Consider the following 71,598-nt stretch of genomic DNA (forward strand, 5'->3'; position numbering starts at 1 on the left):
TGGTGTCCTTCCTGAATTAATCCATATCTATACCATCATTATTATCCCACGGCAATAGATACTAATCAACCGTTAAATAGCAAAGTAAAAAAGAAATTAGGCTACAGTATTTCACACCTCACAAGGAATAGTCAATATTATTACACTCCGCCATTTGTAAGGATGTCTGCGACCAAATCGATTTCTTCTCCTCTGTCAGCCATTGTGAGTTAAAAAATATATATTTTATTTACTTTGTGCGGTTCACTGCCTCTGACTACTCCAATTATCCAATCAAAGGACGGGAAATTGCTGACGTAATCGTATGCCTGCTAGATGGCCCCAGTGACTCCAACTCGAAATCTGATTGGTTAATGTAACAATTTCATTGCCACTTATTTTAAGCTACGGGCGCCTGCACTATTGATTCTGAAGGCCTTAAGGCAGATTTCTTTCACCTTGGCAACACATGATGTCAGCCACTGGCTAAAATATGATTGAATAAATACTCTTATCATAAATAGAATGCAGAGAATAGACTATTGGGAATAATTAAATACACATTAATGGAAAAACATTTTAAATATATTACCATGCAAGTCATTGATTCAGATCACTGCTGTTTAGGCCAGCAGAGAAGGCCTTGTTGGCCCTGATGGCCCACCACTGCCTCTTAGTGTGCACTCTACCTGTAGAACGTATTAGCCATGTCTCCCCACATTATCAATTTAGTAGAAATATTAATCCGTCCACCAAAGACAGATTCACAAGTGACCTGCTGGAACTGTCTCAACTTCTTACTAGACCCCTAAATGCAGATGATCTAGATGAAGTTACTAAAAGCACAGGCACTATTTTTACCAGCACTCTAGGCACTGTTGCCCCATCCGATTAAAAAAGGTCAGAGATTAAACACCTGCACCATGGTACAATAGTCATACTCACGCCCTCAAGAGAGCAACCCGTAACCTTGAGGGAAGTGGAGCAAATCGAAATTAGAAGTTTTTAGAATTGTGTATGAAGACAGTATGTCCAGCTATAGACAGTCTCTAAAAGCTGCTAGGGCCGAGTGTCTGAGCAAACTGATAGCAATAAACCAAAACAATCCCAGATTCTTACTTAGTACAGTGGCTAGACTAACAAAACATCAGATATCCAGGGAGAGTATTCCATCACAGTTTAGTAGTGAGGACTTTATGAATTTCTTCACTGAAAAAATTGATAGTATCTGGAACAAAATAATGGAAGTTCAACCTCTGACAACATCCTGTGATCCAGTCCAGTCTAAAGCTCCACATCTAGAGCTACAGTGCTTCACAGGTATAGGACAGGAAGAGCTGTATGAACTTGTCAGCACGGCTAAATCAACAACATGCTTGTTAGATCCAATTCCAACTAGATTACTAAAAGAAGTGATACATACAGCTGGAGAGTCTCTTCTAAACATTATTAATTCTTCCCTAAACCACTCAAATTGGCAGTCATTAAACCTCTTCTTAAGAAACCTAAACTAGACCCTAATGAAATAACAAATTACAGACCGATTTCAAACCTTTCGTTCATATCTAAAATATTAGAAAAGGTGGTGTCTGCTCAATTATGCTCCTTCTTACAGGAAAACAATATCTTTCAGTCACCATCATAGTACAGAAACTGCGCTAGTTAAAATCACAAATGGCTTGTTTTTAGCTTCGGACCAAAGCTGCATCTTAATATTAGTCTTACTTGATCTTAGTGCTGCATTCGACACTATAGATCATAATATCCTCGTAGATCGCTTACAAAATCACATGGGTATTCAGGGACAGGCATTAAATTGGTTTAGATCCTACCTGTCTGACTGATACCATTTTGCAGATCTAAATGAAGAACTGTCCGGTGTAATGCCAGTGAAATACGGGGTCTCACAAGGGTCAGTATTAGGACCTCTGCTTTTTTCAATATAAATGCTTCCCTTGAGTAACATCATTAGAAGACATAAGATTAGTTTCCATTGTTATGCTGACGATACCCACTTATATGTCTCTTCTAAACCAGATGAAATATCTACATTATCTAGATTAACTCGGTGTGTCAAAGATATAAAAAATTGGATGACCGATAATTTTCTATTACTAAATCCAGATAAGACAGAGATATTACTTATTGGTCCAAAAAACAGTACACAGAAGCTCTCACAATTCAGCTTGCATTTAAAAGGATGTACTATTACTACTAGCTCAACGGTGAAAGACCTGGGCGTAATATTAGACAGCAACTTGTCCTTTAAAAATCATATTTCCAATATTACAAAAACAGCCTTCTTCCACCTTAGAAATATTGCCTTAGAAACATTTTATCTGTATCTGACGCAGAAAAGCTAGTTCATGCATTCATGACCTCCAGACTGGACTATTGTAATGCATTACTAGGTGGTTGTCCTGCATCTTCAATAAACAAGCTACAGTTAGTCCAGAATGCAGCCACTTACCAGGTCAAGATATGAACATATAACCCCAATATTATCATCCCTGCACTGGCTACCTGTTAAGTTTAGAATTGATTACAGACTAGCACTACTTACGTACAAGGCTCTAAATGGTTCAGCTCCCACGTATCTAACCAGTCGTCTAATATGTTACAATCCACCACACTCTTTAAGATCACAAAACTCTGGACTTCTGGTAGTTCCCAGAATATCAAAGTCAACAAAAGGGGGTAGAGCGTTTTCGTATTTAGCTCCTAAACTTTGGAATAGCCTTCCTGACAGTGTTCAGGGTTTAGACACAGTCTCCCAGTTAAAACATAGATCTCTTTAGCCTGGCATACACATAATTCATCTCCTAACCTTGTACTCCAGTACATCTGATCAAATGCACATTATCATCTAGTGCTGCTAATATCATGAACAGCAGCTACGCTAATTCCCTTCCACCTGTGCCTTTTTCTACCCATCCCGAGGCATCTGGAGATTGTGCCAGCTCCAGTAGACAGAGGCCAACCCTGCGAGGATCCCTGAGGCATCCAGAGATGGACCAGCTTTGGATTCTGCTTCGTGAGGATTTGGGTATAATCAAAGCAACGCTGCCGACCCTATGTGGACTTCGAGGATGACAACAACCTTCTAATTAATACACACTAACATTCTACATATGCTGTATCTGCATCACACAACTGACTGTACATGACTACAGAAAGGACATTGTTCATATGACACTCTCCGGTGTTTAGAATAATTTATAATCACACTCTCCGGTGTCACCCAAATGAGGATGTGGTTTCCTTTTGAGTCTGGTTCCTCTTAAGGTTTCTTCCTCATACCATCTAAGGGAGTTTTTCCTTGCCACAGTCGCCTCAGGCTTGCTCACAAGGGATGATTTTGTATAACATCTAGGACTTTTTGCACTATGTTTTTTGTTTCTTATGTTCTGTAACGTATACGCTTTGATTCAATTTTAATTCATCCTACCCCTCAGGTCGGTCAGGGGCATTCAGCATTCAAGTAAAACACAGCATCTATCTCTCGATCTACCAGAAACAATCTCTGTAGATTGGGTGTTCATCTTTGTCGATCGTGTTGTTGTTACAGGCCATGTCACACACAAAAAAGGGGGGAAAAATAAACTTTTATTGTTGATATGGGCAGTATCTGCTTACAAAGTACACCAAAGAAACAGAAAACATTCAAAATCATTCAGTCAAGGGAGAGGAACTGAAGGAACATGAAGAAGCTATGTTTTTGATATTTAATTCCCTGTTTAATTTTGGATGTATATTCTACATTTAGTTGTGACACTACCGATGAGAATAAGTATAAATAACTTGAAAGCGCTGAAACAATATTGCGCAGGTGGTCATAATGTTATGCCTGGTTGGTGCATGTGATGAGGTAAATACAGTTGAAACCAGATATTTATATACACTTCAGAAAAAAACAAAAAAACATTTTTTTCCTTTACTGTCAAACATTAAATCAGAGTCAACTTTTTCTGTTTTAGATCAATAAATATTAACATATTTTTTGCATTTGTTAAATGTCAGAATCGAGCGAGGGAGAATTTTATGGAATTTTTTTTTATTACTTTCATCAGTCAAAAATTTACATACACTTCCTTAGTATTTGGTAGAATTGCCCCGAAACTGTTTCACTTGGGCCAAACGTTTCGGGTATCCTTCCACAAGCTTTGTACAATAGTTTGCTGGAATTTTGGCCCACTCCTCCTGACAGAACTGGTGTAACTGGGTCAGGTTTGTAGGCCTTCTTGCTCGCACTCGCCTTTTCAGTGCCGCCCACAAATTTTCTATGGGATTGAGATCAGGGCTTTGTGATGGCCACTCCAATAACTTGACTTTGTTGTCCTTAAGCCACTTTGTAACTAATTTGGAGGTATACTTGGGGTCATTGTCCATTTGGAAGACCCATTTGTGCCCAAGCTTTAACTTCCTGGCTGATGTCTTCAGATGTTGCTTCAATATATCCACATAATTTTCTTTTCTCATGATGCCATCTATTTTGTGAAGTGCACCAGTCCCTTCTGCAGCAAAGCAGCCCCACAACATTATACTACCACCCCCATACTTCACAGTTGGGATGGTGTTCTGAGGCTTCAAAGCTTCGCCCTTTTTCCTCCAAATATACCGTTTATCATTATGGCCGAACAGTTCAATTTCTGTTTCGTCAGACCACAGGACATGTCTCCAGAAATTAAGATTTCTGTCCCCATGTGCATTTGCAAACTGTAGTCTGGCTTTTTTATGGTGGTTTTGAAGTAATGGCTTTCTCCTCCAGAGTAACCTTTCAGCTCATGGTGGTACAGGACTCGTTTTACTGTGGATAATTACACTGTCTTACCAGTTTCAGCCAGCATCTTCACAAGGTCTTTTGCTGTTGTCCTGGGGTTGATTCGCACATTTCACACCAAAAAACGTTCCTCTCTGGGACTCAGAATCCGTCTCCTTCCTGAGCGGTATGATGGTTGTACATTCCCATGTTTTTTATACATGTGTATTATTGTCTGAACAGATGAATGTGGGACCTTCAGGCATCTGGAAATTGCACCTAAGGATGAGCCACACTTGTCCACAATTCTTTTCCTGAAGTCTTGGTTGATTTCTCTTGATTTTCCCATGATGTCAAAGAAAGAGGCTCTGTGTATGAGGTGTGCCTTTATATGCATCCACAGGTGTGCCACCAATTAACTCAAATGGAATCAGTTAACCTATCAGAAGCTTCTTAAGCTCAGAATGGAATCATCTGGAGTTTTCTTTTTGTTTAAAGACACAATAAACTTAGTGTATGTATACTTCTGACTTTGATGAAAGTGATAAAAACAATACATAAAAATTCTCCCTCGCTCGAGTCTGACATATAACAAATGCAAAAAATATGTTAATATTTATTGATCTAAAACATAAAAAGTTTACTCTGATTTAATGTTTGACAGTAAAGAAAAAAAAGTTTTTGTGTTTTTTTCTGAAGTGTATGTAAATATCTGGTTTCAACTGTATGTATGGCTTGTTTTATAAATTAAAATTCTGAATCTTTATGCCCGGGGTGTAAAATTTTGTCCTCTGCTGTAACAGTAGAGAACATAAAAAAGACATGCTGAACATTAACCTTCAGTTGTTACCAGACGGAAAGACTGTCAGTCATTTTAGAGGCGCAATAACGTGGTACTGTAAAAGCTCAGCCTGAGGTTAAACGGTTATGCCGCCTTTAGCCACCAGAGGGCGCCAGTATCATGCGCTCAGTCTTATGTGTTAAGCGTCTTTGACTGATTGAAAAGATTGAAAGATTGGCCAGTATTTTGTGTATTTTGAAACTAGAGCTGTACTCTGGCCATGTTCTAGCCTTTCTTTTTTTGCCAAGTTGACCTCGCCTCCACCTTCGAGGTTCTTGAGGTCTTTTTGAGAAAAATAAACAACTTTTGTTTTCAGATGACTTTCCTTTCCTGGCAATCTTAAATATACAATAAATTTAAGTCTCAGTGCTACACTATATTGCCAAAAGTTCAGGTGTTGTTTTTCAGGGCTTGGATTTGGCCCCTTATTTCCAGTGAAAGGAACTCTTAATGCTTCAGCTTACCAAGACATTTTAGACAATTTCATGCTCCCAACTTTGTGGGAACAGGTTGGGGATGACCCCTTCCTGTTCCAACATAAATGCACACCAGTGAAAAAAGCAAGGTCAATAAAGGCAATGATGAGCGAGTTTGGTGTGGAGGAACTTGACTGGCCTGCACAGAGTCCTGACCTCAACCTGATAGAACACCTTTGAGCAGAGACTGTGATCCAGGCCTTCTCATCCAACATCAGTGCCTGATCCCCCAAATGTGCTTCTAGAGGAATGGTCAAAAATTCCCATAAACACACTCCTAAACTTTGTGGAAAGCCTTCCCAATAGAGTTGAAGCTGTTATAGCTGCAAAGGGCGGGCCAACTCCATATTACATTCATGTGCATGTAAAGGCAGATGTCCCAGTTTTGGAATGGATCACAGTCTCCGCTTTAATTCAGAGAGACAGTGGAGGGCAAAGTGCACATCTCCTGTACTGAAGTGAAAGTAGAGATACCCTATTTCAAATTTTACTCCTGTAAAAGTCCTTAATTTGAATTTCTACTTGAGTTAAAGTACAAAAGTATCCTAAAGTACTAAGGTTAAAAAAATACCACATTTATCCTAGCTTTAATGTTGTCATTTTTTGTAATGAACTATTTATTTTATGTGAGAAGAATCTGTCACTCTACTCACACATGCCTTTTGATACAAGGTCTGAGAAATGATCATGATCCACATGTCAAACATTATTCTAAATCAAGGAGCACAAGGGGAACATGGGGCTGTAAAATAGCAGGACTTCAGATCAATTATGTTTTCCTGCTAAGATTTATGTTATAGTTAAGATAGTAACAGGTACGGGTATTTGTGTATGGACACTACACAAGATAAAGGACTCATATAAAGACAGGGGCTGTGGCTTGTAAATTGTTTCCTACATAAAGTGCTTAAAAAAATTATATATTTTAATTTATATAAATATATACATCACTGCAGAAGAAAATATGAAGCACTACAGCGGGACAGCCTGACTCGGTAACTCATACAGAATAACTCCTGTGTGCTGGACACTCCTGTGTCCTGGGAATCAGTTTTAAACAAATGACCAGCGAGGATCTAAACAGATTGACTTTAACAGAAACTTGCTGCTCTACAGATTCAGAGGAAAAAAAGTTCAAATTCAGTCAATATTTCAGTGTTTAGTAACTTATGCTTTGGTGTGTGATGGGCCATTACAGTATTTGTGCAGTAATCTTGTTCTACTTTACATAAAAAAGCTATGAAATGGAAATGTTACTTGGTGACCGGTCAAATATCAGCAATAAAAGTTGAGCTATTGGGTTATTGTGTTGTTGTATAGCCATACACGACATAATTAATATAATAACAGATTTATTCACATACATAATAAAATTCATTGCTACGAGCTAACATTAGATTCATATGAAAGAAAATGGCCATTATGATTATCACAGGACGTGCTCGTAATCATTTGTTATTGAGGCAGAGGAGGTCTCTGAATATGAAAGTGTCTTTCTTCTGGTCTGCAACTTGAAACAAATCTTCTTTATATTTCTACATCTTTGTGTGCTGTCCTTAAATGAGTCCTAATTCACCTTAATATAGAAACATAACTACATTCTGATGTAAATTCTACTTTCAGCATGCTCATGGATGAGCTCAGTAGAGAAGTTGACTGCTCAGCAGTCTTTGTTGACCTGCCGGACATCCTCTCCAATAAGCTGAAGGTACGTTCACTGGAAATTCACTCACTGGCTTTGCATCTGAAATCACTTGTTTTATCTGTTGACTAAATCATGTGTGCTACTTGAGCTTTGGCCTTCTTTAAACAGGTTTTATTCTTGTCTTGACTTGTGTCATGGTTAGCTTTACCAATCTCTCTCTCTCTCTCTCTTTCTCTAGCCTTTAATGGAGAATGTATTGACAGAGTCATACCATCTCCAGCACCTTTCAGAGCATCTGAAGCACAAAGAGCTGCAGAGGGTTGGAGAAGTGAAGGAGCTAAGATCTATGGATCTCATTCACACCCTTCAGCAGCAGCTGAGTGCCACAGAGGAGCAGAACCGTATGCTCCGGGAAATACTGAAGGCATGTGAGGTATGAGTCCACGAGGCAGAAAAAGAAAAACAGAAGGAGGCAGAAAGTAGGAAAGAGTGTGAGCGGAAGATAAGGAATATGGAACTCCTGTTTGAAGGCATGAACAACCGGCTAGACGACCTGCAGGGGCAGCTGAAAGTCTCCCTGGAGAGACAGGAGCATCTGATGGGATATGTAGAGAAAGCCACAGCCAATCACAAGGCTGAAGTAGTGTAGCTGCAGCACAGTCTGGATGAAGCCAAATCAGAGGCCACAGAAATGGATATGAAGCTTCACACTGAGAGTAAGTCAACAATTTACTTTTTACTGAAAAGATATGTGTTCAGTGTCTCTAATTTATGAAATGATGTTTACATAAATGTGTTTTTCAGTCATAGAACTCCAAATAGAGCTTATGGATGAACAAGCCTTCATAAGGAGAGAGCTGAAGAAAACACCTCATCAGTCTCTACAGGAGGAGAAGCTGATGTTCAGCACGGAGCTCCAAGAGAAACTGTGCACCTCTGAGAACAAGGTCCAGTCCCTCCAGTTGGAGCTCAGCTCCTCTCAGCAGCAGCTCAGCGCCACAGAAGAGCAGAACCGTGCACTCTGGGAAATGCTGATGGCATGTGAGGCACGAGTTGAGGAGGCAGAAAAAGAAAAACAAAAGGAGGCTGAGAGTAAGGAAGAGTGTGAGAAAAAGATGAGGAACATGAATCTCTTGCTTAAAGGCTTGAACAACCGGCTAGAGCTTGCATTAAATGACCTGCAGGGGCAGCCGAATCACAAAGCTGAAGTAGAGCAACTGCAGCGCAGTCTAGATAACACCAAAAAGGAGGCCAGTGAAATGGAGATGAAGCTTCGCTCTGACAGTAAGTCAACAGTTTACTTTTTACTGCAAAGATATGTGTTCAGTGTCTCTAATTTATGAAATGATGCTTACAGAAATGTATTTTTCGGTCACAGATCTGAAAAGAATGCTGGTGTGTGAAAAAGCCTGCACGGCGAGAGAGCTGAAGAAATCACAAAAGAAAGAACTGGAGTTTGAAGAAACCTTAAAGAAGCTCACACTCAGAATAACACCACTGGCATGTCTCATACGGGTTAAAGCGACTGAGAGAGAGAATCCACTGGAGGTTATGAGTGATGAAAAGTGCATTAGAAGGAGTTGCATAAACGGTTGAACATCAGGCTGCAGAGGACCGCCGCTGACCTGCAGGGGAAAACTCAGCTTTCATTCATTATTTATTTTTATTAATTGTAAAATAATAATGCAGTTCAAAACAGACAACCAAGTCTCCATTGTCTCTATTGTATGAATGAATGAACAAACAAACAAACAAACAAACACGTGTTTTCAGCCATAGCCTTACAAAGAAAGCTGGTTGTTGAACGTGGCACCATGATCAGAGGGAGAAATTCTAAAGAAATCACTGAAGTATGAAATAGAAGTATGGAGTCTAGAGTCAGTATTCACTCTGATTCCCCAAATAAATCTTTCTATTTTTGGTTCCTCTGTTTCTTTTCCAGTCTCTGACTCGTCTTCTCTCACTACTTGAACCAACAGATTCACCAACCAGGAGAAACATTTCTACTTCCCCACATGTCCGAGTGTTTTTATTTCTGTTCATGCTGAGAAGAGTTCAGCATCACTGCATGCATTATTATAGCTACATAAAGTTTAATGCAACAGCTGCTTTGGTTAAAGGTGAAGAGCTTCTCCACATCTGCCCTGCTTTGCCTCAGAGTGAACTATCTGTTAGAGCTGAAATATCAGAGTGTCAAAATAATCATTCAGATTTGTTCACTGATTCATTCAGTCACATTTCCTGTTAGTCCAATGTGATGTGCAGATTTCTGCTCATGACTAATGGTTTCTGGTCAGCATACTGATTTGCAAAGAGAAAAAAACAGCTTGCGTGATGAAACATTCAAGTACAAAGTAAAGGGAACAACGTTGTACAACCTTCTTTCACATTAATTCAAGGTTGTTTAAGAAGACACTCAGCACCAAGTAACAAAAAGGGTCTACTCAATGTATCCTGAAATAGATTTCTTCATGTTAGCGACATGTTTAAAAGGACAGTAACTGGATCCAGTCTCAGTAGACTCTTATTTCACACAGTGCAGTGAGACAGACATTTTCCCTTAAAAATTCCTATTTTTCTTTGTTTAAAGACTCTGAACAGCATAATTGCACCTCTGGCTGGTCTCAGACGATCTTGGAGGTGAAGATGCTGGATGTGGAGGTCCTGGGCTGGTGTGGTTACACGTGGTCTGCGGTTGCGAGGCCGGTTGGATATACTGCCAAATTCTCTGAAATGCCTTTGGAGACAGCTTATGGTAGAGAAATGAACATTCAATTCACGGGCAACAGCTCTGGTGGACATTCCTGCAGTCATCATGCCAATTGCATGCTCCCTCAAGACTTGCGACAACTGTGGCATTGTGCTGTGTGATAAAACTGCACATCTGAGAGTGGCCTTTTATTGTGGCCAGCCTAAGGCACACCTGTGCAATAATCATGCTGTCTAATCAGCATCTTGATATGCCATACCTGTGAGGTGGATGAATTATCTCGGCAAAGGTGAAGTGCTCACTAACACAGATTTAGACAGATGTGTGAAAAATATTTGAGAGAAAAAGGCCTTTTGTGTACACAGAAAAAGTCTTAGATCTTTGAGTTCAGCTCATGAAAAATGGGGGCAAAAACAAGTGTTTTGTTTATAATTTTGTTCAGTGTATATTACATTAAAAGTTGCCATGGGTTCCCCTCATTTATTTCATAATATTTAAAAGTAAATAGAAAACAACTTTATTCTGATTAACTAATGCAGTTTTATTGGTAAAGTCCAAAAGTCCACATTCACTGACTTTCTGAAACGCCAAAGTAGCAAGGCCAGATTTCCTCTCTACCATTGCCAACGCTTCATCAGTTGTAATGCCAGCCATCTTCTCCCACTTTAATTCATGAATTCATTTCAAGACATTCTTTGACGAATTCTCCAGTAGCGAATGCTCTTCCACGTTTAGCAAGTAGAGCAGAAATCTGATAACTGACCCGCGTGGCACTTTCTTGTGCTGATGAAGGACGTAGCAGCACGCTCTGCTCGAATTGAAGTTTGGCAAGCAGCTCGTTGATTGATTGTTGCAAAGCACGTGGCGCTGCACCTTGAATTGCGCATGTACGTAAAAAAAAAAATCAGATTCATTTACATTTTATTTCAGTTTACTCTTTCGTAGCTCAACAATAAAACAAACAAAAATTTTGTGTTAAATTAGAAATGACGATCTGTGTCAAAGGCACCCCCCCTCTCTTTTCTGAGATAGTATGGCTAGTATGTACAGATAGCTTGGGCATCTCTGCTCTAGCACAATGATTTTAATCTTCTTAAGGCCCACTAGATTTCTTCAGCTCATTGGTTCAGTAAGAAGGCCATTATTTCCACCACATTAAGCAAACCGACATCACCAGAGTTTGTACTGTAGAATTTTATTTCATGTCAGAAATATGTGTCTCGGTATGTGTGCATACGTGAGTTGAGAAGCTATCAAATGGAAAAATATATATTACACAAATAAATCAAACCTCAGCGGCACGACACAGAGAGGAAACGGGAGATGAGTGTAGTGCGGAGTGTGGTGAAGGTTCGGTGGGGTTGGGGGTGATGGTTGGTAGTCATGGTTACAGGTTTTGGCAGCACTGCAGTTTGCTGCCCTTTTGCCCGTCCGTGGTGGGCGGCACGCTGATGTCCACTACGTTGTTCCCTGGAGACTCATCATTAGCTGATCGAACGGCGATCTGCTTCTGTGATACGATGTGATAGATCTCTGCAAGACAGAGCAGAGGCGCTCAATATTATCATACTTAAACCTCTACTGGGTTCATTTGGTCATCTGCTGGAATTGACTTGTTTCAGGGAACTGGTGGCAGTAGTTTAAGCCACAGTTAAGAAGAAAAGGCAATTTAATTAACATAAACATAGAACCTGTTGCTGTAACAGGAGACTGTATTTCAGTTCTGCAGAAGCCACACACTCAGAAAATGAAACAACCTGGTGATCAATTTTCATAGTTTAACCTTACACATGGTATGACAGGTATTTTAATCCCTTAGCATCTGTTCCAGCTACAAATCTTTCCTTTTTGTTTCACCTTAGTTATAGAAGTTACTGAATAACATGCTTGAAGATGAATACCTGTATAATCTTCAAAGTGACACCTCTAAAGGCCACTCAGCACTTTAATACACAGATCAGGCACAACCTTATGAGCAATGACAGGTGAAGTGAATAACACTGATTATCTCCTCATCATGGCACCTGTTAGTGGGTGGGATATATTAGGCAGCAAGTGAACATTTTGTCCTCAAAGTTGATGTGTTAGAAGCAGGAAAAATGGACAAACATGAGGATTTGAGCGTTTGACAAGGGCCAAATTGTGATGGCTAGATGACTGGATCAGAGCATCTCCAAAACTGCAGCTCTTGTGGGGTGTTCCCGGTCTGCAGTGGTCAGTATCTATCAAAAGTGGTCCAAGGAAGGAACAGTGGTGAACCAGTGACAGGGTCATGGACAGCCAAGGCTCACTGAGGCACGTGGGGAGTGAAGGCTGGCCTGTGTGTCCGATCCAACAGACGAGCTACTGTTGCTCAAATTGCTGAAGAAGTTAATGCTGGTTCTGATAGAAAGGTGTCAGAATACACAGTGCATGATGGGTCAGGGTTTTTTGGCAGTAAAAGCTGGACCAACACAATATTGGACAGGCGGTCATAATGTTATGCCTAGTCAGTGAACATCCCAGAAATGTTTCCCTGATCAGAACACTGAACAAATTAATGTTCTTTGGATTTTCAGAATCAGTCTATGAGTCTACGAGCTGGATATCACAAAATCCACCTTTATATCAAGGTTTCCTCGTGATGCTTATGTCTGAATCACATCCAGATATATCCTGATCCTGATAAATCCTCCTGATCCTAGATAAGTAGCTGCTACTTGAACATACCATATGTACACTGTTTTATCAAGACTTTCACATTCAAGTATTAAATTTGTACATAGCTCATAACTACATCTAATCTTTTGAGTTGCTCTGATTTTCTGCACAGCAGCACTTGAAACCTGTCATAAACTGTGATTTATGACATGTGATTTGTTACCATTTTATTACAACCTGAAAACCATACTGGTCTGAAGCCTCATGCGCTAGAATGGCACATTGACCTGTGCATGCTTGACTGATTAAACCAGGATGTATATTGCATCACACTGCCGTCACAAGACAATTCAATTTCCATTCCAAATAAACCAGAATCACTCATGCACACACACACACACACACACACATATATATTTGGGAGTGTGAATAATATCCTGGCATGGCAGAGTATTGTGTTTGACATGATGTACCTGTTAGAATGTTCTTGAACGCCTCCTCTACGTTGGTTGAATCCAGAGCCGATGTCTCGATAAATGACAGGTTATTCTTCTCTGGAAACAATGAAGGAGTGTGTTAACATCTCTTCTAATCATATAACATCCACCTACTTTCTTTTCTTTCTGTTTGCAAATGACATGCGTGGAAGCACACCCATCTTTTTCAGCCTCACTCTAGGAGTTTGTACCAAATCTTGGGATATGAGCAGAGGAAAATGTCTCTCCTGAAAAAAAATTATAATGAATATGAGCATTATTCTATTGCTTTGGACTGTGAGGAGTTTCTAAGTTGGCGACTGGAAGCAAATACACTCTATTGGCAAATGTTTTGGTACACCCAAATCATTGAATTCAGGTGTTGTTTTTCAGGGGTTGGACTTGGCCCCTTAGTTCCAATGAAAGGAACTCTTAATGCTTCAGTGTACCAAGACATTTTGGACAATTTCATGTTCCCAATTTTGTGGGAACAGTTTGGGGATGTTCCAACATGACTGCACACCAGTGCACAAAGCAAGGTCCGTAAAGACATGGATGAGCGAGTTTGGTGTGGAGGAATTTGACTGGCCTGACCCAGTCCTGACCTCAACCCGACAGAACACCTTTGGGATGAATTAGAGCGGAGACTGTGAGCCAGGCCTTCTCGTCCAACATCAGTTGCGCTTCTAGAAGAATGGTCAAACGTTCCCATAAACACACTCCTAAACTTTGTGGAAAGCCTTCCCAGATGAGTTGAAGCTGAAAAGGGAAGGCCAACTCCATATTAAATTAATGTGCATGTAAAGGCAGACATCCCAAAGCTTTTGGCAATATAGATACAAAATTCTCTGTTTATCATATAGCCACTGAGTTAAACCTCAGAGGTGGACAAATTATAAGCTAGTGCACTGCAGAAGAGAGAGCTCCAGTGTGCTGCCCAGGTCTATATTTTGGTTACTTGGAAACATAATTAACTATGCAAAAAAGGGGATGTAATATAATGATACATAACAAGCTAATTAGCTAGCTAAGTGTCTTAAAAACAAAGCCTACATTTCAGATATGAGCTGTAGTTTTCACTCCTCATTTGAACATAAAAGATATCTGAGTCTTTATTTTTCCACTTTATAATGCTCAATATCTCTGTCTTTCCACATGCCTGTGTGGATCATGTGTCTATCAAAAATGATTCAGAAGAATATTATATTTTGAATGCATAGCAAGTTAAGCCATTAGCAAAGAACCAAAAATATAAAATAACCTTTTTTATATGAGAGTATTATAAAAGCATGTTGAGAATTAGTGCAGAGTGATCGCATATATGTTTTAAGTCATATAAGTCTTCGAACATATACTACAGAGTAATTGCATCTTGTCTTGCGATTTCTCTCTAGCTAGCCGAGCAGCTATTTTGACCTCCTTAAAGCGCTCAGAAAAGTGTAATAAAAAAATAGCACACTGATGTGAATTACATAGTATTATATTAATGTATAGAGTTAGCTTTGGACAAATTGTCAAATTGCCACTGCCACCGACTTCTGGGATGAATGTCATGTTGGGTGTGATGGTGCTGTTGATGATAGCCTGCAGAGACAGAGAGCAGCTCTGAGTTTTGGCAGATTACAGACAATGGTGAAATATTCATTGTGACTTGAGCCACTTATAAGCATTGATGGCAGGTATCTCCTCAGGAGGTGAAATGCTGCTCTGTTGGGTTAAGCTTTAGTGATTGAACTGGCCTTCTACTCCCCCCCTGAGTTTCCTCTCGATTCATTTAAGGTGCATCCCCACATGTTCGGCAGTGTAGGGAGCGCAGAGCTGTAATGCACTTCAGTAAGCTGTTATTATATGACTAGCTAAAGCTTTGTAGGGGTGGGGTTGAGGGGGGAAAATAAAAACTCAGTTACTGACCACTCTGGACTCTATGAGAACAAGGTAAAAAAAATTACAGTGTACTAAATTCTGTGACCTATATTTAAGTTCATTTAAACATATTGATCATCCATAATTCCTTGTGTGTAATAAAGCTGTCCTTATTTTCAGTCTTCAGTTGATCTAGTTCATAAATGACCCATTTCCAACCATGAAGCAGTACGTAACTGGATATTTATCTCTGTGAATGCACTCAGGGCATCCTGATGGCATACTACTGCCTCACTGTTCAATCCTGACCTCAGGTTACCGTCTGTGTGGAGCTTCGTATCTTCCGCCTGTGTCTGTGTAAGCTTCCTCCAGGTTTTCAGAGATCCATCTATCTAAACACATGACAGTAGGTGGATTGAGTGTAATAAAATTCGCCTAGGTGTGAATGAGTGTGAATGACAGACGTCTTATGAAGAGTGTCTTAAAAATGAGTGAATGAATTAATGAATGTATTCTAACTGCACCAACATACCCAGATAGAATGTTTAAAAATTGGTGTATTTGTCTTATATCTGGAAATTGAGTCACTTTATGTCTTATATCCGGAAACTGAGTCAGCTAAGCTGCTCGGATGAGCAGTGAAACGTTTCAATCTAACTAGAACGAAGTCCAGTTGACATGACTCAACTTCCAGATAACTGAGAATCTTCACAATCTGCCTGTCTTATAGATCATACAAAATCAAAACAAACCTCCCAACTAAACTAATATTCTCCTAATCACTGTCCATTCACTTCTCCAGTACTTAAAAAAAACGTGACTCAATACTTTAGACATCCACACTGCACAAAAAGCACAATCTGCATTCTAGAGGTGATCTCTGCCTTTCCTCATTGATCAACACTTCCATCTCTCAAGATCCTCCTCCCCGGAACGCTGCTCCTCCAGCCAGAGAAGCCTGGAGATTCACTCTATCAACAGACATCGATTATCCACACTGGCTAAAATGGGCAGCTAAATCCCTCATCAAAAACTCCACTTTCTGTGCTGCTTTACTGAAGGTGAAATCTGATAGTGTTTTTGATAGAAATCTTCTTTTATAGAAACCTTTTCTAATCTAAACAATTGTTAAAGATGATTTAATCCAATCATTTTCAGCCATGTTCTGGTGCTGTATAAATACACTGGAGAAACAAATGTTAAAGTCAAAATTTTTTTTGCTGTACTAGGGTAATGAGACAGCTTCATCTACCTTGATCTAACATCCAGGTGAGAAGCAGCTCCAACATTAATAAAAAGGGACGACTGGCTCACCTTGGTGCCTCCCACACTGATGATGCGGTAGGCATGCCGATTGGCATCGTAGAAGAAAGAGACGGTAACTGCATGCTTGCTGGCTGGGATCCAGTTGCACTTAGTAGCTGGTTCGATCTGGAACATGTGCGCTTGGGTACTGAAAATGGGTTGCTCCCTAAGTGAGAAACAGAAAATGACAGAACACCAGAACAAGATTATGTATTTAAGAAAGTGAATGACATATAATCAGGCATAACATTATGACCACTGGGAGAGGAAGTAAATAACACTGATTATTTCATCATGGCACCTGTTAGTGGGTGGGATATATTAGACAGCAAGTGAACATTTTGTCCTCAAAGTTGATGTGTGAGCAGCAAGAAAAATGGGTAAGCGCAAGGATTTGAGCAAGATTTGATCTCCAAAACTGCAGCTCTTGTGGAGTGTTCCTGGTCTGCAGTGGTCAGTATCTATCAAAAAGTGGTCCAAGGAAGGAACAGTGGTGAACTGGCGACAGGGTCATGGATGGCCAAGGCTCACTGATGCATGTAAGGATCGAAGGCTGGTCCGTGTGGTCCAATCCAACAGACTGAAGAAGTTAATGCTGGTTCTGATTCAAAGGTGTTTTGGCAGCAAAAGGGGGACCAACACAGTATTAGGCAGATGGTCATAATGTTATACCTGTTCGATGCACACACACACACAGCCTAAAAACTAGACACGTTTTTGAGAACATTGTGCAGGATAAAATAGCAAACATTTGCTTTTTCATGGCACAAACAGCATGAACAAACCGAGTCTATTATATACAGTATGCAACAAGCAGTGCTTTTAGGCCTGTCCCTGAGTTCCAATACTTCCAGTTCATAAGCCAGTATCACAAAACAGACAGTTCCAGCTTCCGGGTTCCAAAAGTCTGAGTATTTAGAGAGTAAAGAAAAGCCTAAATAGTCAATGAGACAACTAGTTAGAAATTCTTTGTTTCCACTAGTTCCAGAGATGTTACCTGACTACAGCGTTTCTCAGAAACTCAAGAAGAAAATACAGATAATATAAAACACACACATTCACATAAATACATCGATATGCACTTTCACACACAATACATCGATATGCACTTTCACCCACAAGCAAACAGTAAAGAGAACTATGCTTACTACACAAAAAAGTGCACATGTGTAAGTGTGTACATCCTGTGTGTGTGTGTTGAGGTAGCCATCGAGACAAGTTTTGCTTTGACTGCCTACAAATTTCACTGACTTATTGCCAGATATACATTCCTAATGAAGCAATTACTGCCAAATTTTACTAAGCAAACAGCCTCTTGATAAAACTGCTTACAGTGCTGCTAGAAAGCAGAAAGACAAGCCTGACTGAAGCACTGCATAAAGACAGTGTGTGTGTGTGTGTATATATATATATATATATATATATATGAGAGAGAGAGAGAGAGAGAGAGAGAGAGAGAGAGAGAGAGAGAGAGAGAGATAGTATATCATGTGTGTGATAGATATAATCCACTAAAGCAAATCAGCCTTTGTACTCAAGTATAGCTGTAACATACAAGCTATGTTTCAAATGTGTCTGCCACTCCACTGTAATAATTCAACAGCATGTCTCCCTTTTAATTGCTGCACTTTCATGCCAGCTATAATACCTCATCAATCACATTAACCACCTACAGTATGTTAAAAGAGCGATTAGGCTGAACGACTTCCCCAGGTTTTGGGGAAACATCCTTTCATCCTTTCAATGCACTTTGTGAACCGTTTGTCTTTATAGTATAGTGTTGAAGATGAGTGAGGATTCTACAGGAGTCTGGTTCCACTCAAGGTTTCTTCCACACGTCATTTCAGTAAGGTTTTTCCTCGCCACTGTCTCCTCTCACTGGGATCTAAACCTGCACCCTGATTTCTGTAAAGCTGCCTCTTGACAATTGCAATTGAAGGGAATTTTTTGACATGGGGACAGGGTTAAAGAGCAGCTTGCATTATTTTGTCTGAGATTTATTATTATTATTATTATTATTATTATTATTATTATTATTGATTCTCATTAAAAAAAAAAACATATTACAACTGCAACAGCACGTCAACAAGTGTCAGACAAAGTGCTGAATAAAACAAAATTTTGAATAAAAGTGGTTGAATAAAACAAAAACAAATAGTATCGATATGTCCATACAGGGATATCCTTGACGCATTGTGCATCCTTTAGTGAATAAAGCTAAAGGTCTCTCTCTTTCTCACACACACACACACACACCTGCACCCTAAGAAGCAAAAACTGCACTTTGGCACAGTGACTGTAATTTTTAGAAGACGAATACTGTACAGCAACAATCTGCCTAGATACAGATTTTCTCCCGCCTGAGGCACTAGTACACACACACACACACACACTACACACTTCACTCACCCCATTTCGTTGTCAATGCAAAAAGACAGGAATGCTCATTGCCCCCTTGACAGTGAGGGAACTGCAGAAACCGCAGAGACTCCTGGATCTCTCGAGCTGCGTCCGGATGCGTCCCAATTAAATAGCCGGAATTACCGCGAGAGGAGCAGAGAGCCTAATCGGTTCAGTTCCAAACGCGACTTTTTAAACTAAACCCGTTAAACCTCGACGGTAAAAACGAGACAAATGCATACTGAACATCCTGTGTGGAGTTTCTCTCCTGTTCCCCCTCCTCCTTCTTTCTTTCTTTCTTTCTTTCTTTGGCTGCACTTCGGTAACCTTGCGGACAGCAGCAAAAAAACTCTCCGCCGCTCTCTGCTCAGCGTGCACGCGCCAAACTCCTCGCTCGCGACGCCGCGCCACTCTTGGCAACTCGTTGAAAAAGAGGGCGTCGATCTGTCACGCGTTTTCCTGTCCGCCGATTTGCGTTACGGGCGAGCCCGAGCAGCCGCGGACCAATGGGGACTTTTATCCCGCCCCTAATCTGCATAAAACTCCACGCGTGATTTTTGGAACAACAAACACTGGCATGCTGGAAAGAACAAACTAGCATCCTTGTGATTCACGTGTTTTATATATTTTTACGAGCACGATATTTTTTACGAGTACGATACATATGGCGGGGATTTGAAGCCATAGCCGTCACCTGTATTGCATGGTGGTTACGCATGTTGGAGTGATGAAATACTTGGTCTAGTGTGTGTGTGTACCCACTTTCCTATCATCATTTACAGTTATCTTCCACTTGCTTTTGGTGATATCTTCGTGTTTTTTTACTTTATCCAACATCTCCTGCCATTTTCTTTTGTTTCTGCGCACTTATACTTGCAACATAATTCCTTCTTGTTTATTTCACATGTTGTTTTGTCACTTTATCTGCATGTTCATGGCCATACACCCCAACATGAAAACACACACACATTTATCTCTAAATGCTGATGAAGATGCCACAAACAGACCAGCTGATCCTCCAGCACTACTCGACTGGTCCCATTATCTCTCAGGGGTTCAAGGAAGGCGTGCACCAGTTCTGGTGTCCTCTGTAGGACGTGGAATCAACTTCCTCAAGATGTCCATGTCCCTCACAGTCTTCATCGACGTCTAAAGACTGACCTCTTCATGAACAATTGTGTTGTCTGTGTGATTTCTATTCACCCTGTATTAAGTTGTCTTTATTTGTCATATATACATTACTGCACAGTGAAATTCCTTCTTTGTGTATCCCATCCTTGGAGGTTGGGGTCAGAGCGCAGGGTCAGCCATGATACAGTGCCCCTGGGTGGGTTGGGGGCCTTGCTCAAGGGCCCAACAGTGGAAGCTTGGCAGTGCTGGGGCTTGAACCCCAATCTTTCACTCAACAACCCAGAGCCTTAATCAGAGAACACGTGTGTGTGTGTGTAATTAAGAAAGAGAAACACACTCGTAGCCATTACTGCTCTGGGAGAGTGGCTTTCACGTGGCTCGACCTAGAAGAAGCATCATCTCATCTCCAGAAGATCTCAGGTTGAGTCCGGTGATCTTTTTTAGCATTTGATCTCCAACATGTCAACCATGATGGCATCTCTGATCAATTCAAAAGCTTTTAATACTTTTAGAAATTTAGCTTTTCTTAAAATATACTACGAGTCACATTTATGTTCTTCCTAGTCATCTAGTCAATTCTAGATATCTGTAGACATCATCTATTCATCACCACCTTCCTCCAGTTCTAGCCTATTTATCTACCTCAAATTTCCAAATCTGAAATTAGAACCTGAAACTTCATACTTTGAGAAGAACACAAGTACATGGTGATGTGCACAAGAGTTTCTGTAATTTGATTTCCTCCAGCGCTTCCTCCTCTCCTTCATCTTTTGGACGTATCTTGTGTAACAGGGATCGAGGTTGTGGGACAGTCAGTGATGAAACGCCAGAAACAGCAAAAGATGATTTAAATGTCATCATGGATGAAAAGAAAGAATGGAGATGTGAGTTGGTTGATTCAGTAAATCAGGTCAGGATTATCATACTTTCATGAACATTCTGTGTACCAATAAAACGAGTTGCCTTTAAACTGTGCATTTTCTGTCAGCAATGTATGACAAGCAGACGCTGGATACTAGTTTAATGTTAGACTCAGTATGATCATAACTCAGTCGTTTTCATATCAGAGGACAGATGAGGTGGACAGTTGGACACTTCATCCACTCTACAGCATCATCTCCAGACAGAGGAGCAGCTTCAGTGACAGGTTGCTGTCACTGCCCTGCTCCACTGACAGACTGAGGAGATCGTTCCTCCCTCATGCCATGCGACTCTTTAATTCCACTTGGGAAAAGTCAGTGCTGACACTATTCTCTGTCCTGAAAAGTCAGTGCTGACACTTCTCTCTGTCCTGAAAAGTCAGTGCTGACACTACACTCTGTCCTGATAAGTCAGTACTGACACTACTCTCTGTCCTGAAAAGTCAGTACTGTCACTACTCTCTGTCCTGAAAAGTCAGTACTGACACTTCTCTCTGTCCTGATAAGTCAGTACTGACACTACTCTCTGTCCTGAAAAGTCAGTACTGACACTACTCTCTGTCCTGAAAAGTCAGTACTGTCACTACTCTCTGTCCTGAAAAGTCAGTACTGACACTACTCTCTGTCCTGATAAGTCAGTACTGACACTACTCTCTGTCCTGAAAAGTCAGTACTGACACTACTCTCTGTCCTGAAAAGTCAGTACTGACACTACTCTCTGTCCTGAAAAGTCAGTGTTGACACTACTCTCTGTCCTGAAAAGTCAGTACTGACACTACTCTCTGTCCTGAAAAGTCAGTACTGACACTACTCTCTGTCCTGAAAAGTCAGTACTGACACTTCTCTCTGTCCTGAAAAGTCAGTACTGACACTTCTCTCTGTCCTGATAAGTCAGTACTGACACTACTCTCTGTCCTGAAAAGTCAGTACTGACACTTCTCTCTGTCCTGAAAAGTCAGTACTGACACTACTCTCTGTCCTGAAAAGTCAGTACTGACACTACTCTCTGTCCTGAAAAGTCAGTGTTGACACTACTCTCTGTCCTGGACTGCACAACTACACACTATGCAAAATACACTCTGGTTTGCACAGAACTCTTCAATACACTGAGATTTGCACAGGACTCAAACACGCAGATTTTGCACATCACCTCACTAGGTCTGTATCTTTAAACTCTTGTTTTTTGGCACGTTACTTATCTTGTATTCCTTAAATCTTTGTATTTATTCCTTAAATCTCTGTATTTAGTATTTTTTGCACACTTAATATCAGGTATTTAGTTGTTGTTTTTTTGTTATATTCCTTCTTATTTTATCTATTACCTGTGCTTGTGGATACTGCTGGAAGCTGTAAATTTGTCACATCCGGGCGCCGCCGCCCTGTGCGGGGCTCGAACCCGGATCTCCGTGGTAGTGCATGCGCCGGTAGGCCATGGAGACAGACCCATACGCAGGATTTCAAGAAGCACAGCTTTTATTCACGCAGACAGACATGGGGAAGACTAACCTAATCACGTAGACTAACATAACACTAACTAAACTGAAACAAACCTTTAAAATAAACGAAGACATGACTTTAACCAGGACAAACTCTAATCATGCTGGGAAATAGTGCTGGATTTTTTTCACCCTATAGTAATTGAATGGTGGGATGAATGCAGGTGATTATACGCTATAATAATTTAATGAGTATAGTTATGTACTGTTATGTTATGGCGTGTATGTAATAGTAATTGCAAGTTTTCAGAAAATCTTTGACTATTGCATGATGGGTAACCAACCGAACGTTCATGTTTGCCCCAGGACGCAATGTGTGCTTGTTCCCCCACTGACGGGGGCAACAAACATGTCCTTGTGTAAATTAAAAAGAATCAAGACTTACCATACCAGTGAACAAAAATGCAAAATGTGCAAAAAGTATAACTATATATGTTATGGAGGATAAGGACTGTAATGTCTAGTATGGTGGATAAGTGAACCCCCCTGAGTGCCGGTCAGAGCACTAATAATGAGGAGACAGGTGATCAGGTTGATTCAGTGTATTAACTTGTTCAGTCCACCAGCGTACAGAGATGTACATAGGAATACACATGTAGAGGTATATATTTTTGACTAATTTTGACTAATATATATATATATATATATATATATATATATATATATATATATATATATTATATATATATATATATTAGTCTGAAAGAAATCAAATACAATAAAGATAATGAATAAAATGAATATACATGAACACAATCAAGCAGTCTTCTAATAAACTATGACATAAAGGAAAGACCAGGCATTATCATATAGACATTCACATTGTTGTATATAATGACTAAATAAGGAGTAGCATAATATTACTAGGAAAACAGAAAACATAACAATAAACCCACATATCAACATAGGATGAACAGCAACATGATAAATATTATTATCCATCACTAACATGCAACAGCACAGGATATGTCTGGACATGCTAACATCACGGAGGTTAACTAACAAATAGCACAAACCACGGCAAACAAAATATCTAGATAAGTAAATAACTTACTTTGTGGTCAATGACTAAATATCTACACCTCTGCAGCCAATAAAGGAACCAACAGGCTTTTAACGAGCTTAACAATTTGTGCAGAAACGCGACACCCAGCAGCTAGCGGGAGCACAACTAATAGCACATGCGCTCGAGAGCATTACTCGGCTCGCAGTTTCAAAATAAAAGTCCCTCTTTTCAGGCGCCTTTAATACAATATACATAAAGTGCTTTGCCTATAAATTGACATTTAAGAATGTAAGCTGACGCATTTTGGGGGTGCTGAGACTAAACGTACGATTCTCAGCTGAATCAGTCCATGATCCGACTCCGCTTTTTTCTCTTAATGCAGTTTAATAACTGCATGAATGTTAATGTATAATATATAATGTTCTGTATTGTTTCATAAAAAAAAAAAAAAAAATCACGGTAGCAACGATAGGACAAATAAGAATCGGGTTAATTTAGACCTCGGACTCATGAATCATCAGTGAATATGCGGAATCGGATCATTTAACTCGGGTGAGTCAGTCAGGGCCAGTACTAGTGTAAAGTGAGTGAGAAACCCGAATCCGACAGGAACAGGAAGCTACAGATTCAATAAGTCTGAGAACCTTGCTCTTATTGGAAGGTGAATCCAGCAGATGGAAGTCCACCACACCAGCACGATATAAAGTTCAGGATATCCTGGCACTTGGGAATGTGAGTGGTTGACAAATAACATTTAATGAAGAGTTTGACACATTACATCAATTATATAACATTTTTATTTGTGCATATTTAGATTTGAATAAACATTTATTGATATATATATACAGTATATGTACAAAATACGATGAAACCATCACAACTGGTCCATCTTTGCAGGTACTCGGCCCTGCACCAACTGTGAGCCAGTGGCATCGCTTCTCCTCTCCTTCTCTCCTCCCCTCAAGCACCAGATCGAGGCTTGGCTTGGCTTGGTTCAGTGACCTTGCTGTTTCCTCTTACTGGAAGGTGAATCCACCAGATGGAAGTCCACCACACCAGCGTGATATAAAGTTCAGTACGTCCTGGCACTCGGGACTGTGAGTGGTCTACAAATAACGTTTAATGAAGAGTTTTACACATTACATCAATTATAGAACATTTATATTTGTGCATATTCAGCGCTGAATGAATATTTATCCATTACTATATGATCTGCTCACACACAAAACAACTAACGAGAGGATCGTCTAATGTCTCTGGTGAATAAACTCTTACCTTGGTAGCCATGAGGAATTTATTCCAGTCGTTCCTGTTAGCCGCCATGCCCGGTCCATTGAACTCCATTCCGTCATGGAGAACAGGGTAACCTGTGGAGCATCAAAATATGACTAGATAAGGCTCACTTGATGTTTTTTTGTTTTTCGCACCATTCGGTCACTAAACTCACACTACACACTGTGCAGGTCAGCAGCTTCTGAAAAACAACCATGCTGCTGAGTTCACATCTTTTCCTCTAATGGATGTTTGATGCTCTTCATCCATATCTGCATGAGTGTATATGCTGTGATGCTGCTGCAATATGATTGGCTGATTAGATTAGATAACTGCATGAAGTGTGTAGGTGTTCCTAATAAAATGCTCAGTAAGAGTAGAACCTTGGTAAAAAGGATTTGGACACAGACGTTGAAAAGAGTTTACCGTCCCATGTAGCTGCAGATGAATGAACTACTTTGAGGAAAGACAGAGAGAGAGAGAATAAACCTGTAATGACGCAGGGTAACGAGCGGATGCCGGTGTTAGTGGCGAGCAGCGAGGCCTCGTACGTTCCTCTCTCATCTCTGGGTAGAACCGGTTCAAATCGCTGCTCCATGGAAACAGTCAGAAGCCAGTCCTTGATCTTCTCCGTCTTGTCCACCTGACACACACACACACACACACGGCTCTCACAATCCATGCTTTATTTAGCTTTTGAGATGAAGATTTCACGTCTGTGTTTCCGAGAGAAATCCTTACAGTGACATGGAGCTTTGATGGAAGCGGAACCTCAGAGGGAATGTCTGTGTCCTGGAAGTCTGTGTGGTCCAACGTATTCGGCTTTCCCTCTTCAATACTCTAGAAAAGAAGAACACAAAGCAAAGTGTATCTCACTTTCATAAGTGACATGTGACTGATTATACTGCGCAAGCAGACACAAAAAGTCCAGCAGATCTGTGTGTCAGGGTCACATCTGTACACTGTGCACTTAATAAACTCTAGCGTCTGGTGTATGAATGTTAATAGGGTCGTATCGTCTCAAATGGAACACTCTTTTACTAACGAGATGTAGAAGCCTTTTCCCAGTCGATGGCGAATGATGTAAAATGTACGTCACGAGATTTAGCAGATGTTGCAAAATCACACATCATGGGCTAAATTAAAAGACGTCTCTGAGACGTCTCGTCCACCTGTGTGTCGTCGGCCATCTTGAAATTTATTCTCATCCAGTGTCAGTGCCAGGTAGCCCCGCCCCTTTTCCAAAGTGTCCAACATTTAAACTTTAATTCAATCTACAATTCAATCTTTATTTTTATTCCCTTGCTTTCCCGGATATTGTTTATTGTCAAATCGATAACTCCTTTTTGGGTCTTTTTTTTTTTTACATTCATAGTTGGATAGCGTAACTTTTGGTTTTAATATTTTTTATAGAATTTTCAATACACATATACAAAACATTTAACAAACCCCAGCGCTTACCAACAAAACCCTAGAGTAGCGCTCATGCTGCCCGTTAAATCCGAAAAGAATTACAGGTGGTGTTAAAAAAATAAAAATAAATAATAAATAAATAAATAAATAAAGTAAATAAATAAATAATAATAAATAATAATGATAAATAAATAAAATAAAATAACAAATAAATAAAAAAGGGGGGGGCAATAATAATTATCTGAAGTTTTTTCCCCCCGATCCTCTTAATGAGTACCCAATCTTTTCAAGGTAGAGAGAAGACGTCATTTCTCTAATCTATTGAACGTGTGTGGATCCTTCCATTTTAATAGGATGCGCCAACAGAGAAGAAAAGGCAAGGAGTGGACAGTGTAACTTTTAATATGCCTTGTCATTTTATTATGCGTTTTGTACACAAAGGTTTTGGATAGTGTGTAAGTTACGAGTGTGATGTGGGACACAACCTACAGTCTGACCTGAGCTAAAGGTTTTAATCACTGCATAAAACTCTGACTTACATCTGCCAAATCCAGGAAGCGGTTGAAGAAAATGAAGGCCATGTTCTCCGAGCCAATAGCCTGTAGAAAATGATAAGATCAGACTCTCAAATTAGAACTGGACATTACTGATATTTAGTCTTTAGACTTTCTGTCGGATCTCACCTTTGCCGCCAGGCCGGCTTCATAGAAAGCTTTATCTGCTGGGATGATCTCTGTGTGCCGAAGAAGTGAGATGGACAACTTGGCCGCCAAAGGACTCTGAATAAAAACAAACAGTGTTAAGAGGCAGCGTTTACTTATAACCCAATACTCATAATAACTTTTAACTGACCCCCAGGACATATGGTGTTTGATCCTATATTAGTCCCGCTCTAATACTTATATTGTAATATTAAATGAGTTTATGTGAAACACACACACACACACACACACACACACACACACACACACACACACACACACACCAGCTGCTCGATGCCTTGCGCTGCTGAGCGGGTTGCATAATAGTGAGCGATCACAAGCATCTGCTCGAAGACTTTATGGGCTGGAGAGTTGGCTTTTGAAGACTTCTTCAGGTTCTCACACTGGGTGATAAACAAAAAAACAAACATTTTCAGAAGACAAGAAAGCACAACGTGTACAATTTTGACTTAATATCATTATCAGTGACACAGCATTCATTATTCTAAAACATTTCTTAATTGGAACTTAACATTATTTCCACTTTCTACCTTGTTATTAAAATTGAAACTTGTTTTAACTCCTTACTTTGAATTACTAACTCATTATCTCTTCATATCGATTTATTTCCTCAGTGCTGAAACATCTCATTATTGCTATTTATTGAAAACATGAATATTGTACATTTAGGATCTCCTAATGTCCAGCAGGTGGCGCAAGAATCACCCTACGACTTCCATTTTGTCATATTTAGTAACATCTAAAGTTACTGTGTGCTTCAGGGCTTCAGTATAAAGATGTTTCTTCTCTCTGGCAGAATCTGTAACTCACCAGCGAGTGTAAAACATCTCTCAGGTTAGCCCACATCCGAAAGGCTTTGGCGTCGTTCCTGTCCTTGAGGTTCACCAGCTCTAAGAACATGCGCTTGTAGATGTTGAAGTTCTGCAGGAATGAATGAGAAACAATTCGAGTGAAATGACCGGAGTACAGCTCATAATAACTAGAATGTGATAATAATGAGGCTGTAATAATACAGGCAAGTGTGCTGTTAGACTGAACACCTGGCAACATTGAGCAATTAAGGGTTAAGGGCCATGCTCAGGGGCCCAGTACTGGCAGCTTGGTGGATCTGGGACTCGAACTCACAACCTTCCGATCAGTAGTCCAACACCTTCACCACTAAGCTACCATTAATACTGAGCAGCTGATATTTCACACATGATATGGACAAATATGTTGCTTCGTCAGTGGAGATAGTCCACAAAGAATCCACATTTAGATAAAACGTTACTTGTTGCCATGACAACACACAAGGTCAGTAAATGTAGTGACGGTTTTGGTGAAATGAAGTAAGTAGTGGGAACAGACAACTGGAGTGATCAGACAGTCTGAGAAGTCAGTCTGATTAGTGGATTAGAACTAACTGCTGTACGTTTGGTTAATTAGTATTATCACTAACGCCTTCATTTAGCTAACTGTACCTCTGGATTGGCCGGCATCCCGTGCTGCACGTAGAGGTCAAGCACTTTCTCTGCCTCGCCTTCTTTGATCAGGTGGGTGGCATACAGAGCACAGTATTTATGCAGCACCTTAAAATTCTGTTTGGACAAGCAGAAGAAAAGTGAGGGAGAAATGGAGAAGGGTAGAGAGAGAGAGAGAGAGAGAGAGGGTGAGACAGAGAGAAAGAGAGAGAGACAGAGTGAGAGAGATGAAGAGGGAGAAAAAGAGAAAGAGAGAGAGGGTCAGAGAGGTGTACAGTAAGCTTTTGACTATCAATATTCCATAAGGATCAGCTCATCAGTGGATTTGAGAGTCACTCCTCAGTGTTAGTGTTTATATCAGCTTTAGCGTACCTGTTTAGATGCGACATCGATGCACTTCTCCCACTGGCCTTGCTCTGCATACATGTCTAACGCGGCCATGGCGTCCACTCCAACCAGCTAGCATCAAAACAACACCGTTAACCATCTTTAACATTAAGCTAAGAGTTTTTTTAGTAGTCTTCGATCAGTTTGACTAATATACTGTATAAAGCTTAAGAAAAGTACATTAATCCATCCAGATTACTCCATGCACCTATTAATAACTACTTCATTTTAGGAATACTTTCACAGAAGGACAGAGTTTAGAATCGTGAAAGTTTATAATCGTGGTGGTTTTATTTCTTTAGCATTGTGCTTGCTTACCAAGTCCACCTCGCCTCTGTTTTTCAGGTGTTCTTTGTAACGCTGGTCAACGTATCCCTCCAGCCTGAAGACACAGTTAAACACAGTCTCACAAATCTTCACCAATCTCACACTTCTACTACAAAAAGACCAACTTAGAGTCAGCCCCCAAACTCAGTCCTAATAGCTGGGCTAGTTTCTGCCTGGACGTTTAGCGCTGGATTCATTTCTCCCAGCTCTGGCTAATCACACCACAACATAAACACTGAGACGTGTCTAATCTCAGGTATGGGGTGTGACGTGGTGTCAGGGAGATGAATGTTCCCGGGTCTCACCTCGCGTCCAACTCTTTGGCTATCCGCTTGGCTTTGTTCCATTCTTCCACCTCTATGAATGCATCTACAGCTTCCTTAACGAGCTCCAAGCTGAGGAACAGTTCAACTGCCTGGGTGAAAAGAAGCCATTTTGTTTTGTAATTATCTCAGGACTTACAAGAGACAGATACACAAATATCTTCTAAGAGTTTTTAATTAAAATCCTCTTATCTGTACCTCTGATCTTTCACATAATTATCCAATCACACAGACACACACCAACAGCTTCAGTTAAAGTAAACATGTATAGCATGTGAACATTAGCTTGACGTGTGTCCACATGACTGTATGCACTGCAGTGCTGCTGATGACTAGCTGAACAGGTGTTCCTATTAAAGTGGCCTGTGATTGTATATGTCTGTGTCACGGACATGCTTTTGTAAATGTATTTAATAAACTGAGTGAATACAGAGTTTTTCTGTTTTTATATTTTGCTTTATCCAGACCTGTGTGTGTGTTTGAGAGAGAGAGAGACAGAGAATGTGTGTGTGTGTGTGTGTCATCTACATACCGCAGTGTAGTTTTTCTGCTGCACCAGACGTGGTCCTACAGTCTGAACCACTCTCACAGCTGTCTCACGCGGTAAAAACTTGATGGCTAATTCTGCTGCCTGAAAATATCCATACAAAACACAACAAACAGAAATGAGTGTGTGTGTGTGTGTGTGTGTATAAAGTGTGATCATTATTCTGATGTCTAAAGTTTAAATTAAAATGAAGAACACTGTAGTGATGCTCAGAGTCACTTTACCTTCATCCAACATTTGACCAGAAGGGACGTGTCGGACAGATCATTGACCTTCAGGTAACAGCGCACTGCCCGAGCGTATTCACCGCTCTGCTCCCACTCCCGGGCCTGCTCGATCATACCCTCTGCACTGCTGCACACACACACACACACACACACACACACACACAAAGAGTGAGGAATTATTACTGAGATGACAATAATCTGATTTTTAAACAATAATCAAAGTGTTTAGAATATCCACCACCATCTCACTGCACAATACGTTTTATCACAACACTTCTACTATATATATATATTTTACATGACATACACTATATTGCCAAAAGTTTTGGGACACCCCTCCACATCAGTGAAGTCAGGGGTTGTTTTTCAGGGGTTGGGCTCGGCCCCTTAGTTTCAGTGAAAGGAACTCTTAATGCTTCAGCTTCATACCAAGACATTTTGGACAATTTCATGCTCTTTGTGGGAACAGTTTGGGGATGACCGCTTCCTGTTCCAACATGACTGACCACCAGTACACAAAGCAAGGTCCATAAAGACATGGATGAGCGAGTTTGGGATCAATCAGAGGGGTCATCCCCAAACTGTCTGTCTGTCTATGTTTTCCAGCAGGATAAAAATCTTGATCTTATATACAGTATAGATTTATGACTTAACAGATTATTAAAAAGACACACCCTGCTTTTTTTTATTCTGCAACGCACACTTACCTGCGATTAAAATGTATTAAAGTTTAACAACTGCACCTTCAATGTTTAAAAAAGTAAACGTGAAGAAAAACAATCTAGATATTTTTTTACCGACTGCCACTTTCTGTGATCTCTTTCTCATACTCCTCCTGGAGAACGCGCAGTTTACTGGGTAAGTACTCCTTACAGACCCGAATGGCGTCACTCCACATCTCGGCTTTCTGAAACACAGGGAAAAAAAGAAATTGAGTTTCTGATGTTGAGAGACTGCGGAGCTTTATCATTATTCATCATCATTCTCACTAACTGCTTAAGCAGATGTCCCAAAACTTTTGGAAAAGTGGGGTTCTGAGAACTGAGACTAAAATCCGGTGTTTTTTATTCAACCTGTTATGAAAAGTAAAAGATTTACTCTGTAAAATTTGATGACCAGCTCGGGTCTCTGGGCACGAAGAAGAAGAGCTTCTGCTTTCTGGAAGTCTTTCTGCTTGAGGCAGCACTTGGCCTGCTCCACCAGCACACCAGCCACACTGTCCTGGTCATGAGCCTCAGCCACACGCAGTGCCCCGGTCCAGTCTTGTATATGTAGGTACCTGCGTACATCACGTTTATTAATAGCTTAAACAACCATTTTCTATTGAACAGTACTCAAGAGAAATGTCTGAAAGTGTACGTTTAATTAAGAGCCTAGAAAAGAAGTGACCGGTGGATATCCATCACCCGTTTAATGTCTGATTTCATGATATAGGAAGTGGACCTAGAAGATTTAATCAGGTTTATATTCTGAGGTGTCAAAATTTGAGGATTTGAGATAATTATTATTGCCCCGCCCCCTTTTTAAAAATTAATTATATTTTATTATTATTATAATTATTATGTATTTATTTATTTTTTAACAACACTTGTAATACTTAGCGGATTTAATGGACAGCATGAGCGCTACTCCAGGGTTTTGTTGGTAAGGGCTGGAGGTTTGTTAAATGTTTTGTTTATGTATTAAAAAAAATTTGCGGAGAAAAAAATAGGACTGGTTAAACTGGTTAAAGTCTTCAAAAGTCTCGAAAAAGGTGACTTACATCAGCACCGCCTCCTTCGGCCTTCCTGCTTTGATGAACTCCGTCTCGGCTTCGCTAAATTTACCCTTGAAAAGGAAACCAGTGTTAGTCCAGGTTTTAATGAATTTAATTCCTCAGCACAGGCAGGAGAAAGGTAGAAAGGTAGAAATGAAGACATTAGAGTACCTCATCTTCCAGAAACATGGCATTCTTCAGGTGGAGTTCTGGGATCTTGTGTTTCGAGGATAATCGCGCCAGCTCAAAGGCGAAGTCAAATGAACTGGGAGAAAAGGATTTACAGGTTGGGTGAAATGGATGAACATCAGTGTGAAATATTTAGTTGAAGGTTAAAGGTGCATGTACTGTAAGCTACAATCATACTGCTAGAACGCTTCAACTAGCCATGGATATTACTTTATTTTTAATAATGATCAAAGTGTTCTGGTGTTAATAAGAAGATCAGTAATGGCTAAGCATTTCTAAAACAGAACGAGGAAGTGATTTAGAGCGAGGCATAGCTCCTTACTGGGTTTTGGCTGCAAAATCGATGGCGTCCTCCAGCATGCTGAACTTGTTGAGAAGTTTAACAGCGGCCTTTCCTCCCAGGTTCTTGGCCCACAGGTACACCACTTGCTTGTGGGTGCTGGCTGTCCCGTGGCTCTTCGACACCTGACAAACACACGGACATATTAAAGCATTGTTCCTCGTCTTGTAGGCAAGATCATCACATGCTCATCCTTCTACAGAGTGATAAATAAACCAGGAACTCGGAGTAGAGAGCTGGAACTAGCTTATTTCATAGACGTTCCATAACAATAAATGTAACTATAAACTGTTCAAAAAAAAATCAAGTTTATTAATAAATCAAGTGACCACATGCTAGCTGATCCTCCACAGTTCCACCCTTTCCTTTTGTATCAGCAGGTCAGTGTTCACATGGATAAAATTTTCAGAAGGGAAAACTTTCCATATTTTCCAAGAGTTAACCGACAGCCTGATTAAAGTATAACATAAAATCCTCTCTGCAGTCTTCTCCTCCTTCTCTCCTGGACATTAAAGGACCCAGGTTTGTGAAGGACACTAATTAGGATAATGTGACTTTCCTATCGTGTCAGACTCTGATCAAAGTCAAATAGCATCTTGAGAAAACGCCTTAAAAGAACGAGAAAAAAGCACTATATGGACTTCTCAATGTTCCTACAGCGACTGACAGGAATATATCATTATATCAGTGACAGCTTGAAACTAGTGTCTATAATGTTTTAGTACAATTTCTACACGTTTATTAAGTTTAGTTTTAATCCAGCTCTTTAAGCACTATTGTATACTCTGCTTCACTTGTATGTTCCTACGGACTAATAAAAGCACATACTCTATACGCTTCCTCCCACATCTCGTTTGTCGCGTACATCTTGACCGCCGCTTTCCAATTTTCACCCTGAATGTAGTGATACGCCGCCTCCTGGAATCTTTCCTCGACCTCCAGCTCCTGAAAAACATGACCATGTTTAGAAGTAAGCTACACTATATTGGCAAAAGTTTTGGGACACCCCTTCACCCCCTCATGAATTCAGGTGTTCAGGTAAAAACACATGATATTTAGAATATAAAGGAGTCTTACTTTGGCTAAGTGAATGTGAGTCTCCTGGAGCAGCTCTTTGTGGTGTTTGGCAACCAGACGGATCACGTCATCGTAGAGCTTTTTCTTCTTGTACATGGTGATGGCCATATCAGGCTCTCCAACAGTGCAGAACAGCCTGATGAAGAAAAGAAATAGGCAGAGAAATAAGTATTTACTGTATTTCAGGTTTATAAGCCAGACCTACAACAAACCGGACGGAGATGGTTGATGATTCTTTAAAAACTGGTCGTCTAATGTACTCATAGCTGACGTTTTCTATCACGCTGCTCCTCGGAGAACGCCGTTATAGTTAATGTTCTTGGTTTAAAACCTTCGTTTGTTTCTGTCTGTAATGTTTTCAGTGTAATGAGCTTTCGCTGGAGTTATGTAATGAGCACAAACGAGCGGACTGATACCCGAGACGTACTGGTGCTTTAATACTAAATATCATCTCTCTTGGAATGTTGCTTGTCCAATCAGATGTTCAATACACGGTTTTTATGTCTGATGTACCTTTCAGCTTCTTTGTACTTCCCCTCCTTCTCCAACTCGACGGCACGACTGATGTAGAGCTCAGACACTTCACTCTGACTCGTGCAATTCACAGCAAGCTGGAGTTTACAAAACAGACAAAAAGCAAACAGCTTTACAATGACGCAATTTTATAAATATTCTTCTTGTGTGTGAAAAAGTTGTCCCTGTCTGACCTTGTGAGCTTGCTCCCATCTGCCCGCTTCAGTGTACATGTCGATGGCATCTTTGATATGGCCTCCTTTCACAAACAGACGCTCTGCTACCTTTAAACGTGCAATAGACAGAAATCTAATCAGCTCTGGATACAAGAGTTATGTACATTCATGGGAAAAATAAATCAAGTGCACTCTCCATCAGTACTGTTTTATCTATCTGGGTCTGAATAATTACTGTGCTGTCCTTAATAGCATCTATAAACAAACACATGGCCTTGAAAATGTAAAACTAAAATCTAAAATATAATAAATATAATTTAAATAAGAATGCAAAACTAGAATATAAAATAAGAAATATAATTTAAATCAAAATGTAAAATTAGAATATAAAATATAAGAAATACAATTTAAATAAAAAAACTAGAATCTAAAGTCAAATGGATACAATTTTAATAAAAATATAAGAAATCATTTAAATAAAAATGTAAAACATCAGCACTCTCCTACCTCGTATTCCTCTAGAGATGCATAGTGCTGAGCGATCTTCAGGCAGTATTTTGCTGAGGCTTTGTCCTCCTGTAACTCCACGATGTGCAGGGCTTTCTTCCACTGATGTGCTCCAATTGCTGCTTCCACCGCTTTGCTACCACACCTTCATTAGGAGCACATAAACGAGTGAGCACTGTAGTTTGTCACTGATGTTTCTCACACTTCCAGCATATTTAATAACGTCACTCTTACCCAGCCTCGATGTAGTGACTGACTGCAGCATCCATTTCTTTCTGCTGGATGAGATAGTCTCCCCAGGCCTCCTCCAGCTTCACCACTTCAGAAGGAAAGGCCACACGCGCCAACTCCACAGCTGCGGCAGGGGATGATGATTTCACGCTATGCTAATGTTTTTTTATTCGTAGCGTATCCATTCGGGTGTGAAGATATGCTCACCTTTTTTGAAAGCATGGCCTTTGCAGTAACTATCGAGCGCTTGCTGGTTATTACTGATCCTCTCGAAGAGGTCTCCTGCCTGATAAGAATAAAAACAAAAGGATTGTTAGCAAAAAGTGACTAGCGATCTTAAATTGGTTTGCATTTTATCAATATACATTCACGGCAGACACCCTCATCCAGAGGGAATTACAGCTCAACTGAACAATTGAGGGTCAAGGGCCTTGCTCAAGGGCCCAGCAGTGGTCCTGGGATTCGAACACACAACCTTCTGAGCAGGAGTCTAACACCTTAACCATTAAGCTACCACATCCTTAGACAATCAGATATTTGGAACTGAAACGTTTTCAACACAACAATCCGATGTTGTAAACATTGACTCACTCGCTCATAGAACTCCTGCTTGATGAGAGCAGAGGTAATGCGGGTGACGATGTTGCTGGACAGGAGCTCGTCCCTGTTCATGACTAGCCAGGCCGCTTTGGCCGGAAGTCCCGCCTTCAGGTAAAAGTTCACGGCTCCTACGTAGTCCCCTTCGCTCTCCTTCATTTCCCCGGCTTTCTGGTATTGTTTGGTGTCCATCAGCCAAGCGAAGTAGCTGCGCCGCAAACTGTCCTCTTTTGGGAGACCCTGTGAAACACGAGCGGACGAGGGATTAGCAAACGGATGCTATAAGAGAGCTGTGGCAATAATATAACGTTATATACATGAAGGACAGTCAGCTGAATGTAGCAACTCAATAATAAGGCTGGATTTTGTGAGTTTGCGACGGGAGAAATGAACACGAAATCAAAAAAACACTCAGATATTCTGAGGAGTCTGTCGTTATTGAAAATGATGCAGATTTTCAGCTGATTTGTTCCGAGACGCGTCGTGTGACATCATCACCACACAAACTCAGACTCTTATATTCACGTGTGGATTTTTGGTTGCAACATTTTCAAAAAAGATGCAAAATCCTGGAGGGAGTGATTAGCAGTAGAGTATTTTTACCATGCTACAGTTTAGCACAATTTTATTAATTTAATTCTATTTATTTGTATAGCTCTTTAAATAAATAACAACATTGTATGTTTTATTCCTAATGAGAAGCCTGAGGTGACGGTGGTGAGAAAAACCTCCCTGAGATGTGAGGAATAAACCTTAAGAAGAACCAGGCTCAGAAGGGAACCTCATCCTCATTTGGTGACACTGGACAATGTAAATCTTTGTGCATTAACGGAAAAGTTCACTTCCAGAACAAAACAAAAATATACAGATCATTTCCTCAGCCCCTCATCATCCAAGATGTTCACGTCTTTCTTTCTTCAGTCGTAAAGAAATTACGTTTTTTCTGAGGAAAACATTTCAGGGTTTTTCTTCATATAGTGGACTTCAATGGTGTCATTCCACACGCAACAACATCGGAGCGCTCCTCCTTCTCCACATTAGTAAACACTGGGTCTGTAGTTCCGCCTACGTCACGCGTGACCTTCCGACGTGATTATGTAGTATGTAGCGTCGCGGACGTGCATCCCAGAGCTAGTGCTAGACGAGCTTTTGTTGTTAAAGTATACAATTTTTAATTTTTCTAAGAAAATGACAGATGGTTTGGCTAGATAAGAGCCTTCTTCCTGGACTGGGATCGAGGTTAAGAGTTCTTTAAAGCTGCATTTTGGAAGTTCAGACTCGCGGGCACCATTGAAGTCCAACATATGGAGAAAAATCCTGAAATGCTTTCCTCAAAAAACATCATTTCTTTACGACATCTTGGATGACAAGGGGGTGAGGAAATTATCTGTAGATTTTTGTTCTGGAAGTGAACTTCTCCTTTAAAGTAGCTTTGAGTGTAGTTAGCTACTTGCTGTAGCTCGTGAGTGGTTTGTTGATGGACGAGTTACCCCTGACGCACTGACACAGTAAGACCTGATGTCCAGTCCCTGATGAAGCCAAGATCCAGAAGAAACTCTTAATATTTACCTTTGCCTCTGCTATAGCGATGCATTTGTCCCACATTTGTAGGTCTTGGTACATTTCCATCACCTCATTGACTGCATCCTGCAGGACACAGCAATACCATCAGCACTTATTTACAGGTCAGTTTCTCTCTATACAGATTTCAAAAAAAGAGCCTACTTACGTGTTCTAAGTAGATCATCTCAGCGAGTTTATAGTTATTATCCAGCATCGCTAGCCGTGCTTTCACTTTATAGTGCTCTTTGCCGTCGCCTCCCTACAAAAGAACCGACGGCACAAACACTTAACCGGATAAAGGTGCGTGTTCTGAACAGTTTCTGTATGTTAAACATACAGCATTATGTTACTAGCATTTTGTAAAATGTACTTTTACTATAAACAGAGACGCTCAGATTTGTAGCTTGTCTACATACGTATTCCTTTGAGATGCAGTCGACAAGCTGATTGGTCTTTTTCAGGAAGCGAGCCTTGGACACGTTCCCTAGAGCTGCAAAGCACCTGAAGAGTAACGGAGATGGAAAGCGTTTATAGGTGAAGCTGGACCATATGATTCACTAACGGCTTCTTTAATAACTATAAACATCTTTAATCACTTCACCTGTCAAAAACAGTGCCACAAAATACCTATAGTTACTGAATATTAAATATGGTTAAGACGTTAAGACTCTAATCCTGTAAATTTAAAAAGAAAAAAGCTTTGAAAGCTTTAGATGTTATAGAGCTGCAAGTTCTGTAAAATAAATAAAAAATGGCTGATTAGCAGAACTACTGAACTATGAATGAACTGAAACACAAAAGCTCTTTGCTTATCATTTCAGCTGGTTTTCCTTCAGCGTATTGTTAGAAAGTTAAACGTTAGTGTGACCTTCAGAAGGTGAAAGTATGATGCAGTGTGCTGCTGTGTAAGACTGACCGCTCTGCAATGTACAGCTGCTGTGCCTCCAGAGACAGCTTGCTCAGTGTCTTCCACATAGCTTCAGTCTCATCACACATTTCTAGCGTTTCTAGGAACTCTGTGGCTCTGTAACAATGTGTACACACATCAACAACAACTCAGAACATTTTCAGCAGAACACACACAATGACACCTGAACATTAACCTCCAGATACATCAACTAGTTACAGCCAGGAAGTAAGGACAGGTTCCTCCAAGAAAATCTCTACACACGGAATATTATTTACTTTATAGACACAACAACCTCCAGTGGAGAATAGTTTTTGGAGACTAGCGCACACACACACACTGTTCATTAATTAGATTGTAGATTGTCTGGTATACAAGCGCCTGTCAATCAGACGTTACTATAGAAACAACAATGCAGAAATATAAACCATATTAATGAATTAATTACACTGATAAATAACTGTACCTGTTAAAATCTCCATCATCAATGGCAGTTCCGAACTCGATCAGTCCTTCATCCAGCGTGTAGGAGACTGTGTTCTCTTCCTCCAACATCATCACCTTGGTCTTCCCGTTCGCCCGCTCCAAATCAACAACATCTCCCTGAAAATAAAACAAAAGATACACATATTTATCCATTAGTTTTCCCCAAAATGCTAAAGAAGCTAAAGAAACTATGACCCAACACACGACGATAAACAGCCACAACAGTAAAATTCAATCTGCTTGTGTAACCCCCGTGGGTTCTCAAAACATCTGGCTTAAGCTTTTGAGTGAGAGCAGAATGAATGAGAAGGTCCACGAAGCTTTTTTTTTTTTAAGTTCTTCTAACTTCTAAGGACAAGCTCATCTGATCACCTGCTTAAGCAAAAGGACTGAAAATCCATCTCTTAGCTATTATTGTGAAATGACCTCTTGTGTAATGGAAAAATTAGCTCAGATTCCTGCTCACTTTCAGAGGGAGCATGGTGACCTGCTCTGGACTGTTGATGTTGTACCAGACACACAGGTTGTTGTGGTTCTGAGCCACCACCACGTCGCTGCCTGGAACCCACTGCGTGTAGGAGCAGAAGCTCAGGATGGTGGTTTTCACTCCGCTCTCGATGTCAAACAGGTTCAGCTGAACAGACACAGGACATCAGGACACAAACAGAGTCATGAGGTAAGCGCTAACTCATATCACTATGTTAATCTTTTTACTCCACTGCATTATGTAGTACCCGTAACTTCTTGTCCCGGAAGAGCAGCTTGCGTCCGGTCTCGTTTAGCTCCAGCCAGTTGATCTCCAAGTCATGACTAACGGTCCCAAGGTTACAACCCAGAGCCAGGTCCACTAAAGCAGGGGGAGACACTCAAGAATTTTAGCATTGATTTAATTCATTATAACGGATTTTGGATTACGCAAAACATTCTGTGCAAGGATGTCTTAAAATGATCCACTTTTTCCTTCTTTGGTTCCTCCAAAGAGTCTGGACAATGTAATGATCAGTGAATTATCAGAGTGGCGTTTACACTGTTATACACCGACCAGCCATAACATTATGATCACCTGCCTGCCTAATATTGTGTTTTGCTGTCAAAACAGCCCTGACCCATCCTGCACTGTGTATCCTGACCCCTTTCTATCAGAACCAGCATTAACTTCTTCAGCAAGTTGAGCAACGGTAGCTCGTCTGTTGGATCGGATCACACGGGCCAACTTTCACTCCCCATGTACATTAATGAGCCTTGACCACCCATGATCCTGTCACCGGTCACCACTGTTTCTTCCTTGGACTACTTTTGATAGATACTGGCCACTGCAGACCGGGAACACCCCACAAGAGCTGCAGTTTTGGAGATGCTCTGATCCAGTGGTCTATCCATCACAATTTGGTCCTTGTCAAACTCGCTCAAATCCTTACGCTTGTCCATTTTTCCTGATACTAACACATCAACTTTGAGGACAAAATGTTCACTTGCTGCCTAATATATCCCACCCACTAACAGGTGCCATGAAGAGGAGATCATCAGTTTTATTCACTTCACCTCTCACTGCTCACAATGTTATGGCTGACCGGTGTCCTGAATGTTCGTGTCTTGTCAGGACTCACCTATGGCGATAGTTTTGAGGTCGATCAGGTAGGCTAACTTCCTGTTATCGTCCACTCCTCTCTGTTTTCTCTCATTTAGACGGACACTACACACACACACACACGATTCAGAATATTAAAGGCTGAAATCTTATTATCTGGACGATGCTGGAATCATGTAAGATGTTGATGATGTTATTGGTCCAATAAGGTGATCTTTTTGCTCCTGATCCACTTGATACTAGACTTAGTGGTAGCTCAGTGGCTAAAGCATTGGATTATTGATTTGAAGGTCATGAGTCCAAATCCCAGGACCACCAAGTTGCCCCTGCTGGACCTCTGAGCAATACCCTTATTTACTGTGTTTGAATATCAGCCCGAGCTCCTTTTCACCTGATAAGGTGTGGGTTCATCAATTCGGTGCGCACAGATCCTAAGATGTCATTCTTGCCGTATTCCACCAAGGTCAGTTCTCCTGCATTGAAGATCATGCACACCTGCTCCAACACAAACCAGTGAGGTGTTTATTATAATGCTTTATACGATGGTTCTGCTACAGATGTTACAGTTTAACCTGAAGAATTGCTTTTGCTGACTATTATATTTACATTTATCAGAATTATTTAGAAAAAAGAAAACGTACGGTTTCGTTTTCGAAGAAGAACTTCTCATTTCCTCCAGAGCCCTGCCACATCACCTGCAAAGGGTTCATCAGACAGGGTTTACTTTCTCTTTCTCTTTCTCTCTCTCTCTCTCTCTCAAACACACACACACACACACACACACACAATATAAGAACTGTAAATAAAGTCTCCTCCAAAAGTATTGGAATGACCTGCCATTGAACTGCCAAGTATCCAGGATTACAGATATTTATTCCGACATTATAAACTTAAATGTTAACAGAAGTATTTCTCCTCCTAAGAAACGTCATTGTACCTCGCTCAGTTTATTGGAGACCAGATCTCCCAGCAGAAGGGTGTTGGAGGTGCGGGCCACCAAGTAGCGATCCTTCCCCATGATTTTCACCTCATGGAACTCGTATTGAGACTTGAGCACCACTCGTGTGCCAGTGGAAAGGTTCTTCACGATCACCTGCACCACAGGAAATCAGGAAAAGAGGAAAAAAGGTTGGGATCTGGCAACCTTCCACTTTGGAATTCATAGTAGGATTGGCTAGAAGACTATAAAATAGCTGCAGCAGTGGGTTTTGATAAATTTGAGCTTGATTTCTAGAACAGCCCAGATTAACACTGTGCCACGTTAAGAAAATAAACACCTTACCTGGCTCAAGCCAACATAAGTCATCTCAAATTTGTTCTTGTAGATGCTCCTGCGAAGGCAGCAGTCAAACTGCTCAACACCTCCAAACTGAGTGCCCTAGAGGTCAGACATCAATCCATGAAAATTCACATAAACATGCCGGTATTTTTCTCTGATTCCCCCTTTGGGATCAATAAGGTGTTATCTTTAATAAGAGCACACTAAACTACATGGTTGATTCTTTCATGCTACACGCCTGTTATCGCTTTTGATCAGTTTTTTGTGGATGTAGTGATGTGTAAATGTTTGCTCGCAGACAAAACTTGGATGATCTTGGACCTGAGAAGATTCTCAGAAAGACAAACACCAGAGCTGTTGATCATAAGTCACTATTTTGGATTTTAAAAAAAAATAGAAACAAACGAAAAAAGTGGAGGTAATAATCACTTGGCAACATGAATGGTCTGTTCTCTGCAAAAAGAACTGGAGGAACAGCAAACAGCTATTTAGAGACTTAAAGAATCTTAAAGACTTACACTATATTGTCAAAAGTATTGGGGCATCTGCCTTTCCATATGCACATGAATATATGGACTTGTCCCGCCCTTTGCAACTATAACAGCTTCAGCTCTTCTGTGAAGGCTTTCCACAAGGTTTAGGAGTGTGTTTATGGGAATTATTGACCGTTTCTCTCTAGAAAAAGCTCATTGTTGAGGTCAGGCACTGATGTTGGACGAAAAGGCCTGGCTCGCAGTCTCCACTCTAATTCATACCAAAGGTATTCTATGGGGTTTAGGTCAGGACTCTGTGCAGGCCAGTCAAGTTCCTCCACACCAAACTCTATGCCTTTATGGACCTTGCTTTGTGCACTGGTGTGCAGTCATGTTGGAACAGGAAGGGGTCATCCCCAAACTGTTCCCACAAAGAGCATGAAATTGTCCAAAATGTCTTGGTATGAAGCTGAAACATTAAGAGATCCTTTCACTGGAACTAATGGGTCAAGCCCAACACCTGAACTCAATGATGTGGAGGGGTGTCCCAATACTTTTGGCAATATAGTGTACGTTTCCTCTTTTTTTTTTTTGCCACTTTGACAAAACACAAACGTGTGAAAAAGGAATTTTGCTCTAGAAGACATACTCTACATGCAATCCCAAAGAGAAACGAATGAAGTCTTGTGTGGAGAACCTATAAGCCGTTATGGTCACCAGTGTAGAGATAAAATAAATCACATAATAATAATAACGTTGGAATGAAAGATAGAGTAAATCTCTTTCAGCTGGTTTTATTGACGAGCTTGTATGTGATACGTACCAGACAGAGTTGTGAGCCATCTTTTTTCCAGGCCAGAGCCGTGATGGTATAGAGATAAGGGATTTCTTTAGGAGCAGCTTCATCCCAAGCACCTCTTCGAGGATTCCAGTTAAAAACTCTCAATCTGAAGAGGAACACAAATATATGCAGAGTGCTGGAATGTTGCTTAGATGCAAAGAAGGCATTGATATGCAGAAGCACTGATACCTCCATGTTTGGAGCACCACACTGACCTGTCGTAACTACCCAACACCACCGAATGGCCGCTGGGGCTTGACGCTGCCACCGTGAACTCCTTCTCCGAGCGATCACGGCTGTAATCGAACGTCTGAAGCACGTGTCCTTCCTTCCCGTAGGCTACGATCTTCTTATCACACCCAGCTACGACGATGCTGTTGCTTCCCCAAGCCAGAGCATACGGGGCGCACGGATGGGTCAGCAATTTACCCTGAAAATAATTCTCACTGAATTCTGGAAACTGCTGTATTATTTAATTACTCTGTCCAGTCCGATCCAGTCCAGTGTACAATACCTGAGAATCCCCTGAGCCTTCATCGTCAAAGAAATAGCGCACGACTGTCCCATCTGCATGTCCTGACAGGATTCCTTTCCCAGAGACACTGACATGGAAAAGAAATTATAAAGCTAAAGGCTCATGTGTAGTGTTTACAGACTACGTTATGAATGGACGCTTGAACTTACTTCGAGGCTAATGAGACGACGTAGGAATCTGTTTTGTAGATACTACACGATTTGTTGGTTTTCGTGTTGGCCACTCGAATCTGCATCAACATGAAAGTCATTATTAATAAGAATGAATAAATAAAAAAACGAAAGCAGCAGGTGAACCGTCACTTACCTTCCCGTCTGCAAGTCCAATCACTATAGAATCATCAGCTGGCCAGAGCAGACATGTTACAGCGCTCTGCATCATAAAGAAAACGTCATGATTAGAGTTACAACCTATAATATGTTATAAATAATCACTTGGCAACATGAATGGTCTGTTCTCCAGAAAGAGAACTGGAGGAACAGCAAACAGCTATTTAGGGCAAATTTTTCAGATGTGTGCTCTGTTATAAGTTATGTATGTGTTTGTTTTTTGGGGAAGTCAGCAAACCCTTCATCTTAAAGAATCTGACTTACACTTATATTGCCAAAAATATTGGAACGTCTGCCTTTCCATGCACATGAATGTAACATGGAGTTGTCCCGCCCTTTTGTGGCTATAACAGCTTCATCTCTTCTGGGAAGGCTTTCCACAAAGTTTAGGAGTGTGTTTTTTTACCGTTACTTTCTAGAAGAAGCACATTTGTGAGGTCAGGCACTGATGCTGGACGAGAAAGCCTGGCTCGCAGTCTCCGCTCTAATTCATCCCAAAGGTGACCTCACAAATGCACTTCTAGAGAGGAACGGTCAAAAATTCCCATAAACACACTCCTAAACCTTGTGGAAAGCCTTCCCAGAAGAGTGTTATAGCTGCAAAGGATGGGACAACTCAATATTACATTCATGTGCATGGAAGGAAGACGTTCCAGTCTTGGTCTGGCTCACACTCTCCGCTCTAATTCATCCCAAAGGTGTTCTGGACTCTGTGCAGTCCAGTCAAGTTCCTCCACACCAAACTGGCTTATCCATGTCTAGAGTGACTGTTACCATCTACGTACAATGAACATGAGAAGCTACTTACCGTCTGCACAAATTTGTTGCAGATAACTTTTCTATCTCCCCTGTCACACAGAAAACAGAAGCTTGGATTAAACACAGAAGTCTTCCATCAACCTGAATCTGATCTCTCATCATTCTGAACTTACCACTCGCTTCCGATTTTGTACACAAACACAATATTGTCGGTTTGAGCAACGGCAATTTTGGTGGAGTCTGGAGAAAATGCCATAGCTTTGACCGCATAGTGTGTCTTCCCATACTGAAACGAAAGAATATTTCAAAAATAATCTATATTTGTTCCCTGGGGTGCACATACTTTTGACCAGTGGAGTATAGCTACACAATACTGGACTTACTTTCGGGTCTGCAGGCTTTGTAGAAAACTTGTCTCTTCTATCTCCCTGTTCATCGTACAGCAAAACCACTCTATCCACAGTACACACTGCAAACTTTCTATTATTCGGAGCCCAGGCCATGCATGTAACCTTTGCACCTCTCTCCTGTGTAAAATAAATCAATCAATCAAATCAAATAATAAATCAGTATGATAGAAGTATTAAAAGTCATCATTTCCAACCTCTCAAACTAGGAAAAAAAACAAAAGAAAACACTCCCTTGGAATTCCATGTGATGTCAATATGGGCGCCCACAGAATGAACCGTAAACACAACAGCGCTTCTTTACACTCTCTCTCTCTCTCTCTCTCTCTCTCTCTCTACACACACACACACACGACTGATACAGGAAAATACACGGAGTACTTTTGAAGCTGGTACCACTGATCTGGATGAGCTCACAGAGACTGTAACATCATATATCAGTTTCTGTGAAGTCATGTGCAATCCTACCAGGACTTATTTAACATACTCCCCCCATCCTGACTGTGTTCTACAGAGGGACCATCGAGAGCGTCCTGAGCAGCTGCATCACTGCCTGGTTTGGGAACTGTACCGTCTCGGATCGCAAGACCCTTCATCAGATAGTGAGGACAGCTGAAAAGATCATTGGAGTCTCTCTCCCCTCTATCACGGACATTTACACTATATTGTGGATGACCCCACACACCCCTCACACAAACTCTTTGCCCTCCTGCCATCTGGAAAGCATTCAAACCCTCAAAACCAGACTGTTGAACAGTTTCTTCCCTCAAGCCATCAGGCTCCTCAACACCCAGGACTGAACTGTACAAAACTCTCTCTCTCTCACACACACACACACACACACACACAAGACTGTACAAAAACTCAAGCTCTAGCTTTAATAACTCAAATAAAACAAAATGCAAATAATTTGTAAACAAATTGTGTTAATGCTATCTATCTATCTGTCGATCGATCGTTCTATCTATCTATCTATCTATCTATCTATCTATCTATCTATCTATCGCTATTCAGATACTGTTTTAATCATTTTTACCTTTGGAGGAATCAACGTCTTCAAATGTTTCAGCTGCATAGTTCGTTGAAACGAGATGAATACACAGTTGATAATGGTTTTGTATTCGCACTGCGTAAAAACGGTAAAACGGTCACTGCCTTAGGCGAAGAAGTAATGGTCTGGTTATCCGTCGTCAAGTCTACAAGTTATGACGTATTCGCGCACTGGAACGCTCATATGGCGTCAAATCCGCGTCATATGTATCGTACTCGTAAAAAAAATAAAACACGTCAATCACAAGGATGCTAGTTTGTTCTTTCCAGCATGCTAGTGTTTGTTATTCCAAAAGTCAGTTTTATGCAGATTAGGGGGCGGGACAAAAGTCCCCATTGGTCCACTGCTTCTCAATCTACTGCCCTTCTGTAGCCAATTATATAATAATTATATAATATTATATAATAATTAATATGTTTGAAGTGTCTTATATGTGTACCTATTGTAGTATCGTGTCAAACCTCCTGTTATTATGCTAAAGAGTATTTTAATGAACTGGACAAGTGTATCATTGTACAATCATTAGCATCATAGCATATCGGTATTGTTGTTCAAACAGTAGAGTAGTGCGCTAACAGCGCTAAGCTCATGTGTTCAGTTTCATCATGATGAAAGGTATAGCTTTAAAGTAATGTAATTCACTTTGTATTTACTTTAATCTCTGTATTAACCCAGACTCTTAATCAGAGTCCTGTATCACCGCATCCACAGGCTCAGGTCAGTCAGATACAGGGTCAGGTCAGTCAGATACAGGGTCAGATACAGGGTCAGGGTCAGTCAGATACAGGGTCAGATACAGGGTCAGGTCAGTCAGATACAGGGTCAGGTCAGTCAGATACAGGGTCAGATACAGGGTCAGGGTCAGTCAGATACAGGGTCAGATACAGGGTCAGGGTCAGTCAGATACAGGGTCAGATACAGGGTCAGGGTCAGTCAGATACAGGGTCAGATACAGGGTCAGGGTCAGTCAGATACAGGGTCAGATACAGGGTCAGGGTCAGTCAGATACAGGGTCAGATATAGGGTCAGGGTCAGTCAGACACGGTCAGATACAGGCTCAGGTCAGTCAGATACAGGGTCAGATACAGGCTCAGGTCAGTCAGATACAGGGTCAGACACAGGCTCAGGTCAGTCAGATACAGGCTCAGGTCAGTCAGATACAGGGTCAGACACAGGCTCAGGTCAGTCAGATACAGGGTCAGGGTCAGTCAGATCCAGGGTCAGACACAGGCTCAGGTCAGTAAGATACAGGGTCAGGTCAGTCAGATACAGGGTCAGTCAGATACAGGCTCAGGTTAGTCAGGTACAGGCTCAAGTCAGTCAGATACAGGCTCGGGTCAGTCAGATACAGGGTCAGACACAGGCTCAGGTCAGTCAGATACAGGGATAGGGTCAGTCAGATACAGGGTCAGGTCAGTCAGATTCAGGGTCAGTCAGATACAGGCTCAGGTCAGTCAGATACAGGGTCAGGGTCAGATACAGGCTCAAGTCAGTCAGATACAGGCTCAAGTCAGTCAGATACAGGCTCGGGTCAGTCAGATACAGGCTCAGGTCAGTCAGAGTCAGGGTCAGACACAGGCTCGGGTCAGTCAGATACAGGCTCAGGTCAGTCAGATACAGGGTCAGATACAGGCTCAGGGTCAGTCAGATACAGGGTCAGATACAGGCTCAGATCAGTCAGATACAGGCACAGGTCAGTCAGATACAGGGTCAGGTCAGTCAGATACAGGCTCACGTCAGTCAGATACAGGCTCGGGTCAGTCAGATACAGGGTCAGACACAGGCTCAGGTCAGTCAAATACAGGGATAGGGTCAGTCAGATACAGGGTCAGGTCAGTCAGATTCAGGGTCAGTCAGATACAGGCTCAGGTCAGTCAGATACAGGGTCAGGGTCAGATACAGGCTCAAGTCAGTCAGATACAGGCTCAAGTCAGTCAGATACAGGCTCGGGTCAGTCAGATACAGGCTCAGGTCAGTCAGAGTCAGGGTCAGACACAGGCTCGGGTCAGTCAGATACAGGCTCAGGTCAGTCAGAGTCAGGGTCAGACACAGGCTCGGGTCAGTCAGATACGGGCTCAGGTCAGTCAGATACAGGGTCAGATACAGGCTCAGGGTCAGTCAGATACAGGGTCAGATACAGGCTCAGATCAGTCAGATACAGGCACAGGTCAGTCAGATACAGGGTCAGGTCAGTCAGATACAGGCTCAGGTCAGTCAGATACAGGCTCAGGTCAGTCAGATACAGGGTCAGGGTCAGTCAGATACAGGGTCAGATACAGGCTCAGGTCAGTCAGATACAGGCTCAAGTCAGTCAGATACAGGATTAGTCAGATACAGGGTCAGACACAGGCTCAGGTCAGTCAGATACAGGCTCAAGTCAGTCAGATACAGGCTCAGGTCAGTCAGATACAGGCTCAGGTCAATTAGATACAGGCTCAGGTCAGTCAGATACAGGCTCAGGTCAATCAGATACAGGGTCAGGTCAGTCAGATACAGGGTCAGGGTCAGTCAGATACAGGGTCAGGTCAGTCAGATACAGGGTCAGGGTCAGTCAGATACAGGGTCAGGTCAGTCAGATACAGGGTCAGGGTCAGATACAGGGTCAGGTCAGTCAGATACAGGGTCAGGGTCAGTCAGATACAGGGTTAGACACAGCCTCAGGTCAGTCAGATACAGGCTCAGGTCAGTCAGATACAGGCTCAAGTCAGTCAGATACAGGCTCAGGTCAGTCAGATACAGGCTCAGGTCAGTCAGATACAGGTTCGGGTCAGTCAGATACAGGCTCAGGTCAATTAGATACAGGGTCAGGGTCAGTCAGATACAGGGTCAGGTCAGTCAGATACAGGGTCAGGTCAGTCAGATACAGGGTCAGGGTCAGTCAGATACAGGGTCAGGTCAGTCAGATACAGGGTCAGGGTCAGTCAGATACAGGGTCAGGTCAGTCAGATACAGGGTCAGGGTCAGATACAGGGTCAGGTCAGTCAGATACAGGGTCAGGGTCAGTCAGATACAGGGTTAGACACAGCCTCAGGTCAGTCAGATACAGGCTCAGGTCAGTCAGATACAGGCTCAAGTCAGTCAGATACAGCCTCAGGTCAGTCAGATACAGGTTCGGGTCAGTCAGATACAGGCTCAGGTCAGTCAGATACAGGCTCAGGTCAGTCAGATACAGGGTCAGGTCAGTCAGATACAGGCTCAGGTCAGTCAGATACAGGCTCAGGTCAGTCAGATACAGGGTCAGGTCAGTCAGATACAGGGTCAGGGTCAGCAGGATCAGAGACAGACACAAGCACTGATCAGGAAATGGCCAAGTCCATGCTGGTGCTGTAATGAAGCATAGATTCCCCATGCAATGTTTTCAAGATGACCGTTAATAAAAACTAGATATTCAGTTTTATATGAGGATATGAAAGTCTGCTGCATTTCTCTATCACATTTTTGGCTCTTTCCCCGATATTTTCAGGAGGCAGACAGCCAGTGGAAAAAGAAGAATAAACACTGTTCCAGAAACCAGGAAAGATAACAAAAGCTTTAGTCTAAATGCTCAGGGCTGCCATTACAGCAGTGTTCTTGATTATACAAGATGTACTTGTTTGATATATAAAATACAATTGTTGTTGTTTTTGTATAATATTTTTAAAGTATTTGACTCTGCACTTCTGTTTCTGCCCATTGCCATGCCACCATAAAAGGTGCAGAAGGATTTAGGGTTAAATGCATTGCAAAGTGATGCTATAAATTGCTGCACATAGTTTAAAACTAATAAATACAGATATCCTCCAAAGTCTCAGGATGGGGAGTTTGGGTCAGTGTGTGTCCTAAACTGTGCCTGTGGTCACAGCATCCACTCAGTCTCTGTAAGCACAACCCCAGCACTCTGCTCCTCTAGGAAGAAATCAATGTCATCCACACCTACACAAAACAACTGGAACATTTAAGAACCATTTTAGACATATTACACCTGATTCCTTTGACAATTAAGGCATCTAACTAACGTATACATTGATATCGATTACATGTAGCGGTGTGTAATCGCCCATCTTCTCACTTCCTTAAGACAGGTTCAAACACTAACCGGCAAAGTCGCGCGTCAGTGACGTCACTTTACTTATTGGCTACAGAAGGGCAGTAGATTGAGAAGCAGTGGACCAATGGGGACTTTTATCCCGCCCCCTAATCTGCATAAAACTCTACACGTGATTTTTGGAACAACAAACACTAGCATCCTTGTGATTCACGTGTTTTATTTATTTTTACGAGCATGATATTTTTTAAGAGTACGATAATTTATTACGAGTACGATGCTTATGGCGGGGATTTGATGGCATATATATGTGAGTGATCACTTAGTGCCCTGAGATGCCTGCACACATGGTTGAGGTGAACTATGGGTCAGGAAAGACTCAACAACCTTGCTGTCTTGTCAGTTGAAAAAAAATCTGTGATTGAATCGAGACTGGAAGAGTAATGGTCAGATTTGCTCCACTCAAGTCAAGAAGACACACACACCGAATCTTCCACCTAAAATGAACTCTTTATAGACAAAGGACATACAAGACAACGCAGTGTATTTTTTACACAATGTTTGAATTTCTTTTTTATGTTTAAAATGTTTTAACATATAGTAATGTACCATATTGTTGATTTGGTATCTCTAATTACTTATTAAAGGTTTTTGAAAATGATTCTCTGTTGTCTTGGTAAGTCATAGTCCCAGGGTGCTGATTCAGATCACTGCTGTTTATACCAGCAGAGAAGGCCTTGCTGGCCCTGACGGCCCTCCACTGTCAAATACACAAAAAATTAAAAGGAAAAAAAAATCACATTTCATTTAATCTGACGATTTAAATCACAGAGTAAATAGCATTAAAAAAATTCTTCATTGTGCAGCTACACTGTAAAATCTGAACTCCTTTTCTCTGTAAAGCCACCCCCACTGTTTCTATCACACTATAACACACTGAACCAGGAAGTTCATTTCTCTTTCTCTCTCTCTCTCTCTCTGGCACAGGACATTATTTCAGTAGATGTTTCTGTGGATCAGTTCAGCTGTCCAGTGTGTCTGGATCTCCTGAAGGATCCAGTGGCTATTCCCTGTGGCCACAGATTCTGTAAGGTGTGTATTAATGGTACCTGGGATCAGGAGGATGTGAAGGGCATCTACAGCTGCCCCCAGTGTAGAGAGACTTTCACTCCAAGGCCTGCTCTACACAGGAACAACATGCTGGCTGAAGTGGTGGAGAAACTGAAGAATACTGATCTCCAAACTTCGTCTCCAGCTCACTGTTACGCTGGACCTGGAGATGTGGAGTGTGATTTCTGCACCGGGAGAAAACACAAAGCTGTCAAGTCCTGTCTGGTTTGTCAGGCCTCCTATTGTGAAGATCATCTTAAATCTCACTATCAGTCTCCTGCCTTTAAGAAGCACAAGTTAGTTGAAGCCTGTGCAGAGCTCCAAGAGACGACCTGCTCTGAACATGACAAACTGAGGGAGATCTACTGTCGTACTGACCAAAGCTTCATCTGTTACTTGTGTACGATGGATAAACAGGTCATGATACTGTTTCAACTATAGCAGAAAGAACTGAAAAACAGGTGAGAAAGTCTGTTTTGTTTTAGTTCTGCGAGTGTCAAAGCTTCTTTATTTTAGACAGGTTTATATTTATTTATGCACACAATACATATGGTGTAATTCCACTAGAAGATGTTTAAGGTCTCATTTGCAAGCACCAACAACACCTTCAACTAAACGACTGAGAGAAAGTGATTGTGGAAATGTAAAACAGAACCCCGAGCTTGGAGTTCTGGAAAGCTTCTCCTCATAGCTTGGTCTAGATATATTTGTTCTGATCCAGGTTGAGGAGCCTCTCGTGGTAACCAGGAGAGTTCACCCAGGTGAAGAAGAGCAGTGTGAAATAAAGAGATCAACAGGAAAAGGAGAGGGTGATGAGTGTGGCTTTAGATTCAACAGTCAGTCCTGGAGTCTGGAGTCTTCTCCTTCATCTGTCTCTTTCTGACACAACAACATTCAGCTGGGTGACTGGGAGCGGGAGAAGTGTGTTTGTGTGTGTGTGTGGGAATGTAGTCCAGAATGTAGTCCATGTTTGTAGGCAGTGGTGTACGCTGGACATAGAAGTTACTTTATAGTGGGTGTCTTTTCATTTTATTTAGTCCTAGAAGCAATAATTCTAGTTTTTTATTTAATTGCAGTTACAATTCTTTGTATTTTAGTTTTATTTCAATAAATGAAATGTGTTTTAAATGTATTGTATTTGGTCTCAGAATGAGCTAAATGAGGAGCAGATGAAATTCCCGCAGAGGATCCAGGAGAAGCAGAAGAAGGTGCAGGAGCTGAAACAGACTGTGGACATTATTAAGGTGTGGAGTGAAAACACACACACACACAAACAATGTATTGTGTTTATTTATGATGTGTTTGTGTGTGTGTGTTCTAACAGAGGCGTTCACAGGTAGCAGTAGATAACAGTGAGAGGATCTTTAATGGGCTGATCATCTCCATGTTGAAAAAGCACTCAGAGGTGACGGAGATCCAAAGACCAGTGTAGGTGTACGACACACACACACAGACTTATTATAAATCCTGTGATTAACATCTAACCTGTGGACATTTTGTTACTTTAGATTTCTGTTATCTGAATATCTGTTTGGATCCAAACAAAGCACATCCTATACTTGTTCTGTCTAAGCTAAACAGAATGGTGACATGCAGTGAGAAATAACAGTGCTACTCTGATCATCCAGAGAGATCTGACTCCAGGTCTCAGGTGTTGTGTAAGGAGAGTGTGTGTGGACGTTGTTACTAGTGGAGCGGTGCTGTGTTCATATCAGTCTCATATAAAGAGATCAGCAGGAAAGGACGGGTTAGTGAGTGTTTGTTTGGATACAACAGTCAGTCCTGGAGTCTGCAGTGTTCTTCCTCCTCGATCTATTTCTGGCACAACAACATTAAGACTGAGCTCCGAGGTCCAGCATCCTCCACACTAGGAGTGTATGTGGATCACAGTGCAGGAACTGTGTCCTTCTGACACCATGAGGCTCCTCCACAGAGTCCACACCACATTCACTCAGCCTCTATATGCTGGATTCAGGATGTGTTGGTGTAACTCATCTGTTCTCCAGATGATCCAGATGATTATCTGTGACCCATCTGAGGTGTGAGATGGTCATTTTGTGTGCAGAAACTGGAACAGTAATGAAAACAGAATGTAGGATGCTTCTAGAAAGAAGAAATGTTCTCAAACAGATTATTAACTGTATGCACTATTAGGAGAATTTATCATTCTGATTTAGGCAAAGACTGTTTCCTTAGAAATAATAAAACACACTTAAACTGCTGCGTCTTTCCGTGCCTCTGGTGCTGGTGGCAACACATCCTAATGTGCAAAAGATGTTTATTATTTTATTTTAAATCTTATTTTCTCTCTTTTATTCTATACACATAAATGCTGCTCTGTTGCTGATTAAATTTTGTTATGTACATCTATACATATAATTTTGCTTATTACTTTGAAGTTGTATGTATTGTTTTCCTTCTCACAGCTGTATGCTGAACATGCTGCACTCTGACCACTAGATGGCAGCAGATAGGTTTCCTGCATCTCATACTAAAGAGGAAAATCTGTTTAATCCTGTTTTTATGATGTAGCTGCAATGGTCTAATGAAATATGTCTTTTTATATAGTAACACTAATATATAAATAGGACGTTCAAGAATTTATGGATTAGTCACTCAATGACCCTTTTTCCCCTAGCTTACTATTTCCTATCTGAATTTTGGCTTTTCGCACCAGTCCGTCTCCATCTGCACAAACATCAAGCCCTTGTCCAACTTTCCATTCATTGTGGGGAAACTCTTCCTCCTTGAAAATGACAATATTTCCATTAAATAGTTTCCATATTTTTATGTTTCCTCTTGGAGAGTGCCACCGTTGTCTGAGAGTCTTCTGGTGCAAATTTCCAAGGTGGAGGGAGAGCGACCAAGGATTTCATGGTGACCAGCACCAGCGTTAGTGTTCTATGATGCAAACAAGACCACAGTAGTCAGTGCAGACACAAGCAGTTATGGCCTAGGGCCTGCTCTGTTTCACCAGCAGGAAAACGGACTACGCCCTATTGCTTTCTGTTCAAAGACTTAAACTGAAACTGAACGACACCACTCACAAATGAGGAAGGAGTGTTTAGCTGGGGTGTGGGCATGTGAGCGGTTCTCACGGTACTTGTCCACAAGGTATGGACAAATTTGAACTCCAGACTGACCATAAGCTGTTTGTGCCCTTAATTAATAAATACATATGATGTCGACAAAGCTCCCTTAAGATGCCAACGGCTACTGATGCGCTTGATGAGATTTAACGTCAAAGCAGTGCATGTGCCAGGCAAACAGCTTGTAGTGGCAGACACTCTTTCCAGAAATCCACTGACTCATCACGGCGAGTCGGACGTTAGTGTTTGTACAGGTGGTACTGTCCACTAAACCTGTGAGTGGAGACAGGTTAGATGCCATAAGGAAAGCCGCACAACAGGATTCAGATCTCCAGTTGGTTTGCAAGTACATTTGCCAAGGATGGTCCAGTCAGACATCTCAGTACACACACACACTGCACGGGTTCCATGCTGCTAGAGCTCACCTTTCTGAAATTGACAGACTTTTGCTGTATAAGGACATAATTGTGATCCCTAGTTATTATATGACCAGCTAAAGCTTTGTAGGGGTGGAGTTGAGGGGGAAAATCCCACTAAGTGTATTTAATTCATTTTTACACCCACAGCACTCAGTTACTGACCACTCTTTAGGAGAGCAAGATAAAAAAAATTACAGTGTACTAAATTGTGTGACCTATATTTAAGTTATATATCTAAACATATTGATCATCCATAATTCCTTGTGTATAATAATGCTCCTCCAGCCAGAGAAGCCTGGAGATTAGTGGTGGTAATTGCAAGTTTTTAGAAAATCTTTGACTATTGCATGATGGGTAACCAACCGAACATTCATGTTTGCCCCAGGGCGCAATGTGCGCTTGTTCCCCCACTGACAGGGGCAATAAACATGTCCCTGTGTAAATGAAAAAGAATCAAGACTTACCATACCAGTGCAACAAACATTTATTTTAAAGTGCCACACACACAAGCTTTAACACAAATATAACAATGACAAATCAGTTATGTTAACCAAAAATTAAATATGTTAAATGTAAAAGTATCCAAATGGAATAAAAATAAATATCTTAAATAAGGAATAAAAACCAAACTGAACAAAAATGCAAAATGTGCAAAAAGTATAACTATATACATAAAGTGCTTTGCCTATAAATTGCCATTTAAGAATGTCAGCTCACGCATTTTGTGAGGGAACTGCAGAAACCGCAGAGACTCCTGGATCTCTCGAGCTGCGTCCGGATGCGTCCCAATTACACAGCCGGAATTACCGCGAGAGGAGCAGAGAGCCTGATCGGTTCAGTTCCAAACGCGACTTTTTACCCTAAACTAAACCCGTTAAACCTCGACGGTAAAAACGGGACAAATGCATACTGAACATCCTGTGTGGAGTTTCTCTGCTGTTCCCCCCCCCCTCCTCCTCCTCCTCCTTCTTTCTTTGGCTGCACTTCGGTAACCTTGCGGACAGCAGCAAAAAAACTCTCCGCCGCTCTCTGCTCAGCGTGCACGCGCCAAACTCCTCGCTCGCGACGCCGCGCCACTCTTGGCAACTCGTTGAAAAAGAGGGCGTCGATCTGTCACGCGTTTTCCTGTCCGCCGATTTGCGTTACGGGCGAGCCCGAGCAGCCGCGGCACAGTTGCCGGTGTCACGCGCTGCCTCCGTACTCGCTGGGCTTTTAAAAGGGCGCTCGCGTGCCCCACCTGCAGCACGGACAGCGGTGAGGGCGCGAGCCAGGGGCAGGAGGCTTGCTTTATATCGGGCTGCGTCCCAAATCTCACACTAATCGCAACCTGCTCAATATACATACACTCTGCCTGCACGTATTTTAGGAACACCTGTACACACTCGTGCAGGTGTCCATCATGTGGCCAGACTTTAAACTCACAGGAAGGCTATAGTAGATCAAACAATTACTCTAACACCATGATGAGCAAAAAGCATCTCAGAACACACCAAATACACCACAAGAAGAAGCTTTGTCGTCTTCACAGGGAAATTCTTTTCTTCTGGGGATGGAGCACAGAGTCAGCCATGATACACCTAGGGCAGAGAAGGCTAAGGGCCTTGGTCAAGTGTCCAAAAGTGAATGCTTAAACCCATGACCTTTTGAGCAGTAACCCAGAGTCTTGAGCATCCACTGCCCATAGCATCGTCCATTACTTTCAGCCAAGAATGGGAAACTGAGGCTATTCAATGAAACCAGAAGGTTTAAGACTAGAATAAAACGTTGCCTGATCGTTGTCCAGTTTTGCATGGGGCAGAAGTGGATCTCATCCATCTCACCTGATAGATTAAGTCCCTTAACACTTGACTTATCACTTAGCACTTATCCAAAAGCATGATGGAGAATTTCCAGTGCACTTGTGAAATTCCATAGTGCTACATACCCTTGATGCATTCAGGGACCCCTTTTACTTAAAAAATAAAAAAATTCATGGATCCTTGCCACCACTGATAGATTTGACATATTATGTACTATAATATTATGCTACTTTGGACATGTCTTACCCTCTTAGTACCAATTCAACCTTCAGTAAATAAGCAATACAACACAACGTCCTTAAGCTGAGGAGGGAAAGCTTCAGAACATGTAGGGCAGGGGTACTTCCGGACAAGGATGTAGAAACACCATCATATACCAAGTCCTAAAATATTGCATATTCCACATCAAACAGACAATTACATTTATTTTTTTTATTGAATAAAGAATATCTATATATTATGTTGTGGAAAAGCCATGAGACATGTTAACTCCTGTTATCACTTTAGTCTCTGTATTGTTCTATCTCTGTTGTGTGGAATGTCCACCAGAGAAGTCCCTGTGAAGGCTGTTACTATGGTAACGATAATCTATTAGAATAAGTGCATTAATGCGAACCTGTGACTTGCCTTGGAGGTGGAACTAGTATCAGAAGAAAGACGCTACCCTAGCTATGTTTGTTTCTAAATGAACTCGGTCTGTGAATGAGAAATGCTGAAACCACACGACGCAGAAGAACGAAATGCAACAGTATATTTCGTCGGATTGAAGGCAATTTACACAAGAAATCAAAATCATACGAGAATTATGGTCTCGCTCTCCGTATAGAAGGATTTGAACATTTTTCTAGAATATTTACTCAAACTCAGAGACACTAGACACACTTCTTGAGTGAAATAAAGCAACATTTATTGTAGTAACATTACAAGAATTACATAGTGTGGGGAAATATTTCCTTTAAAGAAAAAGAAAATGTAATCTCTGATCATTTATACGGCTTTGAATCAATTTTAATTCATCCTACCCCTCAGGTTGGTCAGGGGTATCCATTTAGTCAGAATTAGTCCCCTCTGAAATTTTCGTCTGATTTCTACAACCTGAACAGTCTCTCATCTCACAGCTGGTTAATGGTGCGAGTCTGACATGGACATATCAGAGTACTAAAGTTACAGCATTCAAGTAAAAACACAGCATCTATCTCTCGAAACAATCTCTGCAGATCTTTGTCGATCATGTTGTTGTTACAGGCCATGTCACACAAAAAAGGGGGGGGGGGGATAAACTTCTATTATTGATATGGGCAGTATCTGCTTACAAAGTACACCAAAGAAACAGAAACCATTCAGTCAAGGGAGAGGAACTGAAGGAGCATGAAGAAGCTATGTTTTTGATATTTAATTCCCTGTTTAATTTTGGATGGATATTCTACATTTAGCTGTGACACTACCGATGAGAATAAGTGTAAATAACTTGAAAGCGCTATGCACACAAGCAGTGAATGTCAAAACCTTTTTGCAATTTGTTAGAAACTCATTAGACTACAAAACACTTAAAATGAACAACTCCAACAGGGAAAGTTTTTTTTTTTTTTTTTCCTTTCAGTTTAGAGCCAAGACTAAAAAAAAAAAAGAAAAAGGTAGCAACACCAAGCTGTTGGGACACAAATGCAAGGCATGAACATTCCAGGGTTAATGAAAATGTCGAGGCATCACATGTTGCTGCATCAAAGCGTTATACGAGCACAGCTTTTGAAAAAGAAAGGGGTGGGGGGGAAACTAGGTAATGTATGAGAAGTCTTAGATCATGAAGTGGATAACGTACACCTCACATTCATATCTAGACTAAAGAAATGAAATATGCGATTAGGTGTTAAAATAATACAGTAAGTAAGGGGAAAAGCAACTTCAACAACCAACAAGGGGGGGAAAAAAAAAAAACTATTAATCACAAAACAAGAGAGACAATTAATATGGAGGCACATACACAACCTCCTTAGCAGAACACTACCATCTATGCGCACACTGGCATCCAAGTAAGCAAGAGACGAGTACGGCAGCCTCTTTCAGTCTGCTTGTGGGAAACGGACACAGAGAGAATCCCACCTGTCTGCCCTTCACCTTTTAATAAACGGCCAACTTTTGCCTCATGGCTCAAACTCATGTATAGGAATAACTGAACTCAAAATCTGGTGCGTAAATATGAATTTTATTAAATAGGTGGGGCGATTTAGAGAAGAATTAAAAAACTACTGTACTGTATCTTTATGTAAGCATAAAGATTTAAATGTCGGTACAGAAGCCAGAGGAACTGCTGAATGTCAGAGCAGTGCTTTAGTCTTCCTACGGGGTGAGAAAATTCTCTAAACTCCTCTTATCATCCACCCGAGTTCAACTGCTTGCAGTCCTGTCAGTGTATGGTATGTGAAAGGTTCCCTTTAGCGGCCTAGCCCTTCAGTTTCTAGCTCATTTTCTTCTGGACCTGTGACCGCACGCCTCCCGTACAGAGGCATCGACAAGCCACTAACAACCGATCTCTAAATTTGGGTTCTGCAGCAATTGCTTATGCGGGTTTAACACAATTTGCTTAAAATGGTGAGGGGGGGACAAAAAAAACGATAAACCTCTCAATCCTTCAATTTTGCCATTTTGTTAAAAAAAAAAAAAAAAAAAAAAATTACAAAAGCCATTTGTTAAGACTCTCCCCTTCTTTTTCCACTGTCAGATACCCAGAGCAGGCGACATCTCTCACGGCCGTTCCATTTCTGACCCACTACTCCACACCCTTCAACCAGAAAACTTTCCTCAAAGTTGAATCTTTCTTCAGAGACTCCTAGCACCATTTGTAAAGATGGGACCACCACCATAGAAAAAAAGAAAAGAAAAAGCAAAACAAAAAATTGAGTAAAACCACAACCCTCCGCCGTAGATGTTTCCCCATCCTCTCAAAGATGTTTGGTGGTAATATCTGAAAGTCAGATTCCAACTTTGAAGGGAAAATTTTCCCCTAAATCAGCTGCGTGAAAGCGTTTTTTAAAAATATCTTTATTTGATCATTTTTTTTAAATGACGTCACCTCATCTTTCAGCTTGTGGAGACGACAGAGCAAGCGTGGCGTTTTTTTTGCAGGTAGTTTTAAGAGAACTTCGTCTTCTCTCCGTCTCGGGTGGCAGAGCGAGGTCTGCGGCTGCCGGCTGCAGCCTGGCGAGAGAGAGGAGGCAGGTAAGGGACTGCCTTGCTCCCCAGGAGGCGCCTCGACTATGCGGAGTTGCAGATCGAAGATCTCGGTTTGGTTTCCCTCCTACATCGTCTCCTCCTATACTGCATCTGCTCCTCTCTCCTCCTTCTCATCCTTAGCGAGTGGTGGGATGGTTTGGTCCCTCCACTCTCTTTCGTTCCCTCTTTACTTATCCTGCTTTTCTCCCTCTTTTTTCACACGTGATTGGTTTGATTCTCTCCTGTTGTTCTCACACCATGGTGCTTCAGTTGTAACAGTGGAAAACGGGCATCCATGTTTGTTCTTTTTTTATATTTACCCAGATTTAAAATGCTGATGAACTAAGCTCAGCGTAGGCCTAGCTCCTGTTCCAACAACCTGAGGACACAAGAAAAAGAGCTCCATCAACATTACATTTTAATTAATACTAATCCCTAAAGCAGTCTGGCACTGCAGGACGTGTGAGGAACGGTGCAAAACAAAGTGTTACTGCATGCAAAAACACATTTGTATTAAAAACAAGATACAATAAATAAGTAATTCAACATAAATGATGATTCATGTTGTCTTATGTTTTGTGCATATAATGCAGTGCTACCCAGGCTACACGAGGTGTTGTGGTATTGTGTGCATGTGCTCTTACACTCTAGTACTGAGAGAGTCCAGTCACTCCTCCATGCTGGTATGCCCGTTCACCCTGGTACGTGGAATCCTGGGACAGAGCCACATCCATCTGCGACTTGAACTCATCACCCAGGTAACTGTCCTGTTTGACAGGAAGGAGGACAAGATCATTACAGACATATCAATACAAAGTTTCTCTGGCGGATCCCATTCATCCTGTATGGAGACATTTCTCTCTGGATGAAGATAAGCTCATCCATCTGGTCTACCTGAAGGCTCACTCCTTGTTGGAGAAAATATGTAAATCATATGTATTAGCCTTACAATGACTATATTTTACATGTCCACATTAGCAAAAAAGAATAACTATATTATTCTGTTTATAAAGCAGCTTTCACAAACACAGTCACTTTTCCTGAAATATAGACCACCACAACAAAAGTAATCAGTAGAATGAAGGGGTGTGTACCTGGGAAAGTTCAGGCTGGGACAGGCCTGGCTGGCTCATCTGTGAGGGCTGGCTCATGGTAATGTAGCCCTGGGTCAAGGGGCCCTGGGAGAAGGGCTGAGACACCAGATCCTGACTGGCCTGGCTGTTTGCCATGTTTGTCTGCCCACTGCCATGGTTACCCACACCACGGTTCCTCTGGCGCCCTCCACGCCCACCTGTTTTACCCTTCGGAGCACCACGACCTGAGCAAGTGTGAAAAAAAATCACTAAATTAAGAGATAATACCAAGAACAACTATGTTAACCCAACACAAACACTCTTCACATTATTTAATCAGACCCTCTCCTAGCTAGCCATATTCTACAACAGTTCTTAAAGAGCAGAGAGGGCTGGTGTAAAAGTGTATAGCTGTCATACCAGTAGCCGGGCCATTAATCTGGCCCAGGTAACCCGGTGGGGGCATAGGGGGCATGACCAGGTTGAAGGGTATGGGAATGTTCATGGAGGCCATTGGGTTGGGCCCTGCACCGATCATCCCAATCTGGTCATGAGTTTGAAAATACATGTTTGATGGACGACCTGGAATTACAAAAATAAAATAAAATACAGTACCATGTGAGTATTAAACAATGCCGTCTTGATTGGTTTCTTATTGAAATTCACTTCCAGAAGTGTGTTTATTCTACAGAGTTTGCACTCAAGCAACCAACTGTGGAGGCCTACTTTCTGGAATGATTTGTAAGAATAAAAGTCCCATAAGGAGTCGTTTTTGTATTACTCACCAGTGTTGCTGCGGTCATATACTGACCCAGGAATCATGGCCTCCCTGGCATCGTACATGGCAGTGCTCATAAAACGAGCTCCCTGAGACACAAAGAACACACAAATGACTTGATAGAACGACAAATTCTCAATGGCAGTTTCTCCAAAGGTTTTGCAACCTGTGTGTAAATGAACGAAATATGATAACAGGTATAGACTATTTGGTTTCCTGATGAAAGACCTTTTTATTTTATATGACATCAATGAGACAGTCTGTGTATTCTGTAATGAGGTTATTATACCGCAAGTGCTGCCACACATTTTCCACAATTGGAAGAGTGTATGTGCAAATGTATGTGAAACACTCACAGGGTTGATGGTGTTGACGAGCTTCCGAGGTTTGCTGAACTGCATGAGGCTCTCTCTCAGATTGTTGAGAGGCCCCTCAACAAGAACCTTCTGCTCCTTGTAGTAATTCAGCAAGTGGTTCCAGAGTGGCTGCTTAGACAAAGCTTTAGGATTCCCCACAATGATCACACCATACCTGATGCCAAAAAACATACGATTAATATTCATTTTAAATCAAAAACATTATATTTTACATATCTGCGACATTCAGCTAGTGCCTCAATAATCAGAAAAATAAGGGGTTTGTTGAAGACAAAATAAAACAAAATGAATCGTAACACACTACAAGTTGCTGTGGACAAGCACCGCATAAAGCATATTACCTGGCTCTGGTGAGGGCCACGTTCAGCCTGCGCGGATCATTGAGAAAGCCTATGCCTTGGTGCTCATTAGCCCTGACACAGGACAGAATGATAAAGTCTTTCTCACGACCCTGGAAGGCATCCACGCTGGCTATCTCAACCTCCTTCAGGGGGAGAAAAAACACATTGTTACCAATACACCAATTCATGGCGACATTCAACTACAATTTTAAACACCACAACTATTTTTAAGAACTTCCTTAAACAGTTCGTCATTAAACAGCCTGGAAGCTCAACAGTTATGTAGGCACCTAAAGATGCAGCCATTACCACTTCATTATGAACATAAGGAACTTGTGTAGTAAACTATAAATAACATCAGTCTCAGCATGTGTGCGTGTATATGGCTATTTTTGTACCTGATAGAGCTTAGTATGAAGGGAACCGCTGAACTGCATGTACTGCACCAGGTAGGAGCGCTGACCCTCGTACGGAGTGATTATGCCAATCTGGTCAGGTTTGGCTCCAGCCTTCAAAAGGCGTGTGGTGATCTTTTCCACATTCGCAGCCTCAGTCCTGCATACATAACTTCATCTCATTCACAGCTCTCAGGAGAAGACAAAAGCTAGTCTGGTGTATAAAGCTTCTTGAAATAATCCAAGTGAGTTTTAACAGCAATTTAATACGCTGATATAATATAATATATATTAACACTGATCTCAAACAAATCCTTGTTTTTTTAATATATGATAGCAAAATTACTATTTCAACTCCCTAGGCAATATTGATGATAAGCAGTGTACCTGTTGAGGTAGGAGGTGCCTGAGCTGGCAATCTCCTCCTGACCCTGTGTCACATAGAAGAACATGGGCTTATCTGGCTGAGGCCACTGGAAATCAAAACCCTTCTTGATCCGGTCCGCTATGGTGGAGAAAATAACAGAACTCCATAAACACTGATCAGGTAAACATGTACTCAGACTTTCAATTCTTGTTTTGATTTAAAATTTAGTATTCAATGCGTTCACAAAAAACACACATTCCACATACCAGCAGTGACTCCGTTCTGGAGAGAGCCTTCATAGAAGATATTGGAAGGGAAAGCGCTGAGCGCAGGGTGCATACGGTACTGCACTTGCAGGCGAATGGGTCTGATGCCCAGCACCACCAGTCTTTCGAAGAGAGACTGGGACAAACCTGCCTTAGCTGCCTTTTTACACATGACCACTGGACCAAGCTGGCAGTGATCACCCACCAGGATCAGCTGGGACAGACGAGGGAGAAAGCAATAAAGCGGTCGGTTACAAGTGGGAGCACAGTAAAAAATACTTTAGATGCTCTTATAAACGTGTTTGGGCAATACCTGCTTGGCTCCCAGAACTACAGGCACCATGCACTCTGGCTCAGTAGCCTGGGTACTCTCATCTATCAGGATGGAGCGGAACTGCATTTTAGCCAGACGAGGATCACCCGCACCCACACAAGTACAACAGATGACATCTGCATTCTGTGACGGAGAAAACGAGAGATGCAGATATGGAAAAATATAAGTTGTCCTTGTTAATACTGAACATGGCCTGAGAACATAAACAAAATACAAGAATGTCCTCATAACTAATTGATTTATTTTTTTTCCTTGGAAAGACAGATTTCTCAGAACATTAGCTTACATAGAGATAAACACATAGCTAGCTCCTATGTTCACCGAATCAAAAAATCATTTCAACCAACACCTTTCCTGCAAAAGAACGTGTACGCAATGAGAAAGTAACACACCATGAGTAGCTCCCTTTCTGCTGTGCGTTTCAGGGCCCTGTAGCGCTTCTCATCTGAGGAGGACAGCTCTCCTGTCTCATCCTTCAACTGTTGCAGCTTTTGCAGTTCTGGCATGCTGTATATGCACATAAACACAAGTCCCTTATTAACAATAAATTAGCAGTTGCAAGCATTACAAACTGATAATTGAATGTTATAATTGAAAACCCATACTTTATTGATCCTGAAATTGCAGGTTTACATTCATGGTAAAAGATAAAAAAAATAAAAAGTAACAGTGCCTTTAATAATCTCTCTCTATATAAAATCTAGTGACTCAAAAAGAGGTTCTTTTAACCTGTCCATGTTACGAATCTGGTTGTGCAGAGCCAGGAATGACACAGGCGAGTCGATGGCCTCTCGGCTTTTGGCACAGAGACGCACCACCTTCAGTCCTGTTTGGTGAATTTTCTCGGTCAGCTGGTCCACTGCAATGTTGCTGGGAGCACATACTAGCACTGGCCTGGGAGCCAAAAAGACAACGTGCAATATGTTCAATCAGGCTCAAGAAACTACTTAAAATGTACTAGGAACATTTATACGCTTTCATCCTCAAACGAATGTAAGAATCTATGGACATACATATTACACGGAAATGCTCCTTGTCCTCCTGCTACACCAAACCCACAAATCCTCCCATACAATGCTAATGCTTATGGCACAGCATGGCAGCAAAAAGCAAGAAACCACATAGGGAAATGAATGCTTGTGGGAAACAAAGACTGATGTAATGTCCAAAGAAATGTCCACTGGACAAAACTGACCATCAGAAGCTACTAATCGTAATTTTCTAGATAACTATAATATGTGAAATAAATGATTTGGACAAAACTAGGACACTAGTATTTTTTGGTCTCATAGGACACAAAATTTCAGTGCTTAATTAGTGATAGCTAACCGTTACAGACGAAATAAAAGAAAAAGGAATATCAGCTGCTAAATATAATGTGAGCTTTTTTAAACATCTCATCTGCCTTATTTCCTTTCAGTATAACTAGTACACTGTCCTGTGTTCTTACTATGTTCACTTTTACCATGTGATCAGTGTGGCATTGTTTTCAAGTAATGAAAGATGAGCAGGTGTGTAAAAACAAGCAGGTAACAGAATCACAGACGCATGTAAAATGTATGAATAGTGTAGGTGAACAAGAGTAGTCACATGTCTCACCCGTTGCCCTGTCTAGCCAGGTGGTAAACAATAGTTGCTGAGGTAACAGTTTTGCCAGTTCCAGGAGGCCCCTGGATAAGACTGAGGGGACGCTGGAGCACCGTTTTCACAGCATACACCTGAACAAGCATAAAAAGTACTGCTTCAATAATTGGGACCAACACACTGTTTATAACCATGTGCATTATTGGTGTACTCATGTTCCAGCTTAACAAAATAGCTGACTGGCTAAGTCACGACTTTCTAAACATAAAATTAAACATGGATTAATTAGTGCACAGCCTGATAGGGAGAAACTGGACGTGTGTCTCCACTGAGGCTCACCTGTGAGTGGTTGAGGTCAGGCAGGCCCTGGGCAGTGAAGCGCTTGGGTAACTGGCACTTAATGATCACATCCTCTACCTCATGACCAAGCAACTTGTGATAAATGTAACCAGACACTGAGGTCTCATCTACAGCAAATGTTTTCAGGGCACTCTGCATGCTTTAAAGACAAAAATAAAAAAAGTCATATGATTTTTCTTCTGTAACACAATTAAAAACAGGCTCAGCAGTTTTGCTTGAGGTTAGCATGAGGTAAAACATAATGAGTTAATATTTATCCTTGCTTGCACATGCAAAACATGTCCCTGGGTAAAAGCTAGGAAATCTGATTTCAGACAACAAGGACTAGACAAAACAATCCTCTTGCTTAATGAGCATAGTTACATAATAACCCACTAACCGGTCAAAGGAAGTAGACTTCCAGACAAAGTCCACCTGGAAGTTGTGGGGCACCTCGACGGGAGCTCCAGCGCTGCTCCTCAGCTCTATAGCGATCTCATCTCCATAGTCTGAGAGAAACTCATTAAGGAATATCACTTACAGACCATCTGAAAGCAATTCTGCATGACATTCAGGCAATAATGAGCAATTTTATGTGTTGCTAATTATTTTTTTAAACAGCTGCTGTTTCAAAGCCACCAAGGACTTTTTATGGGTGAATAAATAGCCTACTAGCCTAATAAACCATGTATGATTTCAATGAAATCGTCAGCATTGTCATGCAGAGTAAGCAGGAAGGATACTGTCAGGGACCTTGATGACATGTCCAATCCCCTTCCAAAGGGGAGCCAAGTCTCCCTTATAGCGCAGGCAGATCTCATCTCCTTGCATGAGACGCATGTCTGCAACAGAACATGATTGTTAGTTTTATGCTGCTTCGTTTCAGTTTGGTTTATTATATACCCACCAGACAGTGATGCATAAACATGTACAAAAAACCCACACATACAACCACAGACAGACACACACAGAGGTGCATGCGTCCGTGCATACATCGATGAGGGATGCATGGGGCACGGAGTTGGGGATGGGATGGATATGAACCACTGGTAGACACAGAAGATGATGAAAGTAAATATTACCACCTGAATCCGTCTTGGGAAGGGTGAAATAAGCAATCCTCTTTTTATTCAGGCCCAAGTCCCACCTGACAGTAATATTGTCTTGGGTCTGAAAAGATAAACATGGAAGAAAAAAAAATTAAGAAAACAATTTAAAAAATTAAGATCATTAAATAAATATTTTCTTACCAAAACTGATGACAATTCTCCTTTCACAAACACACTTTTAAAACCTCTTGCAAACAAAATGACCATGAAATACATTTTTATGTAGTGAATGCAGAGTAAAGAGGTAAGCCTTCTTTTTGCACCTGGGACTCTTTAAGCTTCTTGTCATAATCTGCCTCCAGTTTGACCAGTGGGCCAAAGATGTTCTGATACTGGTAGGCATCTTCATAGCGCAGCAGCACATGCTGAGGCTCTTCATCCACTCCAGGCTTCTCCAAATCCTCAAGTGTTGCAGTTGGATTCTCCTGCAAACCAGAAATATAAAATATAAGGGATGTGAGATCAGGGCCAGTCAGTTGGGCATTTAGGACAAAGGGTCATGAAAGTCAAACAATAGCTTCCTCATTCACATTAGACAAAAGACAAACACTAGCTTTTCCTGCATGTTCTGTTACCTTCCAGAGCTCCTCCAGTTTGTTGATCTGCTGAGCAGTGATCTGGCGTGCCCTGAGCTGCTCCTGCTCCGATGGAATCTTCACCAACCAGGACAGAAAGCACCGGTCCTGGATCAAAGGCTGCCATTGGGAGCTGTCCCAATTAATGTCCTTCAGACTGCTCTGACTGGCACATGGCTGCCTGAACACACAAACACACACCCATGTGAGTACACTGTTTGAGAACACACTTTGGTCAACAGACCCCCCCCACAACATAAATTATATAATTATTTCAACTATATAACTATTGTTCAGACTAGACTAGGGATACTGATTCTATAACAAACATCAATTCAGTTGCAGCTCATAGACAGAAACTTTCCTGACACACCTCTTAGCATTTACAGTGCACTTTGCTGTGTGCTTCTCTATGCTGATCACACTCACTACTCCTTGGAACAGGAATTGTGACAAAGACAAAGCCATCACCTTTACCATGATGTGTTCACCTAGTAATAGTCAAAAGCTGCATGTGTAGAGCATGCTCTGAGACTCTAAGGTCTATCTAGTCCTACTTAAGGTCTTTTTAGCCAGAAGGGCAAGAAGTGCCCTGTAACTGAAGTTGCAAACCTAAGCAGTACGTGCTCGTGTTGTAAACAGACGGAGAATGTGTCACAATGACATTTAAAAAGTACCAAGCGCAAGGCAACCGATGCCATTCTGCTTAATTCTGCTGCCTTCGTTGTAACACAGCTGAAGAGGCTCTTTAATACAGTTTGTAGAAAAGTTTGAGAAGTAATTCCAAGTTTCCCCAGGTGACAATCGTATAAAGAAAAGTGCGCAAAATCCAACATCGAATTACTAAACATTTCTGGTATGTAATCCAAGCTTATTAAGTACACACACCTATTTCATTCCTGATGACAGGACTGGCTCACGATCAGACTAACTTTCGGTTTCAATCGGTTTAAAGAATTGAAAACACACAACCGCTTGGAAAGTTTACTCTAACGTCGACTTTCTCTCTCTGCCGACTCTAAGGAAATAAGCGATGCAAATGTTTTCCACCTGCACAGCAGCACCACGACAGAATCAGCCTTCGCTGGAATGAAACCCAGGAGGAAAACGTTGCGACAGCCGCAGTTGTAACACTCCAACACGGTCTCCCCCAAAGGACCGTCTTTGTGCAGGGTCACCTCCTTGCATTTGGCCCGCACCAAATGGTTGACAATATGGCTGTGAAAGAAGAACAGAAAGAGAGAGAGAGAAAAAAAATGATGCATGATACAATACACCCCTCAAGTAGTACGCAAATTCATTCTAAAGGTTATAAACATCCACCATTCGTTCTAATCTAAAAATGCACGGCCTGTAGCTTTATAGACTTTCACACTAGTTTTCTACCGCGCTTCAGCTTAACCTCAAAATACACAACAAAATGGTTTCACTTCCATGTTTTATTCTTGCTGCATATGATAATTCATTATACCTGACACAAATGTTCCAGATTTGTAATAACTTTTGTCCATTGTCGCAGTTTTGAACTTGAAGCGGAGATCGAATGTACCTTCTCCACCTCTAACCAACTTAAAAAAAAGTAAATAAATAAAAAAATTATCCCTGTCCTGACTTAACGTCTAGTTAGTCTCTGTTATGTAATGCTAATGGATAAGCCACAAAAGCTCCAGATTGGTTAATGTTTAGAAATCTGGAGATACTGAACTATGGCCATCTTTTTTCCCCCCGTACACTAAATGTCTCTGATAGGGTATTTTTTGTTAATGTTTGGTCCACTAAACTACACACAAACAGATCATATTCTGCCATGTGGATTTACCTTCAACATTACAAAAAAAAAGCCTACCTGCCAGAGGTGTTGCCACGTCCATTGCAGAACCACTTCTTGCTGGTGTTGCAATACACCACACAAGCAGGATCATGGATGCCACAGTAACTATAGAAAGAAACACACAGTACTTATTTTCACGAATGACACTTTCCCCCCGCACCTATATTTCTATTTCTGTATATAGTGCATTATTTAAATGTCTGTTTTTCTTATATTAGTGTTATAATCCATCCCTCTGTACGTCTGCACCGTGCCCGTACTTTCTTCTACGCTGGAGCTCAAGTCAAATTCCTTGTGTGTGTAAACCTACTTAGTAATAAAGCTCTTTCTGGTTTCTGACTTCATCCGTTCAGTAACCAAACAAAAACAGGCCATTCTGTAGTTTCCAAACATGATTATAAATGGTCTTCAGCCTCTTTATGTCTTATTTCACCATTTATTCTACACAGACGCTGTACTATGGGCCAACTCCATCCTCATTGTCACAGCCCAAGTCTTGTGGACATCTCAAATGACCAGATATTGAATGGTTTTGTATTTAAAGGCTCATGAGTGTGTCCACTAATGCACGTAAAAACAAAAAGTGTAACAATGTCTGATCCGTGTCAGAATACAGCAAAGACAACCTGAACTTGCTGTCAATGGGAATGCAAACCAAGCCTAATCCCCTTGCAAAGAACTTCTTAGAGAATTGTGTCACATTACTTAAGAGAGATCCAAACATAACCCAGGCCAAACACTGCCTAGTGAAATGATGAGACTGGGAGGCTACCTGCAGGCGTGCACAGGGAGATCCTTGGTGTAATAAGTGTCCTCTTCATCCTCTTCGAAATTTAGCTCTGCCAAAAGTTGGCTGGTTTTCACCACAGCATCATCGCCGTTCTGCAGAACTCCCTCAGGTCCGTTCACCTTCGCAAACACACAGAGAGAGGGAGAGAGAGGGAAAGAGAGAGAGGGAGAGAAACCGAGAAACCCAAATCATCAAAGCAGCAACTCCGGGGAAAGGAGGGTGAAAGTGAAACAGTAGCATGTTGCCAGGGCTAATTCGCGTCTCTCAGATGTGTGGCCTAGCCTAGCCTAGCTTAGCTTAGCTTGTCAGCTGCGGTCACGCTAAGTTTTTAGCAAGCTAGGTTGTTTAGCAAACTGGCTAGCTTTGAGTGGCTGGTGAACCACTAGCATATGAAACGTAAATAAAACACTTTAATGACGGATGCGGTGTTAATGACAGCCGTTCGCTTATTCAGGCGACGGAGCTGGGCTTCACAGCTAAGCTAGCTGCAATGCTAACTAGCACGGGTGCGCAGACAGCAACAAGCGCGCTAATTTCGTCTCGCGGCTCCGTCCGCCGATTTGTTTTGCAGACTAAAACTCGCTCGGTCGGAGTGACCGAAAATACAGCAGCGCACCTGGTTGTCGAGCTGACTCTGGGTCTGGCCTTGTGTTTGAGTTTGGCTCGGCAGGGTGAAGTCGGTGAACTCGTACTCCGAGCCCTGCGTGTCGGCTCCAAGCAGGTCCGCTTCCTCCGTGTCCAGGAAGGTGAGAGTCTGCGAGCTCGGCCCGTACGCCTCTACGCTCATTTTTGCTTTTATCCCACAAAACAACAAGGTCCGCTTTCACAATTACCAAAAAAAAAAGCAAACGGAAAAACACGGCTAGAGTAGAATAGCTTTTCTCTTCTCTTTTTTTAAAACACGATATTGTTATTTAATTAAACTCAAAAAGCGTTATCGCGAATGAACGCGCACGGCTTCGAGAGGAAGCTTCAACTCCCACTCGAAATGGTGACGTGAACGCAAGCAGCGCGAGCGCGGCCCGTAAAGCGCAGAAACGGGTGACGTCACCGCAGAAGTGCACACGTTTCAGGGCGAGATCCCTGTACACACGGAACGCTGTGAAAATGTGGTGTAAAGAAACTAAAATTAGAATATTTGATTTGACATTTAATTAAATTACTTGTGAATGATTATCATATGTGCAAAAGAAAATCTCTATGGCAAAAAAAAAAAAGTTTGTTGACATCTGACCATCACACCCATATATGGGCCTTCAAACTTTTGACACAAAGATGGAAGCACACAGCTGTATGACTGTCTTTGCGTGTGATATGGCTTTAAGATGTTCCTAAATTTCCTTCATAAGGGGCCCAAACCTGTTCTGGGCCACTTGAGAACTTTGGTAAAAGTTCACCCCTCGAGTTAAAGTATACAGAGATCATTGTGTGCTCCAACTTTGTTCCAGCAGTTTGGGAAACGTTTGAGTGGATTGGACTCGTGTCCACTGACATACATATAATGTATATTCCAAAATGTACAGATAGTACAAAGACAGTATAAAATGAAATACATATTTATGATATGTATATACACCGATCAGGCATAACATTATGAGCACTGAGAGGTGAAGTGATTAACACTGATTATCTCCTCATCATGGCACCTGTTAGTGGGTGGGATATATTAGGCAGCAAGTGAACATTTTGTCCACAAAGTTGATGTGTTAGAAGCAGGAAAAGTGGACGAGCGTAAGGAGCAAGTTTGACACTCGTGGGGTGTTCCTGGTCTGCAGTGGTCAGTATCTATCAAAAGTGGTCCAAGGGAGGAACAGTGGTGAACCGGCGACAGGGTCATGGACAGCCAGGGTTTACTGATG

General features: G+C 41.4%; 3 protein-coding genes across 6 annotated transcripts; all 3 read right to left on the minus strand.

Moving 5' to 3' along the window:
* Positions 1-11,589: 11,589 nt before the first annotated feature.
* On the minus strand, positions 11,590-23,822 carry LOC131370635 (homer protein homolog 3-like). Of its 3 annotated transcripts, XR_009207452.1 has the most exons (4): positions 23,696-23,822; positions 16,704-16,860; positions 13,524-13,604; positions 11,590-11,943 (listed from the first exon to the last, which is right to left on the minus strand). XR_009207452.1 is itself a non-coding variant. In XM_058418018.1 (3 exons), the coding sequence occupies exons 1-3, from the start codon at positions 19,106-19,108 to the stop codon at positions 14,853-14,855; spliced, it is 420 nt and encodes a 139-aa protein (XP_058274001.1). In that variant the 5' UTR covers positions 19,109-19,609; the 3' UTR covers positions 13,612-14,852. The 3 variants fall into 3 exon arrangements, 2 of the variants coding, with proteins under 2 accessions (XP_058274001.1, XP_058274002.1); XM_058418018.1 differs by lacking the exons at positions 11,590-11,943; positions 13,524-13,604; positions 23,696-23,822 and adding exons at positions 13,612-15,110; positions 19,104-19,609; XM_058418019.1 differs by lacking the exons at positions 11,590-11,943; positions 13,524-13,604; positions 23,696-23,822 and adding exons at positions 15,118-15,781; positions 19,104-19,608.
* A 696-nt stretch (positions 23,823-24,518) lies between these two features.
* Positions 24,519-46,158, minus strand: LOC131371038 (intraflagellar transport protein 172 homolog). Its single transcript, XM_058418760.1, has 48 exons — positions 45,915-46,158; positions 44,855-44,998; positions 44,645-44,757; positions 44,521-44,560; positions 43,690-43,755; positions 43,533-43,612; positions 43,363-43,450; positions 43,064-43,278; positions 42,831-42,954; positions 41,538-41,633; positions 41,193-41,348; positions 40,897-40,950; positions 40,647-40,750; positions 40,275-40,360; positions 39,402-39,514; positions 39,134-39,301; positions 38,648-38,784; positions 38,191-38,298; positions 37,691-37,775; positions 37,441-37,533; positions 37,281-37,358; positions 35,706-35,951; positions 35,322-35,400; positions 35,118-35,238; positions 34,884-35,028; positions 34,395-34,484; positions 34,201-34,298; positions 33,688-33,823; positions 33,439-33,555; positions 32,593-32,735; positions 32,253-32,346; positions 32,088-32,152; positions 31,424-31,604; positions 31,123-31,232; positions 30,323-30,452; positions 30,084-30,182; positions 29,534-29,643; positions 29,220-29,283; positions 28,887-28,973; positions 28,515-28,631; positions 27,865-27,975; positions 27,318-27,437; positions 27,016-27,111; positions 26,872-26,931; positions 25,661-25,759; positions 25,409-25,562; positions 24,923-25,014; positions 24,519-24,753 (listed from the first exon to the last, which is right to left on the minus strand). Exons 1-48 carry the CDS (start codon positions 45,951-45,953, stop codon positions 24,664-24,666), a joined length of 5,241 nt encoding a protein of 1,746 aa, XP_058274743.1. The 5' UTR covers positions 45,954-46,158; the 3' UTR covers positions 24,519-24,663.
* Positions 46,159-59,021: 12,863 nt separating this feature from the next.
* Positions 59,022-70,740, minus strand: upf1 (UPF1 RNA helicase and ATPase). 2 transcript variants are annotated; one of them, XM_058418424.1, is made up of 24 exons: positions 70,356-70,740; positions 69,722-69,858; positions 68,965-69,054; positions 68,169-68,336; positions 67,119-67,299; positions 66,807-66,968; positions 66,520-66,604; positions 66,178-66,276; positions 65,835-65,943; positions 65,435-65,594; positions 65,111-65,229; positions 64,241-64,405; positions 63,904-64,018; positions 63,491-63,634; positions 63,178-63,391; positions 62,932-63,049; positions 62,548-62,704; positions 62,150-62,292; positions 61,788-61,962; positions 61,439-61,520; positions 61,074-61,235; positions 60,675-60,898; positions 60,225-60,347; positions 59,022-59,959 (listed from the first exon to the last, which is right to left on the minus strand). In XM_058418424.1, exons 1-23 carry the CDS (start codon positions 70,524-70,526, stop codon positions 60,228-60,230), a joined length of 3,300 nt encoding a protein of 1,099 aa, XP_058274407.1. In that variant the 5' UTR covers positions 70,527-70,740; the 3' UTR covers positions 59,022-59,959; positions 60,225-60,227. The 2 variants fall into 2 exon arrangements, with proteins under 2 accessions (XP_058274407.1, XP_058274406.1); XM_058418423.1 differs by having other exon boundaries at positions 66,517-66,604.
* Positions 70,741-71,598: the final 858 nt, after the last annotated feature.

Source organism: Hemibagrus wyckioides, linkage group LG20 (assembly GCF_019097595.1).
Source record: "Hemibagrus wyckioides isolate EC202008001 linkage group LG20, SWU_Hwy_1.0, whole genome shotgun sequence".
NCBI lineage: Eukaryota > Metazoa > Chordata > Actinopteri > Siluriformes > Bagridae > Hemibagrus > Hemibagrus wyckioides.

Excerpts from the sequence above, each read along its gene's own strand:
- upf1 (XM_058418423.1), bottom strand. The coding sequence starts at position 70,526 with ATGAGCGTAGAGGCGTACGGGCCGAGCTCGCAGACTCTCACCTTCCTG. Across the intron at positions 67,300-68,168 it reads GTCGTGGTGCTGCTGTGCAG|GCAGCCATGTGCCAGTCAGA; the intron begins GTGGAAAACATT and ends TTGTGTGTTCAG. Across the intron at positions 61,236-61,438 it reads ATATGACCGCAGCAACACTG|GTCGTCCATCAAACATGTAT; the intron begins GTGAGTAATACA and ends TTGTAATTCCAG.
- LOC131371038 (XM_058418760.1), bottom strand. The coding sequence starts at position 45,953 with ATGCAGCTGAAACATTTGAAGACGTTGATTCCTCCAAAG. Across the intron at positions 37,534-37,690 it reads ACTGCATCTCAAAGGAATAC|GGAGGCGACGGCAAAGAGCA; the intron begins GTATGTAGACAA and ends GTTCTTTTGTAG. Across the intron at positions 25,563-25,660 it reads CATCAAAGCTCCATGTCACT|GTGGACAAGACGGAGAAGAT; the intron begins GTAAGGATTTCT and ends TGTGTGTGTCAG.
- LOC131370635 (XM_058418018.1), bottom strand. Across the intron at positions 15,111-16,703 it reads TCAGTGTGGGAGGCACCAAG|GCTATCATCAACAGCACCAT; the intron begins GTGAGCCAGTCG and ends CTGTCTCTGCAG.